Source organism: Peromyscus maniculatus, chromosome 4 (genome assembly GCF_049852395.1).
Source record: "Peromyscus maniculatus bairdii isolate BWxNUB_F1_BW_parent chromosome 4, HU_Pman_BW_mat_3.1, whole genome shotgun sequence".
NCBI classification, from domain to species: Eukaryota; Metazoa; Chordata; class Mammalia; order Rodentia; family Cricetidae; genus Peromyscus; species Peromyscus maniculatus.
Genome location: NC_134855.1, coordinates 92,867,556 through 92,939,644, shown reverse-complemented (window position 1 = coordinate 92,939,644; position 72,089 = coordinate 92,867,556).

The following is a 72,089-nucleotide window of genomic DNA, read 5'->3' as shown; positions in this document are numbered from 1 at the left end:
CCTGTGGTGAACTGATTGGTAGCCTGCGTCTTCCTTAGGAGAACAACTACTAGGAAAAACACCTCTACCCCCAGAGCTGGCTTGCACTGTGGCATAACTTACATGTGAGAATTCCATGCTAATTCTGCTCCTGTTTTTGGCATGAAACTGTCTGAATTTGGTTTAGAATGTAGGAATTCAAGATATGGTAAAAAGAAAGTAGCAATGAGTCCACTTAAGTCATCTTGGAGATGAGATACATTGAATTAGGCTACCAGGTGATTTTCTAATGGCTGAGAGATGTGAGGAACTGATAGAACTGTTTTGACATAGGGACACTTGCAGTGAGAAGCCCTGTATTTTAACCATAGTCCTTAGTCATTTGGGTGTATAGTAGTTAGGAAAAACGAAAGCTGGACACAGTCTTTACATTTATACAGTGTGCAGTCTAGATGAAAATAACAACAGAAACACGTGATTCTGTACCAAAAAACAATTGGGTAAAGATTAAAATAGCAGAAGCACATGGGTTATAATTAATATATTTCTTCAGAAGAGACACGAAATTCCCAGCATGACTGTCTCATTACCCAGACTTAATACACCTGGTTGATACTCAGAAGTCTGGGGCTTCTTTGGGGGACGGGAAGGGAAATTTTGGTACCTTACAACATTCAGTAATTGACTCCGGGAAGGAAGCAATAACGATCCTCCTGCATTGTGTATTTTTGTTTTGTGATGCAAGCTGCTGAACATGAAGATTTTAATTGGACTATTCTAAGAAACACCATTGTTATAGGAGTTCTCTTCAAGATGAATCTTACTTAAAAACATTCTTTGAAACCATCACAAAAACCTAGATGGTGAAAAATGTAAGAACTGCTGAAATACAAAGTGTGTATCCCCTCCATTATTTGTGCTTTTCACTTCACTCAGCTTGGGTAATGATACTAAATTTATTGGTTTCTTTTCAACTTTGTCTGTTTCTGATCAGTTTTGATATTCAATGAACTCACCCTAGTGAGGATTTTTATTATTTTATTTTTGGGGTAGGGTTGGAGGGTAACATAGTACTGGCAATTGTCCATATACTAAATCCTACACCTTAAAAGCAAACGTTTAAGCACACATAAGTGTTTGTAAAATTTGAATAGTTTGTTAGAGGCAATTTAAATTTTGCCTCATAAAATCATGAACAGGAAAAGTGAATAGAATTTTGTGGAAATGGCATTTATTATGAAATAGGAAAAGTCAAGTTTTCTCAGTGCCTAGATATTTTCTGTTGCTTACTGAATATCACAGTCATGCCGAATTTTGTCCATCCACTCTAATACAAATGGAGTTACAGACTTTTCTTTTTCTCTCTTGGTGTCTGTTCTGGTCCTGGTGATGTATATGTTTAACAAACATGACTTGTATGCAGTGTACCCTTCTAATGAGAGTGAGGCAAGCTTGGTGTGAGATTGAACCTCGCCACCTGGGAGAAACCAGTAGATGACTTTAGTAGGAACATGATGTCTTTGACTATTATATAATTCCTATGTGCTATTAATTGATGATTATGAGTGATTATCTGATAGGCACTTTATTATATGTCCTAATAGAGAACTCACTGGAAATCTTTTAAGGCAAATAATCACAATTGAGTAGGAAACAGCAGAACCAATATGTGTGCTACGTCCACGTGTTTTTAATGATTTGGTGTTTTCAGGTAGATGGCTGGGATTGCTGCTCCTGAATAGGTTGACAGAGTGAGGATTAAGCTGGCATTATTGGTGGTTTATCATTGGGCTGCAGGATTTGACTCTTGCCTCTTCCCTTCTTAGGACTTCTGCCTTGTGGCCATTCAACAGTTCATTAGCACATGGATGAGGAGCATGCAGGCTGAGGAGGCCTCCCCAGCCCCACATTACTCCTGTCAGCAGTTCTGGTAAAAGGAGGTGTGGGGGACGAGATTGAAACTAATGGCTGCAGTGAGGCTGGGGGATTACCTGTGGTTTCCATTAGTTCCTTCAGTTGTTAACAAGTGAAGCCAGAGCTGTACCCAGTACTGTTTTCTTTATTTACCTTTGCTGAGTCCCAGATAAAAATTCTGGCTTGCTGTTTATGCCTCACCAATAACTAGAACCTAAGGGAAAGTTAATATAATCAGTAAGTATAGCTTAGTTCTATAAAGCTAGTGATGTTTCTCTATGCACATAAATATGGGTAGGTTTTTCACACACACACACACACACACACACACACACACACACACACACACACACCTTATAATCAATTTCTTTCAAAGACTTTCATTTCATGTGGGATTTTTCTCAGTTCTTTTATTTTGAACACAAATGATTATTTGTGGAAGACACATTAGTCTGAAACTGACTCAATCAATTGGATAATCAAAGGGGGGCAAAGAAATTTAACACAGACTTAGCAAGGATTTCATGAAACATGACCTTAAAATTGCAAGTCTTTGATGTCATTAAATAAACATAACCATTCAGCAAAAATAATCAGCTTCAATGTAATGTGAATAAGTGCTTTGGCTAAAATAACAAGTGTCAGCATTGTATGTGCATTGAAGTTGGGCTGTGTTCTGAACAGCTCAGACTGACAGAACTGTAAAGAACTCATCAAAAGGCCGTGTGAATGACTCAATGGCCCTGTGAATGGAATTATTTCTTAAACATGTGAGGGATCTGAGCATGACGGTACATGCCTATACTTCCAGTCTGGGAGCCCGAGGCAGGAGGATTCTCAGTTTGAGGCCAGCCTGGGAATACAATGAGACTCTGTCTTAAGAAAAAAAAATGAAATAAAATAAGGGGAATTCCACAAGCTTCTCAAGTAACATATTTAGTACAGGCAGATTTAACTTGAAAGTGTAACTAAATCCATGAACTATTATAGGTATCTGACAATTCTAATCTCTATTTCTAGAAACTTCATAGATGCATTTAACTTAGTAAAAGTAATTTGGGGGACATTCTCATTAGAAACATAAAGGATAATCTTATATTTGATGCTATTCTTAATCATAGAACATATTAGTTTCATAAAACATAGTCACATTTGATTGTGCAATCGACTGCAACTGCCCTTTATCCCCGCCATTGTGGAGGGCAGTATGTCACTAACAATTTCAAAAGGAAAAGCGCATTTGAAAAGAATTTTATAAATTCATCATAAGCATACTACATCTTGATCATACACTCCTCCAAAATCGTGTTGCTCATTTTTGTGAAATGATACATGTAACTAAAAGAGAAGTTGCATGATACATATCCATAATATCCATATACATGCACTTCTCCCTGAGGCAGACTGAGGTTGGAGATTCCTTGTTATGACAGAAGTCCTTGAAGGTGTGTCCACTGGCCTCTTAGCAGCTGGTTCTGATAGAAGCAACATCACTTCCCATTTCTGCTAGGATTTGTGAAGTGACTAGCTTCATTTGCAGAATGCAATGATGATGCTAATAATTTTTCAAATTTTTAAAATCAGGGTTAGCAACTGATCGTTCAATGAGAGCTGGGGTGGCACTGTTTGTAAATGCAGCAGTTCTTGTCTTTTCTTTTTTGGTGCCACGCTGATGCCGCCTTGGTACTCGAACATGATTTACTTTTGTCCCATGTGTCCTGACCCACAGAGGTTGGATGTTAGCGTGATTCACTGGGTCCAGCCAATGAGCAGAACGTCCTTTACCTTGTCTACTGGTGCACTTCTCCTTTTGGAATCTGGGCTGCGTAGCCTGTGAGAAAATGCTCCTCTTTCAGTTAGGTGGCCCTGGTGTGTTCCTTCCCTACGGGTGAGGTTTTGCGTTTTTCCTTCCTAATCTATGAAAACCTGCCATCCACAGGTATGATGTGCCTCTAGCTAGGTTCCAAGTCTCTGGTCGAGGTCTCCTTAGTGTGGTGATATATTGTGTACCCTAGTAAAATTTGCCCGAAGATCAGAGAACAGAACAAGTCATTAGATTAAACATAGAGGCCAGGCAGTGGTGGCACACACCTTTAATCTAAACACTCGGGATGCAGAGATTAGTCTGGATCTCTGTGAGTTCAAAGTCACTCTGGACTACGTGAGATTGACTCAGTCTAGGAGAGAAACAGAGCCAGGCAGTGGTGACACACGCCTTTAATCCCAGCACTTGAGATCTCATGACTTTGTTTGGAAAGCACACACACACCTTTAATCCCAGGAAGTGATGGCTGGGCACAGAAAGGTGTATAAGGCATGAGGAGACAGAACTAGAGGGGTTTTCAGGCTGAGGAGTTGGTGAGGTAGGAGGTGGTGGCTGTGGCTTGTTTATTTGTCTCTCTGATCTTTCAGCATTTACCCCAATATCTGGGCCCGGGTTTTTTATTTAAAGACTATTTAACATTCAAATTACATTTTAGGACTCCCTTTCTGAAACCAAAGCTTAGCCCACAACTCTAGCACGTGTCAAATGGCATCTTTCCTGCGATGACAGGTCTTCGGTCCAATGTAGACTTCACTGGTGGTGACCAGAATGCTGGCAGAGCTGTGTTTCTCAGCGAGCCTCTCAGCGAACACCCCTTCCTTGTTTTTCCAGCTGCTTCAGGCTGTCCATCTCTCTTGACTCACAGATCCTTTCTTTATCTTCAAAGCCAGCCACATCTCACCACCCTGTTCTCCTATCACCACGAGGACAGCTTCTATGGCTAAGGACTGGTGTGATTAGACTGAGCTCATGAGAATAATCCGGGGCAATCTCCACAGCTCAGTGTGTGATCTTAATCACTGCCACAGCGTCTGGTTTGTTATGGAAGAGAACAAATTCGTAGGTTCTGAGAATTAGGATATGGACATAATTCTGTTTATCTTGTTAATATATTATGCATTTCCTCATATTAGATTCTTTTCCTTTTGCATAGTTAGAGGACTTTATCTTAAAATATATAGCAAGTCAGTCTCTGGTCCTCATTCATCCATTTGTTCAAATTTCTCTATATATCATTACCTATCTATTCTTTAATTACTTCTGAATGTAAGATGAGCTTATTTTTGTCTTTCCTATGTCAAATTACTCTCCAGTATCCTAGAATAAATAGAGAAAACACACTATTAGATGGTTACTGTAAGTGACACTTGATGCTGTGTTTGCCAAGTGTGAAGGACTAAGCAGAAGCCTGAACCCTGCAGTTAGTGTGAGCATATGGAAGGATGCGGGACCACAATGCCATGCAATGTTCATGAATGAAATAAAATGCATCTCGACTATTGGCATTTACCATAGATATCGTGCCACAACTAATCGAGGGTCACATGAAGTTACTTAAGTCCAAGCTAGCCAACTGTAGCCCATGGGCTGAACATAGCTGATCATGTTTGTAAATATTTTATTAGGATATAACTGTACACATTGATGCATTCAATATTTATAGCAGCTTTCATGTTGTAACAGTAGAGTATTAATGACAAGGTCCACAAGGCATACAAACCAGAAACTATTTAGTATCTGGCCATTTGACAGAAAAAAGTTTGTTAATTCTTGATCTAAGCTAATGGGAAAGTGAAATAATAATTAAGTGCTTGCTATATAAAGTAGCAGGGTGTTTAAGAATGGCCCAAATAATGAGGAAATGTACTATACCATGAAAAGCAAGTGGAAAGTTTCTTAATTACATGCTTCAAAAGAGTCATCAAGGTCCTAAAACCCTTCCTGCCTGTCTGTCTTGCCAGGACAACATGTTGGCTCATGATATAAGAAGTTCTTCTAAGGATCAGATGAAATACTTTCAAGGTAGCATTTTGTACAGTTGTGGCATAAGGAAGTGTTCACAGAATACTGTCTTTTAATATTATATAGTTCCATAGAAGCATTTTCCTGAGATAAGCTTGAAATAAGACAGTAGTATTGTAATTGTCATTGTAAGATAGTCATGAAAACTCAGCCAACACTTGGAAAGAGGAGCTAAACATTCAGACCTGAGATTGTCATGTTGATGCTGAGAGCTCTGAGATGCCTCCTAAGCAAAGGCCCAGGACAGCATGCATATGCCATTAGACACAGTTATGCAAACTGCCATTGCAGAGTTTGGTTGTGCTGTATGCGACATAGAAAGTACTTTATGTTGCTGAAAAGACAGTGTTTGGGAAGCATTGGATGAGGAGTTATGTCTATAATATTTATCATCTTGTTTGCTTTCTCTCTTTCTGTTTCCTTCATTTCTTGGTGTTTTTATATTTCAATACTTTTTCTCAGTCTGACTCTTTTCTCTATTCCTGTTATTTCACCTTTTTTTTTTTTGTCATTAGATATTTGGACTGCTCTTTCAAATGACCTCTCACGTTTCCACATACATTATTTGGAAGGAAACCGGGGAATATATGATTAGGAAACTTACATAGTTCCAGAAAGGTACTACACAGGTTTGTCAAGGAGACAACACATCAATGTTCTTACTCGGTGAGGGACCTTGATGCTATACTATTCCTCTACCAGGCAAGTTGTGCCCACGGCTGCAGTAGTGGCATGGATGTTATGGGATAACTGACTGCTTTATGATGATATCCAAGGCTTTCTTCATAGAAATGTCCTCACGTCTGGTGAAAGCTCATGGCTGGGGTGGTCATAGAGCCCAGGGTTAAATCTACTCTTGTCATTTTGCTAATTAGTGATGTTGTCAAATTGCTTTCCAAATCATTAGGTTTGTATCCATAGACTTGGGCTGCTCCAACATTAGTCAGAGAAGCTTCTCCTGTAGCAATTGCACAGACTCATAACTAGTCATAGTGCTTAGAATAGGTGAGTGTGAGTGCTGAGGCTCAGGGAATATTGCAAAAGAGAAGACAGAAAGAATATAAGAACCAAAGGGTGGGGAAGAAATGTGTGGTTGCTATCCTTTGAGCATGACATCACTCCTGTACCATAAATTCACAACAGCCATGGTTACCTGTGTAGGATCACACAAGATCAATCAGTCGAAACTCCAGTATGGGCAAGGGGGAGGAGCTCTCAGGGCTCTTCCCCTAACTGAGGAGATATTGGCAGTTGATAGCTGCTTGGGGAGGGGTATATGGACACATGGATAGCATTAATTGTTAATGGGTCATTACAAAAAAAAAAAAACAAGAAAAAGAAAGAAGGGAGATGTAAAGTTGGGAAGGAAATGTCTTAGGGGAGAATCTGGAAGAGATTGAAAGGGGAAAATGGAGTGTACATATGCTCACAATTCACTGTATTCATGTATGAAATTCTCAAAGGATCAATTAAAAAAGAGAAATGTAGCCACCAAGAGGAAGGGCAGGAATCCCTTCTCTTCCAATCTCTAAAAGAAAGTGAGATGCCAATTTTGATAACCATCAACTGACAAGTGACCCTTTATCTCGGAACTTTTTCAGGATTATTTCCACTAGTTCATCTCAGCATTTATAAGCTTTGCAGATTTTTGTTACCATTAATTACAATTTCTTTCCTTTTGCAAAACATCACATACTAGAAACATGCGTTTGGACAAAACAAAGTAACTGATATCAAGCTTAATGATTTCCTGTAAAGAACAGATGGCTTGGGTGAAAATTATTTAATGTGTTTTTTAGAAACTGAAAACAGACTATGATTCTTGGAAGAAGGGAATGCATACAGCAAAGCCCGTATTCACCTGGCCATCCCACTGCAGGAAACCTTCATAACGGTGATGAACAAAGAATAGTATAATATCAGTCTGGTTAATGTAGCGGACCGGGTGGCACATAGGAAAATTTCAGCTACAGGTTAATGCCAAAGTCCAGATCAAAGTTGGGATGATGAGGGGTTAGATTTTTAAAGGAAAAGGTATTGGAGAGATGGCAATCATATGAAGGGAAGGCACATACATTAACCGGAAAAGAGTTTTGTGTTATTTTCCAACATCTAGATTGAGTATGGCCAGAACAGGACTGTGAGGTCTGAGAGAGTTTTTTTTTTTTTGGGGGGGGGGGGGCTTGAGAAGTGAACAAAACTATCAGATATCATACAGATTTGGGAGATGGTGATTTTCTAGTCTTCCAATTGGTAAACACCCATCCTACTGAGTAAATTAGGCACTGGATGGAGACATACAAAGGGCATAACCTTGTGATGAGTACGTTTTAGGGAAAATGCCACACTGTGGGACTAAAGAAAAAAAAATGTAAGTCCTCACTAAGCATAAAGCATTTGAAAAGAATGAAATTGTCTTCCAACGACTTAGTTGCTTTACTGAATGGAAAAATATGACAGTATAATCCAATCTTTCTACAACATAATTAGCATACTGGTAAACCTGCAAAGAATTAAGAGAGTATCACAAATGGCCAATGAGAGTCTGAAGTGATCCAGATGTTGTAATTAGCAAACACCTCTTTTTAAGCAACTACTAAAAGTATGTTCAAAGATACAAAGTAAATTAAAGCATGTTGAGTGAATAGATGCACACATGAGCAGAGAAGGGTCATCCATGAAATATAATCACATAAAAGTCTAAAGCTGATAATGTTGGAAATGAGATGCTCACACAGACAACAGGTTTGGTGTTATAGAAAACTATGACCAGAGCACCCTGATAAAATTCTTTGTCATCATCTCTATTTGAAAAGACATTGAAAAATAAATTAACATGGTCTCTGTGACATGTGAGACAATATTTAATGGTTTAAGTTAGTATTTGCCAGAGCCCTATGAAGAGGAAGAAAGCAGGCAAAGTATACAAAGAAATAATGACTATGAAATCCACAACTTGGGGAAAATGTATTTAAGAAAATCAGTGAACGTAGAAACTTATACACCAACAAAACCAAGTGCATCATAGGTAAGACACAACCCAAACAAGCCCTATCCCAAAAAATTTAAAATAAGAAGGCTGTCATAAAATATGTCTGAGAAAAGGGAACTTTACACACAGGAAAATGACAATATACAAATAATGTCTGAACTGTTATCAGAAAATGTGTAGGTTATGAGACAATTGAAGCTATTTTAATGTGCTACGTGAAAACAAAGCACTAAATCTACCCTCAGGAAACATTCTTCAAAGCTGAAGGCAAAGTAAAGGTATTTTTTGATCAAAAGAATTGGAAAGCATTTTTTGTCGAAGACTGGAAGTATAGGTATGTCACGCAATTCTTCAGAAATGATATTAAATAGAAAATCAGATCTACAGAAAAGGGATGAAAGTAACTGGCCCTGCTAAACATCTGAGCAAGTATAAAAAACCCAAAACTTTATTTTTCATTCAGCATTTTTCAAAAGACCAACCTGATTAATAAAAATCACTTCCTTCCATTGTAAAGTTCAAATAAAATAGAAGCAACAATATCTTTAGTGAGGTGCTATCTCCAGTAAGCACTAGATTAATACAATTCTATAAATTTCCTGAACTTTATGTAACATGAAGCAATTCATTCTAAGTAGTATGTGATAAGTGTGTCTATTTGTTCTTGAATATTAGTTCTGAGAAACAGATACATAAAATACACAGCAAAGTTAAAGAAGGCAATGTATTGTAATACTGAAAAATATTGGGTGTCAATGACATAAAGGAAAGAAAAAGAAAATTGGTGTGGAATAGATAGGAAAGATTTTTCATTTAAACAATATGGTTCATTTAAAGTTAATAATATGTTGGATCTGGAAAGAAGGCTCAGTGACTAGGAATGCTGACTGTCTTACAAAGCACCTCGTTCAGTTCTCAGCACCCACATTGGGAAGCTTACCTCTGCCTGTAATTTCAGTTCCCAGGGATCTGATGCCCTCTTCTGACCTTCATGGACACCTGTACACATATAGTACACATAAACATATGTAGGCATGCTCATATGTGTAAATTAAAATAAGTCTTTAAACTTAATCCTATCTTTATTAATGTAAACAGTCTGAATAATTCTAGAAAAATTAAAAGACTTTCTGGTTGAATAAAACAAGGTTGAACTATGCTTAAATCAATACATTTTAATATAAAGGTACAAACATTTGACAGATAAGCTATAGACAGTATATTTCACAAAAATAAGCTCAAGGAAGCTGGTGTGCATATATAGGTATGGAGGTAGCTTAGAGTTTTAAGAGATAGGGATTGCCAGGGGTGGGGATTATAAAGGAAGAAGGCAAATTTACATACATCTGAGACAGTGAGATTGTTTGAGTCAAAGCATTGTACCTCTTACCTCCAGGAAAGCCAGGAAACAGGATAGTAGTTTACATAAACTGGCAACAACAATAAATCATTTGTTTCATTATTTTGTATTGAGTAGGTAAAAGAATATCTAAATGGTATAAGTTAGTTTGAACAAATTAGGATATTATTTTATTGGTACAAGTTAGAGCTGTTAAATAGGTAGCTATATATTACAATGTATTAAACAAATTGATTCATTAAAGAAATAAATCAAGCATATAACATGATTTTATACATAGGAAAACCTAAAGACTCCAAAAGACAATTGCTAGGAATGATAAATAGAGTAGTAAACTTGTAAGATACCACGCTAACATACAAAATTCAGTAGCATATTTTACAAACCAATAATGAAGTTGCTGAGAAAGCAATGAATGGAACAATCCCATTCATAATAGTTATAAAAAAGAAAAATACATAAAAACACATTTAAGCCGGGCGGTGGTGGTGCACACCTTTAATCCCAGCACTCGGGAGGCAGAGTCAGGCGGATCTCTGAGTTCGAGGCCAGCCTGGGCTACCAAGTGAGTTCCAGGAAAAGGCGCAAAACTACACAGAGAAACCCTGTCTCAAAAAAGCAAAAAAAAAAAAAAATTAACAAGTAAAGTAAGCAATCTCTACAATGAAATTATAAACCAAAGGTGAAAGAAGTTGGAGAAGGCACAGAGCAATAGAAAAAATTCATAGAGAGGAAGAACTAGGAGTATTAAAATGTCCACAGAATTCAAAGTAGTCGACAGCCTCAATGCAATTCTAACCAAAATATCAATGAGATTCTTCATAGAAACAGAAAAAAACCCTTGAAATTAAGTAAGTGCAACAAACCTTGAATAGTCAAAGTTGGAAGTATTGTGAAACTTGACTTCACAATATACTACAGAGTCCACTTTTCATGGTTTTAGTTTAAAAACAGAAACATAGACTAATGGAAAACAAAAGAGAATCCAGAAATAAATTCATGCATCTATAGCCAATCAATTTCCAATAAGGACAGCAAAACCTACATTAGAGAAAAGACTCTTCAGTAATGGTGCTGGCAAAACTGGTATTGTCTCAGCTACTTTTCTATTGCTGTGATATAACATTATCATCAAGGCAGCTTTGTCAAAGAAACTGTTGAATTTGGGCTTATAGTTTCAGAGGGTTAGAGTCCATGATGACAGAACAGTTGAGATGCTCATATCTTGATCTACAAGTAAGAAAGAGGCAGAAGAGAGAGAAATACTCTGGATGGTGCAAGTCTTTTGAATCCTCAAAGCTCACATCCAATGACACACCTCCTTCAACAAGGCCTAACTTCCTGATCCTTCCCAAATACTTCAACAGCTGGGGCCTAAGTATTCAAACATGAGTCTATAGGGCCACTTTCATTCAAAGCACCATGGGCATCCATACAGAAGACTGAATCAAAAGCAGGTTTTTATTTTTATTTTTATTTATTTATTTATTTATTTATTTATTTATTTATTTATTTTTTAAAGATTTATTTACTCATTATGTATACAGCATGCATGACTGCAGGCCAGAAGAGGGCACCAGATCTCATTACAGATGGTTGTGAGCCACCATGTGGGTGCTGGGAATTGAACTTAGGACCTCTGGAAGAACAGCCAGTGCTATTAACCTCCGAGCCATCTCTCCAGCCCAAAAGCAGGTTTTTATTGTTCACCATGGGGAGTGGGGAGAAAAATAAAAGAAAAATGTTGATCCAAACTTAAAAGACCTGAAACTATGAACATACACTAGAATGAAACCTAAAAGAAACACTGTAGGAACTTTGGTCTAATATTTTTTCTTACAACAAAAGCAACAAGTGACAAATATGATTATATAAAACATAAAAACATCTGCGAAAGACACAATTCATAGATTGCACTAATTTTTTGAATGAAAGAAATATTTTCAAACCACTTATCTAACAAGCAATTCATATTCAGAATGTCTAACTACTCAAATCCACAAAATCCCCAACCAAAGAACAAGAAAAAGTTTGATTTAAAAGTGAGCAAATTATCCCAAACACCTTCAAAAGAACATCTGCAACTATCCATAGCTGTATGAAGAAATGCTTGCCTCCAATCACCAGGGAAATGGAAATGAAAGCTATTGGCAGCTAGTGCTCACTCCAGTTAGGCTGGCTATCCTCAAAAAGACAAAATGAAACAAGTGACAGGGAGGGTGTGGAGAAGGGAAGTGCTATGCTCTGTTGGAGGAATGTAATTATTATAGCCATTGTGGGAAACAGTATGACAGCTCCCCAAAGTTCTAGAACTACAGCTGTCATTTCCCCATCCATCTCGTCATTGCTTGTGTATCCAGAGGAAATGATACCAATGTGGCAAGGAAATATTTGCACTTTCATGTTTACTGTAGCACTTCTTCTTAATGCTGCAGTAAATAACTCATTATTCATAATCAGAGAGATTGAGTAAGGGAAAGAATAGAGAAAGAAAATGTGAGATTTATGCACAGTGGAATACTAGTCAGGTATAAAGGAAATGTAATTCTGTCCTTTGAAGTAATCTGGATAGAACTGGAGGACATTATGTTAAATGAAACAAGCCATATATAGAAAGACAAATACTGCACTGGTCTCTCATTTATAATGTGCAAGCTAAGAAGCTGGCTTTATGTTAAGTAGAAAGGAGAAGAGTGGTTACCAGGGCCTGGCAAGAGTATAGGAGGTAGAACGGGAGTAGTTTGAAGTAGAGTATAGGGGTAAGTTGGAAAGGAGGATTGACTTCTAATGTCTTGCAGCATAATGTGGTATCTGTGGTTTAAAAAAAAAGCAATTAACTGTGTATTTCAAAATGTTTACTAAATATTTTTAAATGTTTCTGACATTAAATAATAATTGTATGAGGTGATTGATATGCTAGTCACCCTGAGCTGATTGCTATATTAAATAGTTTGTGACCCATAACTATGTACAATTTTTATTAACTTTTTTTAATGAGTAGAGCCAAGACTTTGGAATTTGATGGTTTGATTTTGACTAGGTCATAGGCACTATTGTTGCTGGTATTTACCCATTCCCCCATAAAACAAATTAGTGAAATAATGAACATTTGTCTATAAAAGCTCTAGCTCCTTGTTGGTAATTTTACACACACACACACACACACACACACACACACACACACACACGAAAATGAGAAGTAGTTCATTAATTTTTCATACAAAGAGAAAATATTTCTCTTGGCATTATGGCTGCCCAGAGAAACCATTCTATAATTATTTCCATGAAGACATGGAAATATTTGCCCTTAGAAAGCAACTCAGATGGGTAAGTTTGGAGCAGGTTGGAATTAAGCAACCATATTAGAGACAAGGAAAGACAAATCATGAAGCAAAATTTACAGGCATTCTCTTTCCCTGGCCTTTGTTCTTCCAAATACATTTCTGATCGGATGACTTAGCCCTCCATGAAATTTCTGACATGTTGGTTTTACTATTAGCATCTTGCTCATTCTACCTTACTGTATGAACTACAAGGTTGGATATATTTATATGAAAATCTGCAATCTTTGTCTCAGGATTTTACTGATTATTTGTTCAGGCTTACAGTCTTCAAGAATAGCTATAATTAGGAATGAAAATTATAGAGCCAACTTTATATTCTATTTTTTCCTAGTAAGCAAAGCAGGGGTCTACTTCAAATAAAAAGTTACAGAATTTTATCTGAAAGTAGTTGGTATTTTCTAAAAGTTTTTAAACACTGATAATCTCCACCATGTGAGATGATTTTAGAATTTCAACTGCATTGGATCCAGTCTCTGCATGTAAAAGGTGGACCAGCACAACAGGACAGGAAGGATGAAGTAACAGAGTGAGGTGAGAATTACCGATGTTCGGAGGCCAGCTCCCAGACCTGCTACTGCAGGCCCTGGCCAGGGGAACTAAAACTGACACTCACTGTTTATCATGTTTCAAGACCAGAATGTAAAATGAAAACCATTGCTACCTCTCAGGATGCAAGGAATGTACAAGAAAGGATTAAATCAATTGAAGATGTTATCTCCATGGGAAAAGGAATTCTAATTAAATTGAAGTCTTTTTAAAAATAGGCTTGTCTGTTTCAAAAGACTGATAGAGACATATATTTGATGAGTCAAGCCGGTCTTTTCAAGGCCCTACGCTAGCTTCTCTTCTATTTATTCTGTGATTAGAGGGATAAACAGCCCATGAGGGCTTCCTATCTACCAGATCCAACCAACTGGTCTTAACAATCACTTCTGGGCTTACAGATAATTCTTGCATCAAATAAGTTGATAAAAGACACTAAGAATTAGCAGGATTGGACTAGGTCTAACACACTGCATTTGTCAAAGCCTTACCAGGCCTTACTGCACCCTGCATGTGTGGCCATCTAAGGAAACCTAGAAATACATGGCATGATCTCCACTCTCAGCTACCAGAAAACATGGCATGCTGTCAAGAGACAAACGTAACAGTGAAAGACAGAAAACAACTTAGAGTTGATTGTAAGACAACAGGCTATTGCAGAGTCATTTGGGGGCCTGATTTTTTTTTTACTCTAGCAGGTGCTTAAAACATTTGTCCACATTTTCTGAATGTGGTTCTGATTGAGTTGGAGTTGGTGTCAAACCTGCTCCACGAGGGACCCAATATAAAATAATTTTAATGGCTTTCATTATGTTTGAGGTATCCTTGCCAGGCGACAGCATCTTACCTCACATTTAAAGTGATTTGAGCACACTAATGAAGGTTAATTGTTCATTGATTAAGGAAACATGAATCACTTGACTCATCATGTGAATTTTCTGTCTTAAAGTAAAAATATATTGAGCTTTAGAAGTACTGGCCTGGGTGAGTGAGAGCCCCCTCTAGATTTTAACCCCAGGCAGAGTGGGAGCTCCAATTCAGTTGTCGTAAACATCCTAGGAATAAAGACATTAGTTGTCTTTTTGTAAGGCCCCCATCCTGTACAGACTGAGTTTCCCATGGGTCAGTCTCAGGAAGTTTCATTCTTCGGAGCACATTAAGTTACAACAAACAGAAACTTGAATACAATGCATTCATCAAAACAGAAGTAATACTGACTTTTTACCTAACGGCGGGACTGTGGGACTCCACCTTAGTCCTCTCACCTCAGGGTATGCTCCTTAGATTTGTGGAATAGTTGGTGTGTCAGCGTTGTACGTGGTGATGGCCCACTGTGTTTGCGTGTTGGGCAGGTAGAAAGGGCAGGATAAAGGGTATTAGTACTCAAATCATCTGGATTAGTCCTCAATTATATACAAAGGAAAGCAACATTTTGTATGACTAACATATGCATCCAAATACGGGAATGGCCTATATTGATTAGCAGAGTTAATAGAATGTATTTCTTAAGAGTCTTCTCTTTGAGTGGAAAGTTCTAGAAAAGCAGTGTTATAAGCTAGGGTAGTTTGCATATTTTCCTGAGGGTCTGTGTATTAAAACCTCTGTGTCCAGAATGGTCCTGGTGAGTGTCTGTGATCTGTGAAAGGTGTAGTCAAATGGGAAGAGGTTGGATAGTTAGAGACAATGTCTTTGGGTTGTATGAATGTGGAATGCCAGTTAGTTCCCATGAGAATGAGTTGTAAGGAGAGATACAATGACCCTTTAGTTTCTGGGTTACTGTTCTACCATGTGAGTCCTTTTATTTGTGCTCTACCATTGTGATGCCATCTGTCACAAGACTTCACTAGAGGTCAAACAACTGGGTACATGCAATCTTGGAATTTTACCACTCCAAACTGTGAGCTAAATAGACTTTATGCAGTACACAGCTTTAGGTATTTTCCTATAGCAAAAATAAAATAAAGAAATAAAGAAGACATGACCTATGAGAACTTCATGCAGCATATGAACAGCAGTGTTATGGACAGCAAGATCCATGTCATTGCTGTGGTGGTATTGTGTTCCCCAAAATATTGTGCACCCTAATAAACTTACCTGGGGTCAGAGAACAGAACAGCCACTAGATACAGAGGCTAGAAAATGGTGGCACTCATGCCTTTAATCCTAGCATTCCAGAGGCAGAAATCCGTCTGGATCTCTGTGAGTTCAAGGCCACATTGGAAACAGACAGGCATTGACACATGCCTTTAATCCCAGGAGGTAAGCCTTTAATCCCAGGAAGTGAGGGCAGAAAGCAGAAAGGTATATAAGGCATGAAAACCAGGAACTAGGCTGGTTAAGCATTCAGGCTTTTGAGAAGCAGTTCAGCTGAGATTCATTCTGGATGAGGACACAAGGCTTCCAGTCTGAAGAAACAAGATCAGCCGAGGAACTGGCGAGGTGAGGTAGCTGTGGCTTGTTCTGCTTCTTTGATCTTTCAGCGTTCACCCCAATACCTGGCTCCTGGGTTTGATTTTATTAATAAGACTCTTTAAGATACATGCTACACATTGCTAAAACCTAGAATGCTCCATTGCTATTGGAGAACTAGCTTCCAGCCTAGCCTTGCTTCTCACAGGCTTCAACAGTCTCTCTATTTTTCCAAGAAGATTTACATTTTTTTCTTCTAGAGTTTTTGTCTCCACATTATTGTTTATCTTGTTGGATGAGCATAAAGCTCCCTGAGTTTGGGTACTGTATCTTTTAATCTCTTTGTGTCTGTGAAGCCCAGATTAAATGACAAGCATGTGTAAACACTCAGTACAAATTTACTGACAATTGTTACATAAAATTAAATTAATATAGGCATCGATGTAGATTTGAGCCATAAGTCACAAGAGCTGTGATAGAGAAGGAATTCTAAAATTTATTTGGCAAAAATTAAGGAAAGGTTATTGTGGTAGGGATGGGTAAATAGCATGTGATGGAATTTTTTACTAAAAGTGACCATGCAGTATTGAGCAAAATATACAAAGTGCATTTTTTTTTTTTGACCATGGGCTTGATGGAAGAAAAAAAGAAGGGGGTTTTAGCACTTGGCTAACAATGTAAGTATCTGCTAAATACTTGGGGATATCATATTTAATCTGAGACTCAGTAAAAACAATTATAGATTCCCTCTCAGAAAACATCATAAGAATATTATATCTTAAGAAGATTAAGCAGTGAAGTGTATAATTAATAAAATTTGAAAAGAAAAAAAAAGAAGAGGTAAAAAGACCACATAGGGCATGATTAAAGTCCAGAGGGGAGGTCTCAGGGAGGGCAGCTTTTCTTCAAAGGCCTTAGATTAGAAGAACAGTCTCAATTTCTTGTTGAGGGCAAACTGACAGCTTCAAAAGGCATCCCAGTCGCCTCCTAAATTCCCCAAGGAATCCGAAGCATTTTTCTAAACACTCCAAATCACTTAAGAAAGAATTACTCTTTCCAAATACAGAAGAAAAATTTCAAAGTAAGGAAAATAATGTGCTGGTGTATAGAAATAAATTAAAAAAACTTTATTTGGAAAAGTTATTTATTTGCTTTCTGAAGTAGCCGAGTTCTTTGAAAATTCACTCCTGCACAGATGCAGTGGTTTTATGATCTGAAAAATTTTGAAAGTATTCTCTGTCCTACATAACATGATCTACTTCATCTTCCATACTGATCTGTTTTACTTTGAAATAAGATAACAGCCATTTTTTAAACTTTCTGCATTATTTTTAGTGATAGATTTAATTAGTTTTACAGCAACCAACAGAACCTACTGCATGCAGTCTTCCAAATTTCTCTTGTAAGGCACTTTAACAGCTTGCAATAAACAGACAAACCAAGTTGACTTGCTTATTTGTGGTGAGTGTTCTGCTGCTTGTTGATTATTCAGTGAGCGGTAGACACAATCTAACTCTGCACAGGATTTGTTATCTTGACTGTTTGACAATAAACGAGTAAACAGATAACTAACCAACTCTGACAAGTTATGAAGGATGGATAAAAGGCTTAGATATAGTAATATGGCGGGTGGTGAAGCATGTGAAGAATGGCCACGTCTGGAGAGGTAGTATTTAAGTGGAGGCTGAGGATAGAATGGAAATAGTCTCATTTATACAGATTCATAAGAGACAACAACTAGCAGAAAAAACAGCACGTGTAGAAATCTGAAGTTTGTGTATTTCTAAAGTTTTACCTAAACACAGAGGTTGAAATGAATTGTATTGAAAAGAGAATAATTCATAAGGGGCCAGAGAGAATGAATGAGAAACGACAAGAGACCGGGAACTCTTAGCTGTTAACAGTCCTGGTGGCGAGGGAAAGACACTGAGGACTGGCCATACACACCACAAGTAGCGAGAGCTTTGAGAAAATGCGTAACAAGAAGGGAGTGTGGCTCTCAACGGGAGAGGCATTCTGGGAAAGTACAGTCAAGCAGAAGACGAGTTGGAGAACCAGTGACTTCTCAGCATCTGGCTTCCTAATGTTTTTGGTTCTCATTGGCTGGAAGGCAGAAGGCAAGGGGCCCATTTTTGTAGTCTGCTTTGTGCACTTCACGAAGTGATGAAGACCGGGATAGTCATCAGGAGGGCAAGCACCGCTCGCTCATCTAACATAGAGAAGTGATTAGAATTTCTGAGAGGATTAAGTTCTCAGTTAAGTGGTTTACAAAACTCAATTTTCCTTCCAGAAGCTCTCAGTCCCGTGCTATCTCGAAGGTGGTAGAGTCTTTAGGAGGAGGAGGGGCTTGGTGGCAGAAATGGGTCATAGACGAGAGACTTGAAGGCTAGACTCACTTCTGGTTCCATCATGCGTTTTCTGCTTCCTGGTCTGTACCATGTCAAGCGGCTGTGGGCTGAGACCCTCCTACCTCCGTGCCTTTCTCACCAAGATAGACTGAAATCTTGCTGGTACCGTTAACCAAAACAAACCCGTTCTCTAAGCTGTTTCTGCCGTGAATTTTGTCACAGCTATGAGCAAATCAATACAAGAGTTATACAGTTCTAAAATTTTCTCATGAGATCACTTCTCAGGTGTAACAGAGCAGCCCCACTTTCCTGCGTTCCTAACAATAGTTATAGAAATAGAAAATGCCCAATTAACTTTGCTAAATTTATTCGAACAATTTGGGGTTTATTAAAGTTTAAAGATTTTACATGTGGAGGTTTTATTTCTGATAACAAGAGGTTCTGCCTCTCAGATACATTGCCCTACAGAGATAGCTTTGAACACTGAAGAAGGTATGAAAAAATATTTAAGAGTAACAGGGAGTGATTGGGAGCAGGAAAACAAAAGAACAGAGATTCTGAAAGAAAGGAACAGCGGTATTACTTCCCACTTTCTGCTGGATGAGTAGCTATAATGAGAAAAATAACATGCTGGCGGAAACACAGAGGCCAGTCTTCCAGGTCCAATCAACCAGAGGAGAGTTCTTCTTTACCATAGTGGCCGAACTGGAGGAAAAGTGTGTTGTAAATGAAAGAGCCAACCATCCAGAGCACTGCGTTCTCTGAGTAAGTTGTGTCAGCCAAATTTCTGTTTGACCCTTCTAGATTTCCTGGGGCTCCAAACAGTAAAACTACGGCTATAGTAACTGACCAGACCTGGCAGCTGCTGCCTACCATAAGGAAAAATAGAAATTAGAAGTTGAGTCCATATATGTTAACTGCTTGCTAAGACAAATAAAATATTTAACAGTCTGGTGGGATATAACTGAATCCAGAATTGCTACAATAATACAAAATTCTAAACTGTCATAAATATTTTTTAAAAAGCAGGAAATATGGAGTGTATTCAAGAGAAGAGAGGAGCCATGGAGGTTATGCAGGTTTTCTGGGTGATAGAATCAAGAAACAGATTTTTAGCACATGTATGTGAAGAACTGTGTGTGGAGACCTCCAGTGTCATCCTCGGGAAGGCTGTCCAACTCCTTTGAGACAAGGTCTTTCACTGACCCAAAGCAGAAACCTGCCTCTGTCTCCCAAGTGCTGGCATTAAAGGCGTGTGCCACCACCGCTGGGTCCACTCAACTTTTGATTCGCAAGCTCCCCTTCCGGCATCTGGTGAGAGAAATTGCTCAGGACTGCAAAACAGATCTGTGCTTCCAGAGTGCCATTCTTGGTGCTTTGCAGGAAGTAAGCGAGGCCTATTTTGGTTCGCCTTTTTGGAGATACCAACCTGTGTGCTGTCCATGCCAAGTGTGTAACAATTACCCCAAAAGATGTCCTGCTTGCGCGTTACAAAGGGGAGAATGTGCTTAAGGGTCCACTATAAGGGGAAACATTTCATTTTCAATTTTTTTCTCTTCTTCCTGATATTAGTAGTTCTGAATGTTAGATATTTTTTCCATAGGGTCATAAGGTACCTAAGTGTACGATTGTGAGTGGAAAAATAGGGAACAGAAATTAGGTATTGGCCGTTTTTCCATTTTCATTTGTGTGTGAATTTTTAATATAACTGCAAGATGTAAAGCACTAATGCAAGCAAAATATTCCAGTGAACACATTTCAACAGTTCAACTTTATAACAATTATAAATAAAACTGTTAAACATTTATGGACAATACCAGAATTTGGATTTTTTAAAATAAATCAATTTCTTATTGTTGGCAACTAAATGGTGTTTGTAGCACTTTTATCACACTGTAGATTTCATCCATTCACTACATTTTTCTGAGTTATCCTACATGCAAGTACATGTTCTTGATGTTGTCTGTGCTGTTCCTGTAAGTTTGCTATTATAAATGTATTATAAAATATGTTAAACTATAAAAACAAAGGAGAAACAGAAATAATAACAACTATGGAACAAAAATAAAACAGCAGACATCTACTTATAATAAATGCATTGAACACAGACCAACCACTCCAAATAGATGGCAGAAGCTGTACATCACTGGTTAGAGACAGATTTTAATATAGTAACACAGATTTAAAAGGTCAAAACAATTTTTAAAAGTATTGCTTATAAAACTTATATGTGTAATACATTATATCTATTAAATGAATTTTTATTACTTTTTTATTTCTTGAGATTATAGTTTCATCATTTTCTCTTACCTGTCCTCTTCCTAAATTCTCCTGCATACTTTTCCTTTCTTTTCTTCAGATGTATGGCCTCTGTTTTCAGTAACTGTTACATGTATATGTGTATATGTATATACATATATATTCCCTAATACAACATGCTCAGTCTGTATAATGTTACTTGTATGTATATTTTCAGGGCTGGACGTTTGGTATTGGATAACCAATTGATGTGCTCTCTCTTGGATAAGATGATTTCTTTCACTTTCAACATTTCTTGGTTGCCTGTAGTCCTTTCTGTAGTATTAAGGCCTCTTGGGCTTTCTCTATCCACTTTGGCATGTCTATTGTTGTCCTTGTCCAGTTCATGTTAAGGCAGGCATGTTGGTAGGACTTTGTGGGTATAGCTTCAGACATTTCTAGGATACACAGGCTACATGCTGCATTCCCCAATCTTCTGGCTCTTACCGTTTTTCCATCCCCTCTTTCCCAATGTTCCCTGAACCTTAGGTGCATGAACTGGGGTCCAGAACTCGAGACTTTCATTGGTTGTGGTTTTCTGTAATGCTCTCCATCTGTTTCAAAGGGTTTTGTTGAGGATGAGCGAGGATTACACTTACCCTATGGATAAATATTTAGAGTGTAGTTAGGGATTATGCTGGCTTAGTACAGTGGTGGTTGTAGGGTCTCCAACAAGATCCATGGCTTCTATAGAGAACTTCTTAGTCATGTTGGTGTTGGGTTAAGTGAAGGCAAAATCTAGTACAAAGACAGTAAATATGGGAAGGTCCAGAATGAGTTTATACACTCCCAGCATGGGCTGGAGCTTGTTTTCCAAAGTGATATAGAGAAGATCAGGGAGGGAAGGAAAGTATATTGTCAGCACAGCCATAGCTATTCGCAATCTCTCCTTCCAGGAAGAATCTAGCCCTCTTTAAATGGCCTTCTGACTGATTAAGACATACCCTATAGGATATTCCATTTTTATTAACTTAAAATTAATAGAATAAGAATTTTTAGTCTCATTTGCAAAAATCCCTTCACAGCAGCAGTAGTGTAGAAGGAATCGACACACTCTGACAGGTCTACTGCTTCCTTTCAAATCCCCATTCTAGTCAAAATACATTCATGTGACCCTCTTTAGCTAGAAATCTATTGGGAAGGAGTTCTTAGGACAAATAGAACAATGCAGTCAAGACAACCATCCCGAGCCATCAGAGCACTTAAAATGCAAACTGAAAAGGTTCATTCATAAGATGTAGTACTTGTATTCAAGAAGAGATCTTCAGAGTATAATGAACCAGAGCTTATAACATTATAGGTAAATATAGACAATTCACAACAGTTTTTAGTGATTTTGATACTCCTTTCTCAATAATGGATAAAACAGTTATCCAAAATACAGCAAATGCACAAAGACATGAATACTTACATTCAGTTCTTGTTGTAGCTGGTGGTCATAGACCATCACACCAGAGAGAGTACACTGACATTTAGGGAAAGATTAAAAACTTCTACTTCCACCATTCCTAGTCAACATCATGTTTAAATCTTAGCTAATGCAAACTTGGAAAGAAAGTATACCAGTTTGTGAAAAGAAATACTGTATACACACACATACAATATGTATATTTACAGTGCCCTAATTATTTACTTAATAAATATATAAGAGGTCTATAGAACATCCACCAGAACTTAGGGAGAGTACAAATTCAAGTTTAATATACAAATATTCCTAGAATTTTATATACTTTCAACAATTAGAAGATGAAATTGGAAAGATATATTTCAATTAAAGTTGTATAAACAAGATATAAAATATTAGAAATAGCCAGGCGGTGATAGTGCACACCTTTAATCCCAGCTCTTGGGAGGCAGAGGCCAGCAGATCTCTATGAGTTTGAGACCAGGTTGGTCTACAGAGCAAATTCCAGGAAAGCCAAGGCTACACAGAAAAACTCTGACTTGAAAAACAAAATAAAAAAATCAGAAATAATTTCTTAAAATATGCAATTTTTGTACTAAAAGCAATGTATTATTGTTGGGAGAAAGAATGGAAAATCTAGTAAATGTAGAAACATACCATATTCAATGATCCAGAGACCTAATATTTTTAACATCATTTTTTCCAAGTTGGTCCATAATTTCAAGACAGTTCCAGTTAAAATTCCCACAGAAATTGGCAAGGTATTTCTAAAGTTTGTGGAAATACAAGGCATAGGGATCTATAAAAAGTTGATGTTAAAAAGAAAAAAATTGAGAGATTTACTCTTTGTCCAGGAAAAAAAAAGCCATAGAAATGGAGTGAGAAATAGCAAACAAGATATATATGTACTAACATGAATGGACATTGTACTATGTAAAGGATATTTTATGCAAAGATCATGTACTGGGTTATTCATTACATACATTTTCAGGATAGGTAAAACCTGTATGTACTGAAATGCTCAACATAGTAGTTCCCTCTTCAGGTATTGGTAGTGAAGACTAACTGGAAAGGAACATGAAGAAACTTTCTGCATCTATATAGGGGCTTGGACTATTCAAATATAGGAATTTTCAAGGTTGATAGATTTGTACATTTAAGACTTGTGGAATTCACAGTATATAAATTTTATCAGAAAAAGAGACACTTATAGGTGTCTATAAACCCCAGCTAGTGCTGTGCATCCTTTGTTCAAAGATGATATACACTGATGTTGTCAGTTGACTTTGAAGTACATCAAAACATGACAGGTTGGTATGTGTTGACATGTAGTACATACAAAGTGGCCAAATGACCACTATGATGTATCTTAGCGTTTTTATTGCTATGAAGAGACACCATGACCATGGCAACTCTTGTAAAGGAAAACATTTAACTGGGGCTGGCTTACAGGTTCAAAGGTTTGATCCATTATCATCACAGGCAGGAAGCATGGTGGTGCACAGTTAGACATGGTGCTGGAGGAGTGGGAAATTCTATATCTGGATCAGAAGGTAGCAGGAAGAGAGAAAGAACTAATTGGTCTGACTTGGTTATTTGACACCCCAAAGACCACTCTCTTCAGCATTTAGGCCTATGGAATGAAAGATTAACCATACTCATTTCTAAGGGTTGGTATTATCTGAAACAGATCTACTCCTGCATAATTGAAAGTCAATAAATGTGCCAATTCACTCACTTTTTCTGATCCTCCATATAACCCTGTTTATAGGAGGTGGTTGCTTCTGAGTTTAAAGCTTATATAATTAATTTGACTTCAGTAACACTGGATATATTTGCATCAATTCTTGATGTTTCTTTACAATTTTCAACTCTAATTCTAAAAGATAAGACACTACCTCTGGTCCTTTTTTTTCCCTTGACAAGGTCCGTCCATAGCTCTGTCTCGCTTGGAACTCACTATGTAGACCAGGCTGGCCTTGAATTCATAGAGATCCACCTGCCTCTGCTGGGATTAAAGGTGTATGCTGCCACACCCTGCCTACACTACCTATCCTTGGAAGAGTCAGGGCCTCTGAACTCAGGTTCCCTGGCTGACTGTTGCCAAAAGCTTTAGCTGAGCAGGTCTTCAAGACTAACTAATCCACTTCTCAGCAATTCCTTCACAGGCATTTGCATTCTCTTCAAAGAAATGGTCTTTGAAATGGTGCACATAATTGCATTGGAAAATATCATGTTTCCATGGTTATTGTGTTAAATGCTTTCATTCACTAACACCATTTTTATTAAAGCTTCAACTGTTTTGGAGAAAAAACGGTAAGTCAAAGAAGGACAGAAACACAAAAGGATGCTAACACTCCAGGAATCCTGTTAGCACATCAGCGGGTCAGAGTGCTTCCTGGAAACACGCCAGGTGTCCTTTCCCTCTGTGTTGCAGGTGGCTGAAGTTGTAACCAGATCCCCTAAAAGTAAAGTAAAAAATGTTTCATCTGCAGACCCAAAGTGAAAAACACTGTTAATTATCAGTCAGTAGCCCTGGAGTAAGAGCATCCTTTTGGTGAGATGAATTTCAAGGCATTTAACCACTAAACAACCCAACGGTTTCCTTTTTGTGCAGTTCTTGTTCAAACTGAAGAAAAACAGACAAGACTTTATTATTTAAATACTTTAAATATGAAGCCCTTTTTTTAAAAAATGACTTTTACTTTGTGTAAAGCTCTGCATTAAAAACAAATGCTGTTAATGTATAGTCAAAATATAAAGGTCATAAAAAAGAAATTAATCATATGAGCCACCTAAGGCACGTTCAGGAAAACAAACAAACAAATGAACACAGAACCTTTGTTCCACTCAAAGTACGCCATTATACAAGAGAAGGCATTTCATTCTACCTAGCCTATCTCCCTTTGACTCACTGTAGCCCAACCTGAGTTTTTCCTAAGTAGGTCACAAATAAGTTATGATGCTGTTCACTTTAACAGTCAGAGAAGAGTCAAAGCAGATCTTCCTCGGAGATGCTTCTGGGTACCAGTTGGAACCACAGTAACAGTCGAAGCCTGATGAGTTCTGTTTTATTCTTTACCCCCCACATGAAAAGTACTTAGCCCCCAGCTTTGCCTCAGGCCAAAGCCAAGAGGCCATAGCCTAGAGCTCCTGATGGATCCTTGTAGACATCTGTGGTCAGAGTTGCTTAGGTAAAAGCAGCACAGAGCCAACGCGTATCTCTTGATGTCTGCCTTTGAAAGCTCGGGGCAAAGATGTTTCTTTGCAAAAAAAAAAAAGTATTTTTTTAATTGAAATTATGCTTATAAGGCTATGTTTCATCTCTTGCCATTTGTGTGTGTTACAGCAAACACTAAATATTGTATTGCCTAGCAGGAAGTCAAAAGCAAGTGCCCAGTGTGTCTTAAATAAAATAAGAGGCATGTTCATTTAGAGATTGTGAGTGGTAATTCAACATGAAAATCTGGGAGCAAAGAAATGATCTTGGGAGCCCCTGGGCTAACCTGGAGATCTAGCATGTGGACAGTCAGCAACCCAGCTTTCCTCCCACACTGATGGGATGTGCTTTGCGTTTTTTCCCCCGCTCCTGTCTTTATTCATTTTTCAACAGCCTGCCACATGCAATATGCCAAGTCTCATATAAAAAAAAGCCTCTACACACACACACACACACACACACACACACACACACACACACACACACACACACACACACACAGGCACTCCCGCGCATGCGTGCACACTCATGGACGAAAGCAGCTTTAGCATACTCCAGCGTCAGACACAGACAGTAAAGACAGCCATCTGCACCGAAACGGGATTTATTTAATTATACTTGCCCGAGTTATTTGTTTGGCTTTGCCATGCAAAGAGTTCTGTTTTATTGTTGGAACCTTTCAGGCTGTCGAATTGTTTTCAAAACTCTTCTGCCAGATGCGTTTGGCATTTACCCACAGTGAGCAAGCAGCAGCCCTGGCAACACAAGAATGTGTGTGCGACCATTGGGCATTAAAATCCTTCGCCTGGGTCAGCCGGCAGAACCAGACTAAGGTTCCTGGAATGTAATGGAAAGGTTAAGTGAAGTTTACAGGTTTCATGCCCGGGGCACACATTGGTTTTCAAGGTTTTGAGGATTAGAGTGTAGGCGATTCTTCCAAGCAAGTTGGAACAAGTGTGTTGGGAAGTGAGTGGCAGGTGGCGCATCTACGAAATGCCATCCAAGTCCAAGCTCAGCCCCTGATGTTATCAACAGCCAACTCAGGTTTCATGCTTTTAAAACTTTTTATGACTTTTTCGGGGATTTGCTCTTTGACAGTTTCATGCACGTATAACGACGTGAGTTCTGATCATCGCAGGCCCCGCCCCCAGCTCTCATCTCTCTTCCGCCGGTTAATGCTGCTCCTCTTTACAAATCAAATTCAGACTTCATGTTTGTTCCCGATGATCATAGCACCACTACCTCTAGGATGGTGTAGCAGCAGTTCGTTTTTGGTCAAAGTGCAAGTCTATGATGCTATATGTGTTTTCAGTTAAACTACATAATTGGTTCAGTTGTGACTATAAATTACTGCTAACAGTCATATAAAATTATAAACTCTAATAATCATCGAGGTTCTTTGTTGTCAAGCCTCTTTTCTATCAATGGTCATGTTTTGCTGCTTCCCTCTAGATCAGAGCAGAAGGATTTCAGGGTATGCTTCAGTCTAGAAGACACTACAGTGCTGTAAGTCTGCCACAGCAATTTTAAATTTAATGTACAAAACATCTAAAATTCCCAAAAGTTTAGTATTTTTTTTTTTTATGATGAGAGATGAATTCAGTATTTCGGTGCAAGCCTTGTTTGATATGTACCTGCTGTAAATGTTTCACACATAAACACAGATGGCTGTGTATTCACGTCTGTGCCTGTGTCTTCCTATCTAACTTAGAAAAATGACCACCTTAGGAAGGTTTTATCTGAAGTCTTACATCATCATAACTGCAGAGGCTCATTTCTTTTAATTTATCTGCAGATGAATGTTTCAAACATCTGTTAGTTTGTTTCAGTTAGAAACATTTGACTACATAAAAGAGTCAAACGGAAGACAACTTTCAGTTCATTTAATTGTGGAAAGTAAAAAGAAACAAAACAAAACAAAACATTTAGCGTTTAGACTTCCCTCTCCCCTCCCTCTTCCCTTCCTCCCTCTCTCCTCCCTTCCTTGTTCACTTCCTCACCCCTCACCTTCTCTTCCTTTCTTTCCCCTCTTCTTTCTTCCTCTCATGCCCCTCTCCTCTCTCTCTCACTTCCTCTCTCCTTTTTTCCCTTTTCTGTCCCTCCTTCAATCCTCCTCTCCTCCACTCTACCATCATCTCCTGGTCCTGTTCTTCCTTCCTTCTTTTTCTCCAAGCATCAGTACCTGGCTAGGATTTGAAAACAAAATGCCCTTTCTTTCACTGTTTCCAAAAGGGCATGCAAATGAAAAATTAAAAGACACCATATAAAAGTATATCCAAGCAGAACTCTTTATGAGAGACATGAACATAAAAACAAATGTTCCTAGCTGTAAAATCAGGCAAAATGCCATGTCGATGTATGTAGTCATCCAGTCAACTGAGGATTACCCTCTGGGTACTTCTTTTCCCAGAACTATTTAGTGTCTGAAATTTAAGTAGGAAAGGAATGTGACATCTCCACTCCCCCACCCCCCACCCCACCCCCATTGCACCCACATGTGACACACTGCAGGCGACCTTATTATCTTTTGTTTTTTTCACATGCTCCATCTCTGGGGAGAATGCTGGCAGACACTTTTTTCTTTTTTTGAGAAAGCCTGAAAGTTGGTGCTGGGTTGGCTTGTTGAAAAGTTCTCTGTGAGCTCAGAATGAAGCTTTTCCTTCCAAGAAAACACAAGTCTACAAGGTTCTTTGTTTGGGAAAGGAAACTGTAAAATTACCATCAGGGTTGATCTAAGTTCAGGATATCTTGTGTTTCAGAGGTTTCTTCACTGTCTTTGGTGTCAGAGTCTGTCTGGGACTGAACAGTCAAAACTACCCCAGCAGTGACTTTGGAGTCCTGTCAAAGGGCAGTGCATATTCAGAGTTCCAGCCTCAAGGTTTACAGGTGAAAAGAATGCATGCCACAACCTGCCATGCATGCCTTGCATGGCCCCTCCCTGTTCACCTTTGCTTCCTTGAGAATACAAGGACCTTTGCTTAGTTCATGCTTGCTGAAAATATTGCTTCATTGGATATAAAAGTGTTTCCTTTGTGTTCTTATCTTTTTACCAGACAGATACCTGGTTTGCATGTAATCAGCCCATCATTAAGCCAAGAAAGACAGTGAATTAATTATATTTTAGATAAGATTCAAGTCAAGGAAACCGGAGCTAGAGCTGGGAAGGACACTGAATGAAAAAAAAAAGCTTTTTTAAAATTGTTTAATTAGTTCATTGTTTCATGTATATCCCAGTGACTACTGTGTAGTCCCTAACATTTCGACTTTCCCTCAAATCTCAAAGACTATGCTGACAATGGCCAGATGTAGTGTTAGGGATCTGCATTACAGTGGTGGATTGGAATGACTACAGATGTGCAAAGGCCAAGAAGAGTCCAGAAAACCAGACCAGACTAAGGCTGAAGAGCCTGACTCATCTCTGTATTACTAAATATGAAGCAAGCTGAGCTTTTTTGACACTAGAGCTGTGGATGACTTTGTGGATTTCTCCCAGTGTTGGGTGACTGTGCAGTTTAGAGGGTACTGCATGTCTACAGAGAGCATAGCGGGATAGATAGCAAGGGGAAAGAACCATGGTGCAAAGAGTGAGTCTACGTGACAAACCCAGATTTTAAAGTGAGCATGTCCTTTTAAGGGGATGATCTGCGCCCTGGTTTAAAGAGTCAACTTTGGGGTGCAGCCTTTTGTGTCGTGTCTCCCAGGTTTTCTAGCTTTTATCTACCATGGACAGAGATGGGATCCCTTGGTCCTTTCTAGGGCCTCAGATTATTGGATGTACGTGTTGTAAATTATTTCTTCTGAAAAGCAACTTGTCATAAACTAGGTCTTTATGACTGCTGTGGCTTGGACTTGGTTTCTCTTGTTCCAGAGACCATGTGTGGGAGGCTTGGTCCTCAGTATGGCAATGTGGAATAAAAGGCTCATAGATCAGGCGAGAGTATATTATTGAAAGAGACTGTGGGTGCTGAGTCTCTACCCTGTTGTTACAAGAAGTAATCCCTCTACATTATATGGTCACTTGCCTTTGCCATTGCCATATGTGATGCAGGAAGAAGGTCCTGACCAGAGCTGAGCTAGTGCTTGCACCTTATCCTTGATTCTCCAAAATGATGAGCCTCCTTTTCATTATAAAATCACCAGCCTTATTTGTAAACGTGACAAAAGGCAAACGAGCAAGTTATCTTTTCAGGTTGATTTAAAGAGAAGGACGGTTTAGTAAGACAAGAAAATGTCAAAGATGACAGAGTTCCATACAGGATGCATGGCCATGGGTGACAGATGAGGACCCACAAGTCCTTGGACCACAATCCTTGGAGTCATTAGGCTTCATCTTACTCATGACTTATCGTCTCCTCTCATGGACAGTTATTGCTTTACCTTCCTTGCTCTTTAATGCAAACCCTGAAGACTTTCATTGTGATTTGGCTGCTATTTTCTTCTCTTGTAAACTCTTACAATTTATCGCTGAAACCTCCCTGTAGGTGAAATTCTAAATCTGCAATACAGTCTTTTCCACTGTTAACCACTTTTACTTCTTTTTATACCTGTGTGAACGAGAAGTCTATCTAAACTCAGTGAGGGCCCAATGTGTCTAAAAACAGACTGAGATCTCCCATTTAGTTTCTTTCTTTCTTTGTTTGTTTGTTTCTTTCTTTAATTGAAAATTCATACAGTTATTCTGATGATGGTGGTTGCCTCCCTCATCTCCTCCCAGATCCTCTCCACCTCCCCACCCATCCAATTCCACACCTTCTTTCTTTCTCTTTATAAAATAAACAAGCAAAAAACAAACAAACAAACCAAAAAAAAAAAACCAAAACAAAAAACTGAGAATAAGTTTTCAAAAAAGAGAAGCACAGGAAAGTAAGATTAAAAAGTGTCTAAATAAAGAAAAAGGAGACAACAAAATCTATAAAGACTCATTGAGTTTGTTTCCTGTTGGTTATCTACTGCAGAGCAAATAGTTTCAGTTCTTTGCCTATGAACTTCTAGCTTGCAGACACTGAGCCTTCAAATGGGTATAAAATAAATACTATCTAGAACTATGTAGACATGAATGATGCTGTGGCATTTTTTCTTTGTTGACAAAAGGTGATGAACTAAAAAACCAGCAATACCTGAAATTGGTGGGCTTGGATTACTAATTTCTCAGTCCTTTCTAAGGTTTCACACCCCAGGTGGCTTAAATCTGACCTAAGGAGTATCCATTGTTGATAAACAAACAGATCTCAATGAGACAAGCCAAAACAAATGACAATGGATATTGTGTCCAACGCTTTCAGCTTTGTCAGAAGGAAACTGGGCAAACTGAGCTGATAGTATGCTGCCTTCAAAAACAAGGAAGGAGCTTGTTGACGTTTGAGCGTAGTCTCATTGATTCTTCAGAATCAGAAGCGAACTCTGAATCAACTAAATGTGACTTGGTTTACAATAACAGATTTAATAAGTCTCCCTAAAAAAAAAATAGTCCTGTTTATGACTCAAAACAGCAGACTACAATCAGAAGGTGGGCTAGAGTCTCCAGGTAATAGTCTGCTAGGAGCTGAAAAATCAGGCAGATGAAAGGCAATGGATACTCTCCACAGCTAGGAAAAAGGCTATACTTAGGCAGTAGCATCCTGAGCACTGGGTGCTCAACATTGGCAACTGAAAGAGCAGAAGTCAGGCACCTTTCAAAAGACTTTCACTCCTGTGGCAGGCTGGTAGCCAGAGACCCTCTAAGAACCATGCTCAGGAATTTCAGACTAAGTGGTAAAGGACTAAACGTAGAAACTTAAGAAGCAGAACACTGGAAACTGCAGGAAAGAAACTGGCTCAGATCTGCCCAGCATTCAGTGGGCTGAAAACCTGGTGAGAACCAAAGTCTACACTAGAACTTTCACAGAGACTTCCTGTAGCATGCAGAACAAAAGAAAGAGTTGTATGTGGGCATTTGGAGAGCAGAGGGAATTCACAGAGGCCTGACCATTTCTGAGACTCCTGCAGCACACTGCCATGACAACAATGGGGTCTGATCAGCCAAAAGAAGACCCGGAGTCGAGAATGGGACCACCCATCCCAGAAGACCTCCCAACGGTGAGGGGAGAATGTGAATAATTTTAGAAAAGAGCTACCAGATTAATGATGCTCTCAGCCTTGGTCAGCAACACAGGTCAATGAAGAGAGTCATGACTCGTCCAAGTGTGACTACTAAGTGACTGTTGAATGCTTAGCTCTAAATGGGACCTTTTTTTTTTTTTTTATCAACTCCTCTAAAACTTAGAGAACATCGTGAAGAGGAGGTTGAAAGAATGTAAGAGCAGGAGGATGAGGAACGGTGCTGTGATAAGATGTCTTATGGATGTGACATGGCCATTGCACTCATGAGCTCATGATGTCTGTAGTTATCTGCCCAAGACCTAAACAAGATAACAAGATGAAGCCTGTCAATATTTTACCATGGATAGGAGAGGAGAAAGGGGTCATTTTTTTTTTTTTTTTAGTGGTCTAGTCACTGGCAACTTGCCCATGGACTAGTAAATAACCTCTTATCTATGCTCCATATAAGTGACCCTAATTAAACTCAGTGACTCACAAAAACAAGAAACAAACAAACCAAACAACAACAATAAAACAAAACAAAAAGCAAGGATGCTGAAAATAGGAGGTGGGAGCTTTTGGGGGGTACAAAGAAGGAGTCTAGCAAGAGTAGGAGGGGATGAACGTGACCAAAGACAGTATATACATGTATGAAATTCAATTATCAAATTTTAAAAGTAAATTAAAATTTAAAATCATAATTTTGTTTTTTTTTAAGGCACATACGTATAGGTACATCTGAGTTAAATTCACAAGGGTGTGGAAGCCTTAATGGAAATTCATATTTGCATCCATGTCTGGATGAGCTCATATGACCTCATGATAAAAACTGAAGCAAAAAACATAACACAACAAAACAAAAGCCCAAAGACAAACAAATATCTGGCTTCACATCCCATTCCCGCAGGTAGAGAGCATCTGCATTAAACGTGAATCTGCTTGTTCCTGAGGCTTCTCGATTCCTTGTTTCTCCACATATAAAACATATTATTTAAAGGTGGGTTTCTTTCTACTTTAAGAAACCTGCATTTTTTAATGCCAGAAGGAAGGTGTTTTATGTTTCTTTTATGTGTTCTTCTTTTCATTCCACATGAATAGGCTTCCCAATTTTATTTTTTATTTTCAACCCAGCACATTCTCATGTTAAGCTGGGCAAATTTATTCAACCTCAGCTCAAGCACTGATTTAAAAAAAAATAAATAAAGCAAGGTCAGGCTAGCTTTGGTTTTTTTTTAATATATTTTCTTTTATAATAAATTCTCTCTCAAATGATGCCTATGTGTATATTTTGACATAATCATGGGGACAAATGTGCAGTGTCTGAAATCTAAATCGACACTGGAATATCTTTTCTCACATTAGCATTATTTTAGCATTCCTGCAGCAGGGGGTGGTTTGGAGAAATGCAGAGACTTTCAGTTTATATATACACCTCTGATTATTATTCTGGGACCTGGAGCTACGGATCCAATCTCATATCATGATGGATGCACCTCCCCAAGTTCAAAGGTATTGGTAAAGGGAAGAGCTTTAAATAAGGCAACCATGAGAGTCAAGATATGCGATTCAAAATTGAATGCCACGGTGTTAAAAGATGACCTAGTTTTCTCTAAGATTGCTGCAGCAGCAACTGAGGTAGATATGGGGTCCCTAGGTGTTCTGTCATGTTTGAAAACACGAATAGATATTCAGGCCACAAAGGCTGTGATGTGCATGTTCCTTCTCAGGTAGTAGTCCAGTGTAATTAATGACTTTAAAAGCTCTGCCTTGGAGGGTAAAATAGTTCTCATTTTCAGGGAAGAAGAGAAACCATCACCCACCAGAAAGGTATTAGAATTAGGCAAGATGTTGGAAAAAATGTGGAAAAACACCCAATGCTCTCGTGTTAGTTTTGATATTTGGGTGTTTGAGGTATAGTTAGAAAGGAGCTGATGGAGATTTGGGAGGCAGGTATTGATGAACTATGATACACTCTCACAGGGTTCATTTTATCAAAATGAGCATTGGCACTGGTAACAACAAGATAACGTCATACTATATTGAAGAAGAAGTCATTACTTGAGTCTTATATGATAAGTGATGGAAGTCGGGTGACGATTTTGGTAGGTTTGATTTCGTCTCTGGTTAAGAATGAAAGTAAAAACAGGAGAGGAACAGAACAAAAGGTTCCCTTCTCTGGGATATGAAGTCATGCCTTTGAAATTCTCAGTTAAAGAGAATGATTATGAATGATTTGTTTAAGTTAATGTAATGGGAGTACAAATATAGGTAGGATGGGGTAGGCCTGTGGCTTGACTCAGAAATTCTCATTGGGGTAAAACAGTCCAGAAGGGCAGAGAAAAAGGGAGAGACCAAATATCTATTTTTCTCTTGTTCTTGAACTTGCCTAAGACTGGCCTTGAACACAGTTCTTGTGATTGCTATCAAATATTCCCTAACATGTATTTCTCTTCTTTCATAAATGCTAAAGATTTTATTTGATAGATAAACATTTTATTAAATGAAGTACTGATGCCTGGAGCCTGGCTGCCTCTTAAGACTTCATGTCTTTCTACTTATTTTATTAAATGGGAGGCATTTAATAATGTCTTATATCTCTCGACTTCATGGTATACATTGTAGTAGAAGAAATCTTATCTGGTTCTAAGAATTCCACATGGACATTCTTACATATCTACCCCCCCTCCAACTATCCAGATGTAGAAATGGATAGGTCATTTTGTAATATTAACTTGGGAATTTGTTTTAGTCAGAATAATGAGTCAAGTTTAAAGGAACTTTTAAAAGTTCTTGCTTTTCTACCAGCTCGTTCAAATGGGTACTTACCTGTTTTTAAAAATGTGGTAGTAGTATACTATTTAGGGAGAAATCTGGGTAAAGATAGCTGAAAGGAATATTTTTCCTTGAAAATCGGTATTTCCATTTACAGTGAGTCTAAGTAGTTTTCAAAGGGGCAAACCCCAGAGGCAAAACTCAAAAGATTATAGTCCTTTTTTTTAATTAATAAAAAACCATATTCCCTTTATAATTTTTGCTGTCATATGCCAAAAAGTAAATTATAATTTAATATTTTCTTAATCCTACATTCTCCTTGTCTCAAATTCACAGAGTTCTCAACTTGAGAATTTATTTTTCCCTTTCAAAATGTTCATTAAAGCACAAATGACTTTGTCTCTTTTGATGTTGCCAGAGAAACTCGAGCACTATGTAATTAGCTTCTGGTTTAAAGTATTTCTCTCAACAAACACAGGCTTCCAGGACAAAGACTGCATAATAGATGTTATTAACTGTACATATAAATAGGAAATGTGTCTTGCAAAACCTTCCACTTGCAGAGTGAGTCTGCCTTAATTCCAAAGTCATCCCTTCCCTAATGACTCATGAGTTTCCTTCCCATTATTTAAAAATAATGTAATTACAGGCTATTCTGTAATAATTTGACATATCTTATATTCATATCTCAACCTATTAATTAGAAACAACATATGCATTTATAATGTGCCTTTATTATTCAAGTTAATCCCTTTAATCCTGTCTGAATGGCCACATGAAAATTAATCCCTTCAAACATCTTTGTAAACAAACATCTAAATTCACCTATTTTTGTCTTTGTTCTCGGCATCTACGCTGGAAACACTCCTGATTGACACTGGTAGGAGCAGTAAACAAGCAATGGGTAAAGAATAATAGGGAAATTATTTTTCTTTGTCAAGAAGGGATATGTATTTACAAAAGACTTCTTCCCATCTACAGGGGTTTGAAATCACAGGGAATTACTTTTGAGACTGTGGTAATATCCTTAGAAATTAATGAGCCAATCATTCATACGGCTTAGGGTAGTCATATGGGTCCTTGACTCCTACGATGAGCCCTCTTATAAGATAAACAGGTGTCTACTGAAGACTTTTAGCCCAAGAGAACCACGGTCATATAACACCTTGAGGTTTCTCAGAGGGTCTTTTTCCTGTGGATTTGCTAAAGTAAAAACAACACTGGGAAGCCACGTGGGAGGCCATTCTGGATCCTTTTTTAGACACTATGCTCCTCACCCCTGGGTCACTGAAAGTGGAAGAGGCAGCAATTGTTTTTCCCTGCTGTGAGCAATGGATTTGAACATGCCTCACACTGTTCTCCTGCTGGGTTTTCTTCCCCTCTCCTTCTCCCTGTAACACAAGTGTGAACTGAGCAAACGAGAGTCCTCTGGGCACTAGGAATAACATAGCCTGTCCAAAGATCAACTGATTGTTTCATTCATTTTCTTAAGCAGATGTGTGTGTGTGTGTGTGTGTGTGTGTGTGTGTGTGTGTGTGTGTGTGTGTGTAGCATAGCAGTTTAATAATGGAGACTTTTGTTTTCAGTGAGAAGGACTGGAAAACTAACTTAGTTTTTAAATATACTTTTTATGAAATGTATAAAACTTCAAAAATATAACAAATTGAATTTAAAGTAATGCTCAAAAACCTGAAACCAAGCAGCCACCACAATTAAGACAGTTTTCTCTCCTTCCCAGGTTTAATATGAACTTAGTAATTGAGGTCATGTATTTGAGACAGCAATATATCTTTTTTTTCCACTGTTATGAATTTCATTTCATGTATCTGAAGAAAAATGATCTATTCTTTGATTATTGGATTATTGGGTAGTTAAAGCTATTTTCGATTTTTCTTGCTAATAAGAACATGGGCAATGAATCTACTTTGGCATAATAGTTTACTTTTATCTGCAGTGATTTCCTTAGAACCTATTACTTGAAGTGGAAATGACAAGGTCATTTTGAACGTGTGTCTTCAAATTTCTGATATAAAGTTAAGCAGCATATGCCTTTTCCATTTTCATCTCTGCTTTGTGTTCTGAAAAACCTTGTGACGTTCACATGTAAACATTAGTTATTTGGCCAATTTAACTTTCCCGTCTGTGGATTGTTCGCCATTTGTGTTCTTTGCTAAATTTTTTCTCAATCGTGCTGTGCTTTGATATTGTTTTCTAAGATTTTTTTTTTTTTTTACATAATAAGGATTTCTACTGACCATGCATATCAGCTGTAGAAAATAACATTTCCTGAGTTTCATTTGGCTTTTAATTGAATTTTATTTGGTGGAAAGGAGCTGTTAGTGTTAGAAGGCAGACAATTCTTCATGAAGCTGTTTCTGAACAGCTTGTAATTTGGTATGTTGATTATTTTTACATCAGGACTAATTTTGCTGTACAATTGTTTCTAAAACTAGATGCGGTGGCTCAACACCGGGAATGGACTTAACTACTCACATATAAGATAAGGGTTTCTCAACTCAGAGTTTTCTCTGTAACTCAATCTACTGATCATGCAGGTTATTTGCTCTCCTTTGTTCTCTGTGGATGGTGATATTTTCTAGAATCTTTATGTATCCTGAATATTTTGCAGTTTATAATGATAAATTACCTAATGTGTTTCTTCATAATTAATACATGTTGAAGTCTGTTGTCTGTTTTGTTGGTGAAACTTTTTTTTAAAGATTTCTTAATTTATTGACTAGGCCTGAAAGACATAACTTCTACAATTTTATGGTTAATTACATTGTTTGATCTTTGATTTACAACTCATGCATTTCTGCTTTCATTTTGTATTATCTCATTTGTTATTTTGCATGAGATTTGACTGAAGCTATTTTTTCCTTTATTTTAAAGTGATTATTATTATTTATTTTTTGGTTGTGCTATTGTATCAATTATGTTGCTTTTGCCAGTAGAGATGGAGCCCAAAGTTCACCATCTGGAGTGAAATAACCCCAGTCACTGTAGGAGAAGGACCAAATGCTTTGGATCAAATGTGGAATCTGAAAAGATGAACTTCATAGACATTGAGGGAAGTTGACCCATCAGATCCCGAGAGGAATGAGGAGTGCACGCAGTTTGGTTAATAGGTACAAAGTTATGCTTAGATAAGAACAGGAAGTAGTATGTGCAGCTTAGGATAGCCCTGCACAGTCATAAAATTCTGTAAAAAAAGGAAATGAATTTTTAATTGTTCTGCCATAAAATGATAAATATTTGAGGAGAGAGATATATTTAAGCTGATTTAAACATTAAACAAAAATGTACATGCATTGAAATTCCAGATGGTACCCCATAAATACATATAAATTTTATGGGTTTTTATATTAGCTTAAAGTGAGTTTAAAGTTAAAATAGTAGGAATTGGATAATAGTGTAAATAAAAACAATTCAAACTTAGTGCTTGCTAATGTTATTTATTTGACCAATACTTGTACTTTACCAAGTGCTAGCTGCTCTTCCAGTTTCTTTGCAACTTATGTAGCCTCACTAACTTAACCCTCACAGCACTGCTATGAGGTAACTCTCGTTGCTATGTCATTGTCCAGGTGACCCAGGAAGAAGCAGCTGTCACTAACAAGGTCCCACAGCTAGCACGTTTCCATGCTCATATCCGAACTTAAACAGCTTCTTCCAGGAGGTCTTGCACAATCTCAAACCACCTGTCAATCAGTAAAAGGCAAAAGGGTGAAATGTGCAAGAACTGAATGGCACTAAGTCCTCATTTGCTTGGCTCTTATCAAACAAATTGATTGAAGCACTGTGCAAAAAATGAGGAGACATGGTAGTAAGTGAGGAAGGAAAAGGACAGTGCTTCTTGCTGATAGGTAGCTTGTTCAAAGTCTTCAAAACAGGGAAGCTAGGTATGAAGTCACAAATATGGTATGGTTCACCGTCTGTCTCCCACTTGAGGGAGTACTAGGAAAAGCAGATATGAGTTTAAAATTCATAGAAATCTCATTGTTCAAGGCGTGACTTTGAGAGGGTGCTTGGAAGGATGAATAGACAACTTTGTACATAGAAACCATGAACTCTTAGCTGAGGTCCTAGCAGAATAAAGGAATAGTTCTCCGTTTCAGCCTCTCTTCACTGGGACAAAATGGAGACATAAAGTAAAAGCACCCTTTCCCTCACACTGGATCAGTCTCTTTCCAAAGGGAACAGGAAGCCCTGCTGGCAATAACTAAAGCACACAAGACAAAGACCACTAAGAGAAATGGAAGATGTGGAGAAAGTCCTACTGAGGCCCTCTAGGAGCTTCCTAGCATGAGTTCCATGTATATGTGCCAAAACACATAAAAAAAATCCTGTAATTCCTTGGCTCCAGTCTCTTAATTTAACTAGGAAGATGGTTTTTAACTCAAGGACAACATCTCTGGGTGGATATGAGAGCTAGTACTACAACCAAGAAGATACAGGACATTGAACAAGTTTATTGAGAAATAAAAGTAAAGACAGGATTCCATCAGCCATGTATGTGCATAACTTTGGCCACATTTTCAGTGTGCAGGTATCTTACCCATTTTCATCTTTAAATATTGGTCTGGGTTTTGTGTTGCACAGTCCTGATCAACGACCCTGGTCTGTTGGAAAGTTCTGTGAATCATCCAGCCCAGGAATCCCCCTCCTTGGTTAGATGCAATACTGTACAGGATATGGGTTTTTTTTTCTCTTAGGTCAAGGAGATTAGAGAGAGAATTTGAGAAAACTCAGGTGATGATAAATCTGAGTACTTGAATGGAAGACTGGACAGCATCCATTAGCTGCTTCACTATAGCACCTCTCCTGGCCTCACTGATACATTCGGCTCTCTTTTCTTCCTGGTAGTTTTATAGCCATGAGACTGCATTCTACTCAATGGGACATAAGTGGAAGTATTATGGGTCACCTCCAGGCTGAAACCTCCCACTCCACAAACTCTTCTCTAAATCACACTCCCATGCCCAGATAGCTGTGGAAGATGCGTGCTTAAGTGGCAGGACCCCTGACAATCTGAGGCCTGAATTGCTATTTGGGTCGGACTCCTCTCCATCATTTCTTTCCATATTGGAACCATCTACACCTCTTGTATGAGCAATCCATAGCTTCTGTTTGAGCTGTTACTTATTTGTGGATCTATATGTAACAGTTACTCTAATGAATTATATACAAAAAGTTGTGTGTGTGTGTGCGTGCTTCTTTTTAGAAAGGAGACACAGGAAACTCAAAATTGGAGGAAAAACATAAACTTCATCTCATTTGGCATTTTTCATTGTCCATATTTATCTGAAAATGTAAACCAGATGCACATATCATTTTATTTATTTATTTTAAAATGTCAACACACATTGGCATTGTAAGTCATTTTTCTTATTCCATGATCTTAAATATAAAATAAAATAAAAATAATGTGAAACAAGTAATATCGGACAGTTTTCCTTATATGATAAGATCACAGATGTGGCTGGTTACTTTTTTATTTCACCAACAGTTTCCTCTGGTGCTGATAGTCTCTGAAGTATGAAATTATTATTAATTATTAAGTGGTTACTTCTAATGTTAGATGAGAACTCTTGCAATATAATTTACTTTATATTTAATTTATGTTTAATGTATTCATAGATACACTCTGATTTAGTGATGTTAATAATCACTTTAACCTATACTCTGATTTTTTTTCTTTGATTCAATGAATAGTTATGAGAAATAAAGTTTTTGAGTAAGGTTTTCTGGGCCATCATAATGTATTTCCTGAGCTTCTTGTGGGAGGTATTTTGTTTCATTTTGGGGCAGCTCATAGAATTCTTTCTTATTCAGAATCTCAAGATGAGCTCTGTGTTTTCTGGCTCTAAACACTGAGGAAAGCTAAGGCTGATCTCACTTCTATTCCTTGTGCTTTTGTTTCCTTTCTCATTGCTAAGAGTATTCTGTATTTACTTTGATATTAAGAACTGCTGACACCACAGCAGTATTTCATATGCTGTGTATATTTATCATATATGATGTTTCATATTGTCAGATGCACATTTCTCCCTCACTTTAACATCTCATAGGCTGAGATAGTTGTAATCAACGATTATAGAGATCACATCATGCTTAACTGGCAACATTTTTTTCTTAGTTACTAGAGCTAAAAATAGCAGTATATTTTAGGAATAGTGGGATCTAAGATTTAATGAAATAATGTTTGCTTCCAATGTTTTCTTCTTCCCTGTGATAGCATGAGGGGCCTGCTGTATTATTTCAAGAAAATATAAATCTCAATTGACTGAATGCACTTCCATTCCACCCTTTATCAAACTGATTTTTCCTATGCTTTGCCCCGCTTCCCTGTCTAATATACAATTTTATTTCACCATTGTATTCATTTTCCCCGGTACATTTTTTTTAACTGAACTCAATGACTTTTATTATTTCTTTTTAAGTATTTAAAAACTAATACCCAGATGTAAAAGTTTCACAAAAATATCAAGCACATATTAGAACAAATGTATTTGTAATTGTAGTCTTTCTTTTTTAAACATTTTCTTTTTTGTTTAAGTTCAGAATGAAAAACAGTGTTAGCATCTGGCAGTGTTTTTGGAATTTCTTTGAATAAAATCACATTTGTAAGATACCTCTACAAATTGCACTGTATAACATAGCAATGTGTGGCCTGAGACACACATAGACCTGACTGTCTGACTTCAATGTTAATATCTTCAGAACTATCAGCAAGCAAGAGTATTTCTGAGCCAGTGGACCAATAAATAATCCCACAATTTACAATTATTTTTAAACAAGCAGGACATGATTTTCTGGAAAAACTAAGAATCACAATGTTATTAAAAGCATTTTGCCTTGCATGTACACTTTTCCTAGACCACAGAAACCAAGAATTTTTCTGTTCATCACCACAAAAACCTCTTTCTTCACCCATTAGTGTTTTCTGGATGCTAACAGATGACATGAAACTCTGCTCTTTGTCACTGGATTATCTGTACAATTATTTACTATCTGCTATATCCATAATTGTCTTTTTCATATTTCTGAGATGTTTGCTCTTGGACTTCTGGGCCTGGAATGAGCTTCATCCATACACTGAGCAGAGTTCAAAAAGGTTGAGTTCAGGAAGTCTTGGTATTTGACTGGCCATGCTCTCAGTCTGCATGCTAACTGACTGCCTAGACGCTGCACCATTCAGACCTTGAATCAATTTGATGATACAGTAAGGAACATGCTCACTCACAGGATTTCCATTCTCACAGGTAGCAACTTTCAGATCACTTCTAGAGTTGAACTGATGGGCCAAAAGCTATCCTGCAATTTCAATGCATATGAGTGTTGCCAGCTGTCTTCAAAGGAATTGATGAAAATTGTCATTTTTGACAGTGATCTTTCAGGAATACTTTTGTTTCTGTTATTTGCCAGCATTAGGAATTATTAAATTTAATCTTTTTGCTGAATTGCATCTATAAACCATATAGTTTTAATATGTATACATAATTTTATTATAATTTTCAAGATTATTGTGTTTTGTTCAGTGTTCACTCTCATTAAAGTCTGCTTTTACTAATTTGTGCAGATTATGAATTGAGATTTGTATTTTCTTGAAATAATACAGCAATTTTTTAATGTTTTCTTATATTATAACTGTGTAAGGAATCTTTGTCTTGGTCTGTTTTATGTTGTAAAGTGAAATGCCTCAGAGTGGGTAATTTGGAATCAATAGACATTCATTTGACTGCCAGTTCTGGAGGACACGGAGTCCAAAGTCAAGACACTGGTATGTGGTGAGGGCCTTTGCTATCTGTAATTCCTTGGGGGAATGGAGAAAGGTAAGATAAACAGTAGAGAGGGGATGTGGTCTGAACTCTTTCTTTGGTCTAGAATCCACACCTACCATAACTAATACCTCTCCAGTAATATCATGGTCTTTTATCACCTGATGTAGCCCAGGCTCATCTTGAACTCATGGTAACCCACCTGCCTCAGCCTCCCAAGCACTGGGATTACACTGATGAATCATGACATACAGCATTCAACTAACTCTTAATGTTTGCTCCTCTCTACACTATTGCATTAGGGATTAGATTCCAACACAAGGACTTTCAGGGACATATTCCAACCACAGCACTGCAAGGATTTAAACAATTCACCAATATGATCTAGTAATTTTTACAGTGTTTCCATATTTTTTTTTTCTGGCATAATGGGTTCATCTGAAACTTACTTTATTTTGAAGTTAGAAATATATGTAGCCTCATTTATGCTTTTTCATAACGATAAACTGAACATTCCAACATCATTTATTAAATATTCCCTCTTCCCATGGTGCCCTGATTTTCAACATCACATCAATTATAAACTAATATTGAATAATGTATTTTTCCTGCTTCTAAACTGTTTTTTAATTGGCCTGCCATCTATTTCTGAAAAAGTACAAGTTTAAATTTCTGTAGCCCTAAAATAGATTTTATATCTTGGGTGAATACCTTACTTCAGTGCCCCCCCCTTCTAATTTTTCATTACTATCCTAATGGCCATTCCCCTTCATTAATCATGTTGTAATTATGCTGAAATTACATTTGATTTATAGGTTAATTTACAGAGAATTTAATCTATACATTATTAATTTGTTTATTCAAAAACAGATCTCTAGCTCAAGAGTTTCTAAAATTTTTAGATGTTTTAGCAGTGTTTTCCCTAAATAAGTTATACATTTTGTAAATTTTCAACCCCTACTTATCTTGTTTTTTTCCTGTTGTTTCTTAAAATGTGATTTTCAAAACTAATATTAAAAACAACAACAATAATAGTAAGTGGTAGATAATTTTTTATAGAAATGTATTTATGTGTGTGTCTCTCTGTGAGTGCTGGTGTATGCACATCTATGTGCAGGCACCTCTGCAGGCCAGCAGAGGGCATTAAATGCCCTGGAGCTAGAAATACAGGCATGAGCTGCCCAGCATGGGTACTAGGGAACCAAACTTGGGAGCCATCTTCTTTCCTCATTTTTCCTAACTGTTTTGTGCATGAGAAAAAAAGCCTCACTTTTGTATATAGCAACTTGCTGCATAATTGTAATGCTCTCCTTGTGTGTTTAGTTGATTCTTCTGATGTTTCTGCATATCTAATCATGTCATGGGTGCCTGGGAATCCTTTTTCTCCCCACTTTCCACATATGTAGACTTTCTTTCTTTCCTTTGATTTTGACTGGCCAGTGTGGTGATTGGTTGATACATGAGCTGTGCTGGTTTGTAAGTATTTTGTCTACCTTCTGAACCTTCTAGGGCATGTTTCTACTTCTCTTCGGGGTAGAGAACAGATGTGGAACCTGATCAGTGCAGTGGGCTTCATGCCCTGCTTTAACATCCATTTCTTCCACTTTTGTATTCCAATTCTAACTTGATTGTTCTCTTACCCTGATATCCCGTCCATCTGCTTTCTTTGAAGGTAACACATTAAGAGGTTTTCCTTGGTCTTGCTTCCAGTGATGCCTCCCTACATGTGCAGAAAGTGTGGTCAAAATCCAACCATGAGGCTGGTGAGAGGGTTCAGTTGTTAAAGGCTAGGTTCACAACCAAAATCCAACTATGCCTTAACTACAGTGTCACATCTCAGTGCTGGAACTAAAGGGCGGCTAACTAGGCCTTTATCTAGAACTTTTGGTCAATACTGCATTCTGAAAATTGGTACCTGGAACCTTTAGGAAATACTGTATTCAGTAAAAGATGGGAAGATTTTGTGCATGCTGTCAGGATTCTCTCTCTCCCTGAATTCAGTGTAGATAGTAGCTACTTCTCTAACTTGAGGTCTGCGGGTGACTGGGTCTTGATTTCATAGCAGTGGTGATGGTTATTTTTATCTTTTTCATTTATTCACTTTATTAATATGAGTAAGAGTTTCTTTTTTCTGCATTTTGCAAAAAATGAAACTATGAACTTTCTTCCAAATGCAGCTGACTTGCTTTATACATTAGTCTCTGACAAGCCCTTTTTTTTTTATCTTATCTACTTTGATAAAGTTTATCTTGTCATATTTTATGAACAACACAAAGCAAATTCTCTCTATAGTAAACACATTCCTATTTTTCTTTTGTTTTGTTTTCTTAATTACTTTTCTAGATTTGGTTCTTTTTCTTAATCTCACTAGACCATGTTTTGTCATAGTTAAAAAAATTTCTTCATCTAGTTTGCTTATAATTAAAAGTGGAGAAAATTTGCCAGAACTTACAAAGTAAGTTATGTGTAGTGTCTGTGCAAGGCTCTATAATTGATATGAAGATGAGGGGTCTGTGGGCTATGCTATTCAGGTTCATGATGGCTGGGTGTCCAGGGTTTCTAGGAAATAAATGCAGTCTTGTAGCATGAATCTTCAAAGTTCTTATTAATAAAATCAAACCTGAGGCGAGTTATTGGGGTCCATGCTGGTAGATCAGAGAGACAGAACAAGCCACAGCTATCTCACCTCGCCGGATCCTCAGCTGGTCTTGTCTCCTCAGACTGGAGGCCTCTGAGTCCTCATCCGGAATGGGTCTCAGCTGAATTACTTCTCAAAAGCCTGAAGCTTAACCAGGCCAAATGCTTAACCAGCCAAATGCTTCTAGTTTCTGGTCCTCACGCCTTATATATCTTTCTGCTTTCTACCACCACTCCCTGGGATTAAAGGCTGGCTTTCTGGGATTAATGCTTGGCTATTTCCAATGTGGCCTTGAACTCACAGAGATCCAGAGGGATTTCTATCTCTGGAATGCTAGGATTAAAGGTGTGAGTGCCACCATTTTCTAGCCTTTGTATTTAGTGGCTGTCTGTTCTCTGACCCCAGATAAATTTATTAGAGTACACAATACTTTGGGGAACACAATACCACCACACAGTCTAGCTGACATCTATCCAATGCATCCTGGTTTATATGAGATGAATGGAATTTCATGGTTGAGAGTTGTCTCCCTTTTGCGTTATTAGCTGGTACTGTAGTTGATGCCAACCACTGGTCCACAGTAATTTTTTTTAAATTTTCTGAATATTTGAATATTACTTCAGTCCCATTTCAGAGAGTTACTTAGTGTCAAGGAAGCTGATTAATTATTTTAATATTTCTATTGTAAATAATTTTACAATCTTCTATATGCTGGGGCTGCTGAAGGACAAAACAACTGTGAATTTGAGGGTTCTGTAGGTATAAATGGTTAACTTAAAAAATTCTGTTGTCTTTTGGATGATTTAAATCCCATGTTTATAAAATTATTAAAGATTTGAAAAGGTTTCCGACTTTTAGCAAGTTTCATGGGGAAAATTACAAATGGAATGAATGCTAAGAATGACTTTTAAGATTCAGATATTTTTCTTCTTATATGTTATTTTTTTATATACTCAGAAGTCAATTATCTACAGTATGTCTTAGCTCAGATTTTTTTTCAAGACAGGGTTTCTCTGTGTAGCTTTGGAGCTCTCTCTGTAGACCAGGCTGGCCTTGAACTCACAAAGATTTACCTGCTTTTGCCTCCCGAGTGCTGGGATTAAAGGCATGTGCCACCACTGCCTGGCTCTTGGCTCAGATTTTTGCCCATGAATATTACGAGTTCTCCTTGAACTATTTTATTATTCCACAGTTGAATTTACATCTTAGTTGAGCAAAGGAAGAAAGAAGGGAGGGGTTGTAATAACTACTTTCACATACTAAGTTATGCACCTGCATTGGTCTTTCTTGCCCACATTTTGAAATACATGGACCTAAATTTGCTACTAAGATTATTAAAGGAGGGGCAGAAGAGATAGCTCAGTGTTCAAGAGCTCTTCCTAAGATGTACACAACAGCCTGCAATCATAGCTCTAGGGCATGTAATGTCCCTTTCCAGTCTTCACTGGTATTCACACACAAGGGGAACATGTGCACATATGTGCAGATGTACAAAATGAAAATATATCTTTAAAAAAGAAGAAAGAAAGTTTCCTCTTATGTTTATGGTTAATATTTCCATTTTTCAACAAGCATTGTACTTTCATCTGGACTTTGCAATGCTGAAGTCACCTACAGAAATGTGAAAACTGATGCTCAGATGTATTCAGTGCAACACTTCTTTCAAATGAAAATTTCAGAACAGCCGAGTTAGTGGCAAATCTTACTCCGCTCCAGATGTTTGTGCTTTAAGATAACCCAGCCTAAGACACTATCTCTACTTTCCTAAATAATCAAAAGCTATTGGAGTGTGTAAGTTAGTCTTGGTGCACATTCATTTACTGAACTATGATTTCATACTGAGAAACTATAATAAGGTTGTATATGAAATCACAGCCTCAGATGGGGTTCCGTACTGAATATGGAGGTTACAATGAGCTTGGTGATGGTTAGTGGTTCTCAACTCTTAACTGCTAGAACTTAATTGAAGATGAAATGTGCAGTGAATCTGAGGTGTTTCTGGCAGCACTGTGTGGAATCATACAGTGTCACTGCAGCTTTGTTCTGGGCACAGAACGCACCCACTTGGCACTAAGCATGTCCCGATACCACGCAAAGCCAAGAAGCATCAGCTGAAGTACCACAGTGAAGACTGGAACATGTTATGGTTGCAGTGCTTTTATTGTCATAGAAATATTCCTAGAATTATGTTATGAATATGAAAATGACACATGTAGATTTTCCTATCATTGTTTATCATCATGTGAAGTGCTGAATGAGTATGTCTCTTGATTGTATTGTCTTAGAATGCTGAATTTTGCTATTTTTTTTTTTTGCTTGAGCTGGTGACTTGATTTTCATAAAAAATGTTAAATGAACTTTGTTCTGGAATCAATAGTTTTCAGTAATTTTGAAGATAGTCCAAAGCATGTATGTGACTGTACTGTGTATCTATGTGAAGTGGTTTTTTTTCAGGACTGATGATTATGAAATCAAAATATTGATCTAATTTGAGAAGTGGAGAAGGTGCTGTATATCCTGCAGTTTCAAATCAAACAATATCCAATTCTTTATGTAAAAAATATATATGCTTGCAGAGGAGTCAAGTTCAGTTCCAAGCACCCACACAGGGTTGTTCACAATTGCTCCTAACTCCAGCTTCAGGGAGATCTTCTGAATTCCTTAGGCATCTGCAGTCATTTGTGAACATACACACACACACACACACACACACACACACACACACACACACACACACGAGAGAGAGAGAGAGAGAGAGAGAGAGAGAGAGAGAGAGAGAGAGAGAGAGAGAGAGAGTTGTAGAAATGAAATCTTAACAAAATCATAAATGGAGAAACATTTAAGAACCCTTGGTTTAGACAGCATTCTTCAAATTTCCCTAGCTCTGGGAGTGAATCTATGACACCCAACCTTTGTCTACACTATCAGAATGAAGAACTGAACTGATTTATTGGCCAGATATTTTAGTCAAAATGACTCACTATCTGAGGAGGAAACACACGTTAGAAACTGGGATGTTTTGGATTGAATTTAGCAGATAACTAATTGCTCAGTTCATCAGATAATTGGCAGCTCCTGTGTGTGTTGATGTCTATGTTTAGTCTTTTGAGTATTAAAAATCCTGGGATAAAACCCCTACTGGAGCTACATTACTCCTATAGAAAAATCCTACTTATTCTTGCTGAATGTAGACATTTCCTACCCTCTTTCTTCTAGATATTACCTAATTTAGCAAGGAGAGCCACGTTAACTCTAAAAAATCACAAGACAATAAAGAGTGTTTTTTGTTTTAAAGCATGTATTCCTTCCCCTCTTTCTCCCCCTCCCAGCTCTCTTTTTACCAGACTAACTTAGAGAATGAGTGGAACTGATCAATGTGAGCCTTGAAAAGTGGCATTTACAAGGTTAGGGATGTAGTTTATCTGATTGTGTGTGTGTGTGTGTGTGTGTGTATCTCTGTATGGTGTATGTGTATGTAGTGTTGTTTGTATGTGATGTGTGTGTGTGTGTGTGTGTGTGTGTGTGTATCTCTGTGTGGTATATGTGTATGTAGTGTTGTTTGTATGTGATGTGTGTGTGTATGGGTGTATATCTCTGTGTGTGGTGTATATATGTGTGTATGATGTGTGTGTATTTAGAGTGTCACTGGAAAATGTGAGACAGGAAGATGGCATAAAAAAATCACAGGAAAGTTAGTCTGATTTACTTCTAGGAAAATAAAGGGCTGAGACAAGGAGGTCAGGAAGAGGTACTCTCCTGCCTCTCCCATGGTCTCAGGAGCTTTTCCGGTGGATTTAAAGCACAATTTCCAAAGTGTCCTTGAGCAGCACAATGTTGTCACTCCAAGTTGTTGACAGGGGGAGCTGCAGGTGTTGCAGTAAATTCACAGATCTGGTCATCGATGCCCAGAGGACAATTCCTCGGAGACCGTGCTCTTCCTCACTGGGGTCAGTTTGAAATGAAGATTCCTCCTTTTAATTTCTTTGGAGTGTAAAGCTATCAGAAACGGGTATTCTGGAAACTGATTTAAGCCAACAGCTAACAAAACAGCAGGTCTCTTCAAAACACACTCATCTGTGATGCATGCTTACAGCATCCAACACCCTGAAAGGATAGCAGCGACCAGTGTGCCTCCGTAGAGGCGACGTTGGCTACCATCTTTGTATATCAGGTGTCAAAAAGAGAAAATATTATCCTTTATACCAGAAGTGGTAAAACAAGTGATGAAAAAGCAGCTTCTGATTATTGCTATATACAAATACCAAAAAAGAAAAAGGAGATGGTTGCTGGAAAAGCACTACCACACCAGCTTGAGGACCTGAGTTCAGATTCCTAGACTCATGAGGAAGCTGGGCACAGTGGTGTGTGCCAATCTTATTTCAAAAAAAAAAAATATTGAGAAGGACACCCAGCATCAATGTCTGCCTTCCACATATAAGTGTACACAGGTACACACAGATACATGCAATGTATACACACCCTAACGAGCACATATAACATTCATGTACACACACACACACACACACACACACACACACACACACACACACACACACACACAATGAAATGGTATGTTTGAATAGCAGCAACTTTTTTTTTATTTTAAACATAATTCTTTGGAAATTTCACATCATGCATCCCAATCCTGCTCACCTCCCAGTCCCTCCATGTCTGCCCTTCACCCCTGCAGCATGATTCCCCCAGATTAATTAAAGATAAAACAAAACAAACAAACAAAAAGCTCACTTCACTCCTCCATCTTTCCAGCACCTCTTCCTTCATCTTTGTGCCATCGGGAGCTGAGGTATGTCATGCAGCACACCCCGTTCTTCAATCAGCCCCACCTGTAAAATGTTCATTGCAATGCGTCATTGGTCTGGCTCCAGGCTTCTGGTCCATGAGCACCAACATGACCACAGGTGGTGGTCTAGACTCCTGGCTTTGGCATTGCTTTCAATGGTATCAGGAGCCATGGACATCAACACAGACCTTGACTATGTCAGGGCCATGGACTTTTATACATGGCCCTCAGAAGCAGCCCTGGCCCAGACACCATGACCCCAGTAGCAGCACAGCTCTTGGACACCAACATGGCCACAGGATGTTGCCTAGACCCCAGGCATCAGTATGGCCTTTGGTGGTACCATGCACCCCAGACATCATAGACCCCAACTGTGGTAGGACCATGGACCCAGACCATGGACCCAGACAGCAGTGTAGATAGAGTTTTCCTGCCTTGCCCACAGTCAGGACAAATCTTTGTCACCCACCAGTCCCACAGCCTCTCAGACCCAACCAAGTAAACACAGAGACTTATTTTGCTTACAAACTGTATGGCCGTGGCAGGCTTCTTGCTAACTGTTCTTATATCTTAAATTAATCCATTTCTATAAATCTATATCTTGCCACGTGGCTCGTGGCTTACTGGTACTTTACATCTTCCTTGTCCTGGCAGCTGCTGCAGGCAGTGACTCCTTCTGCCTTCCTGTTCTTTTTTTTTCTCCTCTCTGTTAGTCCCACCTATAATTCCTGCCTAGCCACAGGCCAATCAGTGTTTTATTTATTGACCAATCAGAGCAACACATTTGCCATACAGACCATCCCCCAGCACAGCCAAGTGCAGACCATCTCAGACACCTGCACTCAGGCCTATGGTCCTAATCATCCTCTATGTGGACCTGCTGGGTAAAGCCACGAGGAACCCGAGAACGGGCTCCCATAGGACATACAGAACATCCCACAGCACAGCAGCCAGGGCTAAAATGTCACCATGGTCTCGGGTGGCAGCCTAGATTCCTGGCATCAGCTTGGCCTTTGATGGTATCAGGAGCCATGGGTATCAACTTAGACCCTGGCTGTAGTAGGGCTATGGACCCAGACATGGTCCTTGGCAGCAGCCCTGACTTGGATGACACTGTGGCTCCAGGTAGCAGCACAGGCCACTGAGACTGGCATGACTCTGGTGACATCATGACCCTCAGGAGCCAACAAGGCTTGTGCTTGTGTGTCACCTTGGCCACAGATGGCAATGAGGCCATGTCAATCAATATGGCTCCAGTGGCAATGTGGCACTTGGACATCAACATGGCTCCAGGTGGCAGCTAAGACCTCTGGCATCAGCATAGCCTTTGATGGTACCATGAGCCACAGACATCAAAACAGACCCTGGTTGAAGTAGGGCCATGGATGGAAACATGGCCCTTCAGCTACAACCCAGCCCCTGGTGTCACCATGGCACCTTGTGGCAGTACAGGCCTCTCAGACCTTTATGGCCTTGGCTGCAGCATGACCCTCAGATCCCCACCTGGCCTCAGGTGACAGCCCAGACCCTGGCTGCAGTAGGGCTGTGGACTCAGACATGGTCCTTCACCATAGTTCAGGCTCAGATGTCACCATGCCCCGGATGGTAGCACAGGGCATCCAGATTAGCTTGGAGCCAGTGGAAGCGTAACCCTCAGAGACCAACATGAATTCAGATGTTTGCCCAGACCCTGGTTACCCACACAGCTTTCAGTGGTTACTGAAGCCATGGATATCAACAAAGACCCTGGCTGCTGCAGGACCATGGACTTAGACATATCCCCCAGCAGCAGCCCAGGCCCAGATGTCATCATGTCCACCAATGGCAGCATAGGTCTGCAGATCAACATGGCCCCAGTAGCAGCACAACCATTAGACACCAAAATGACCACATATGGCTGCCACACCCTGGGTATTCCCGTGGCCTTGGTGACAACGTGGGTCTTAGATGTCAACATAGATCTCGGTTCTTGCTGATTTAGATATGGCCATAGGCAGCAGCCCAGACCTGGATGTCACCCTAGTTCCAGGTGGCAAAAAGGCTGCCAATATCAGCCCATACTTCACAGCCCTTGCTTCTTCAGAACTGCCTCTTACCAGAGCACATGAACCATCCCGCCTCTCTTTCTCTCCCATTTTACTATTGGCCTCTGACAGCTCAGTACCTCAAGGCACCAGGGCAGCCTATGGATGCTTGGAGGGCCCAGGCTGCCCCATGGGTATCTTTCACCTGCCTAAGTCACATGGCATATACAACTTTATTTTTTAACAAAATAAAAATATTTTGTTATACCTTGGTGTAGTTGGACTTTTCTCTCCGGGTCCTGCCAAGATATCACTCTGTATAAATAAAATGCTGATTGGCCAGTGGTCAGATAGGAAGTATAGGCGGGACAAGGAGAGAGGAGAATTCTGGGAAGCAGAAGGTTGAGTGGGGGAGACACTGCCAGCCACTGCCAGGACAAGCAACATGTGAAGATGCCAGTAAGCCACAAGCCACGTGGCAACGTATAGATTTATAGAAATAGGTTAATTTAAGATATAAGAACAGTCAGCAAAAAGCCTGCCATGGTCATACAGTTTGTAAATAATATAAGCATCTGTGTGTTTATTTTATAAGTGGGCTGTTGGACTGCTGGGAATTGGCTGGACATGGAGAGAAAACTCCAGCTACACCTTGGTCCATGCTGCCACCAAAGGCCTGGCGTCTGGGCTGCCACCTGTGTCCTTGTTAGTGCCCATGATGCCACTGGAGTCATATAGCCACTGGAGGCATATGGCATTATCCTGTGCTGCCTCTCAGGAACATGGCAACATCCAGACCATAGTTTCTCCCAAGGGCCATGAATGGGACTATGGTCCTGCTGCAGCTGGGTCTGTGTTGATGCCTGTGGGAACTGTGTGTTTTGAAATCTAAGTGCCATGCTGAGGCAGCCCATCCTCACTGGCTCTGCCTCTCACTGGCTGTTCCAGGGGGAAAGCTGTCCCTGTTCTACACAGGAGAGCTGGCCCTGAAATCCCTGGTCCTCCAAGAGCTCCTCATCATGGGCACAGGAGATCTGGCTCTGTCCCCCTCCCCTGAGGGCCAGTCCCAATGGAGGCCAGGACTGACCAACTCAGCTACCACCCGGGACATCAAGTGCTTTGAGTTGGCCCAGTCCAACATCTACCCCATCTATGATCTGCAGGAGTGTTCAGAGGTCCTGGATCTTTCATGACTTGGGGCAACAGCAGGATATTGGAAAGGAGTTTCCTTGAGGGTCCAGTATTGACAGTGTACCAAAAAACCAGAGGCCTTGAAACAGACCGACAACTCTCTGCAATGAACGACTGCAAGTAAAGCTGTTTGGACAAAAGGGTACACTGCAAGACACACCACAGCTCCCAGCGCCACTAGGATGAATGAAGAAGTGATGGAGAGGCAGGAAGGAGGGAGGGATGAAGTGGATTTAATTGTTTAATTTCTAAAATTTTCTTTTGAGAGGTGATGCTGCAAGGGTGAAGGGCAGATATGGAGGGTCTGCAAAATGAGTGAGATGGCAGGGTCATAATGTGAATCTCCCAAAGAATTAATAAAAAAGCTATGTTTTGTTATTTGGACAAATGGCCAAGATTTAAAGACTGGGTCATATAAAATAGCCTTAGTTTCAGGTTTGTACCTCCAAAATATCCTGAAGGAGAAATTAGCTCTATTCATTTAGAGTACAAAATACATACTACATCTTAAATGCCATGGGAATGTAACCATGAATCATATACAATCTTGTTCTATGTAGACTTATGTACTAGTAAAGGAAGTCAAAATAGGTAGAAGGTGATTAAGTACTATAAAAAAGTACATGGTATCATGTTTAGAATTCATGACAGGCAATGGTGTCTTTCAACTGGGTAGACTCTGAAAAATCATGAAACAGATAAATTCAAGCTATACTTTAAATACTAAGACGTCTTTAAAAATTATTATATTTGAGATTTAATAAGTGTATACAGTGAATTTTGATCATATTCAGGCCCCAATCCTCCTCCTAACTTCTCCCAGATCCATCCCCCACTTTCCCACCTCTCCCCAAATTAGCCTACCCTTTTCATGTTTTTTATAAGCTTCCAAGTCCAATTTGTCCTGCATGTATACTGTAGCATGTGGGGCCATGAACTGAATCAGAGTCAACTTACCAGGAGCCATATCATGAAAACCTGGCAGACCCTACCTCAGAAGTTATCACCTGTGAATAGTTCCTCAGTCTGGGGTTTTTGGGCTCTCCAGTCTCCTTGCAGATAGCCATGGCTGCTGTAAATTCATAAGGACAATGATTCTGTCATGCATAGAAGGCACTGTTTCATTCTGCTCCTCCTTGACCTCTGCCTCTCACAATCTTTCCATCTCCTCTTCTACAATGGTCCCTGAGACATGGGTAGAGGGAATGCGATATAGACATCCCATTTGTGGCTGAGCAGTTCACTGACACTCATTCTCTACACTTTGACCAATTCAGAATTTCTGCATTAACCACCATCCACTGTAATAAGAAGCTTCTCTAATGAGGCCCGATAGTTGCACTGGTCTATGAGTAGAGGGCTATACATTTAGAGGGCAGTTTGATACTATGTACATTTAGCAAAATAAGAGTATATCCTCACCCCTGGAGCCTATAAGCTTTCTGATCATTGGTTCCTGGCCAGGTTATAGTATCAGGCATGCATTTCCTCCTTAAATCCAATCAGAAAGTGATTGGTTGCCCTATAACATTTGTGGCGTTATTGCACTCGTTGGCATATATTACCAGCCAGTCTAGTGATTCATAAGGTTTACAGCTTGGTAAGACTGTTGATGACATTTCTCTCCTAAAATCCTCTACAGCACCTTCAGGTACCATGAAAGAAAGGAAGCAAGATGGAAGCTTGGGCTTTGATTTCTCTATGTCCAGTGACTAAGGTAAGTGATGTCTTCAGGAATAGAGGCATTTTTTTTTTTTATGGAAAATCAAGAACAAAAGCAATAGCTTGTATTGTTTTAGGGATTTTAATACTATCACTGGGCTTTTTATTAGGCAAACTATGGTTGCAGGAGGAGCAATGTCACCTTTATAAGATACAGTGACATGAAACAGAAGGGTACAGGCAGGAAGGTTTAGTATTGAAAGGGGCAGGAGGGTATGTCAAAAAAGGACTGTGGGTAGAGCTAACTATCACCAAGGGTACTTGAGAAAGAGTTTAGTTGGAGTTACCCTAAGTAGCTTTTAAACAAACAAATGAAGCATCACTTCTTTTCCAGAGTGAGAGTACAAGCTTGGCCAGTGAGCTCCTGCACAAACAAACTGTGTTTAATAAGTATTTGCACAGCAGCTGGGTCCATGAATAAACTAAGTATGCACTTACTTAAAATCAAAAGAGAGACAATATACTGGAAATACAGGCCTCCCATGTCACCCGAAAGTTGATTTTTAGAACCTGTGTTCAAGGCAACACTGAGCCAATATGGTTTTATGTTTTGAACTGGTGTCATGTAAGCAAGAGAAAGTGAGTGACTGTAGTTTTCTGACTGTCTGCCTTACATGGCAGGGTGTGTGTGCAAATTAGGATGGAACCTGGTAGCAAGGACAGAAGAGTCCTCTCTGTGTCTAAACTCTAAACTCTGAAGGGTCAAAAGTCATCTATCACAATCCAGAAAAGAGCAGCCATGGGCAGCAGTTTTCAGTATGCCTCTTCCTCATGTATGCCCATTCCTATCACAGAACTTGGTTTAATTTAGTCTTGGAGAATTCTCAGCACAGACTTCCAAGGCTGCTGCTCATTACTGGTCAGCGTTCATACATCCGAGTCTGTCTAACAGACTGCACATTTCCTAAGGACAAGGAACAAGTCTGGTTGACTTGTCATCTGTCCCATCTTTACACACTTCACTCTTGAAGCCCAGAGCATAACTAAGTAAATAGTAAACTCCAAAGTTTGGAGGCTCTGTTTTCTTAGAGAAATCTGCTTGCTAAGTTCCTTAAAGGACTAGTCATGCTGTTGGGAATAGAATCGAGTTCTACACCAGACTCAGTTGCTTGGCTTATTTGTGACCTTCTACAGTAGGTCCATCCATCCATCCTCCCCTTGCTGGCAAAGCCAGCATTCTGGGCCTGGGTGACAAGTGTGCTGCAAGGTGAATGGCACTGTGAGTGGAGGGAGTAGTCACTCCAGTCACACAGTGACCTCATCTTATCGGACTTCACAAAGTGCCAAGTTAGAGATAGTGACAATTTCTCTCACGTTGGAAGAAGAGTAATGAACCAAGGCACCTGACTTCCCAAAGCAGCACTGTAAGGCTACATCGAAAGGAAGAAGAAATCTCTAATAATTGTCACATCCGAGTACTGCTTTTATGACACTAAAAACTTGTCCCTTGGTCTGTAAGTATTTGAGTATTAAAATGATATTGGAAAGGCTTGGTACATGCCTACATTTTAATCATATGATAGAACCTTTTTTTTTTCTTTTTCTCCATGAATTGTTTTTCATGTTTTACCAAAGAAGGAAGGTGGGGCTTATAAATTCAGGGCAACAAAGCAGATGCCAAGGCCAGTAAAGGCTCCATTCACTGTGTCAGTGAAGTTCACACCGAGGAAAGAGACTATTTTATTAAATATCACCTGAAGACAGCAGAATTGAAAGCAGCAGAAAAGACAAATGGCCACTGAAAAATTTAGTGCTCTGGGACACACACTGTATTTTTCACCATTTGCCATATTTACTGAAAAATCAATGGCAGATCTCCTGTCGTGTGACTGTGGTGTGACAAACCCTTATTACAGGTTAACACCCTATTACACCAGTTCATTTGTGTAAAACTTTCTGCCAGCTGGGCAAATATTAATCTCCAAGAAGGAACAAAGGGCAGGCATTTCCAAGAATAGGAGGAAAGACAGATTCTCTGAAAATGGAGATAATGGCTGTTTTTTTGTTTTCATATTCCTTTTATACCCAACAAAAAAGTTTACCTAAGAAAAGATAGAATCCACAGTAAAAAACAGGTGCAGGATGGGGATAAAGGGCAAGAAAATTAGAATTATAACAAGTTAGAAGTGAGAGGGAACCATGTATCCAGGGGAGTCAGTTTTCAATTCTTGAGTGATTGGGCCATGGATGTGGCTCTCATGTTTTACCACCCAACTTCAGAAAGATCTGATTAGGTTCATGACTCACAGGGAATCATGAGGCAAAAAACACATCAAGTTAGTGTTCATGAATAGTCTAATGTTTTCATTCTATACCTAGAAATATTCTACTCTTGTAGAGTGTGTGTGTGAGTGAAAGAGAGAGAGAGAGAGAGAGAGAGAGAGAGAGAGAGAGAGAGAGAGAGAGAGAGAGAGAGAGAGAGAGAGAGAAAGGGGGTGTCAGAGAAATAGAGACAGAGAGACAGAGAGAGGGAGAGGGACAGACAGAGAGATGCAGAGACACAAAGAAAGAAACAGAGAGAAAGACAGAGAGAATAAGGAGACACTACTCTATATACTTTCACAATGAGCTTACCTATTCTTCTACTTGACCAAGCATAGGCACATCCCTAGAACAATGATATAATGAATCTTTGGGGGCAACTGCCAGGTTGTGACAGAGGCATGGTGCCTCTGTTGGAGTAAGATAAGGAAAGGAAGATTTTAATGTACATCAAAGACTGGATGAACTCTGTACATTCTGCAGGGTGGTCTCTCTCTGTCTCTGTGCCTCTCTCTTTCTGTCTCTGTCTCTGTCTCTGTCTCTGTCTCCCTGTGTCTGTCTCTATCTCTTTTTGTCTCTGATTCTATCTGTCTGTTTCTGTCTATCTCTTTCTCTGTGTTTCTGTTTCTCTCTCTCTGAATGTTTGTGTGTCTCTCTTCATCTCCCTCCTCTCTTACTTTTCCTTTTCATTCAAGTTTAGGATCTTAAAATAACTTTTCTAGGTTCCTGATTGGTCTAATTCAGCCATGTGGTTCAACTTGTAGTCCTGCTTACAGTAAGATCGGCATGGTTTCATGAAAACATAGATGTCTGAGAAGAAAATGTACCCAAATAGAAAGCTATTCTGCTTTCCCATGAAGGTCCCTCCAAGATCATCAAAGTTCTCCCAAAGAAGGACCCTTTTCTCAAGGCTTCGGAAGAGCATGTAATATTTAGAAAGGACCCAGTTGGTTTGGCATCACTGTGCTGAAAGTGTATATATTACAGGTTAATTTACATTTTTTACATGTTTCTCAGTGTGAGTTGACAAAGGGGATCAAGTAGAAATGACTTGAATCTCTGAAATCTGAGTTTGTACATCGATAGCACAAATTTCTGCAAGATATGCAGAATGTAAGAATTTATCAAAAGGACCTGAGGCAGAACAGATCATCCATTGCCATTTTTCTGTTCCTCCTTGTGGTCACCACACACTCCTTTCTTCCTCTGCTCACCTCATCGAGTAAGCCTGCACCCCAGTTTCAAATCAGACTCCTGCCTTTTCAGTATTAGAGTTGGCAAATCAATGTTGAGCAAATCAACTGATCTTGCTATTTGTAGATCATATGCGTAAGTGAAAATCACTTTTCTAGTTTAGCAATAACTGACGTTTGTATTTATATACTGGTCAATTATTGAAATACTATGTTTTTATTATAAATGTAGGCACTGGCATAAAGAAGGGAGAAAAGTTATGGGACATGCTTCACTTGATGAAACCTAGAATCTGATAGAAAAAAAGTTGTATATAACCATAATAGTTTTTTTCAATTATATATATATATATATATATATATATATATATATATATATATATGCAGAGACACAAAGCCAGTAACCCCCAAATCATTTTAGTCATACTCTTTTATGACATTGTTATCATGTGTACTACATAGCATTTAAATCTTTGTCAGAGACCATGCTGAACAGAAGTGGACATTCTGCTAAGTGTTTAAGGACTTTATGTTCCCTGCCATCCAGTGTTTGCAGAGTGCACGTGGTTGCAAGGGGAAGAGAAATGTGGACTACAAAGGCTGGAGTGGAGACTGAAGCTCCCTCAGTTGCTCCCGAGTGGGGGCAGGGCCAGGCTTGCCCTGCTCCTCAGCCTGTAAATGGGTATCCTCCTGACAGTTTGAAAGTGGTTCTGGCCGCGTTTGACTTCTCTCCCCGTGGGGGGCTAATCTTATAAAGATTTCAGCCACACAAGCAACAGTGTCTGGGGTGTAATGATCACTTTGAAGTTTGTTTGCTCGCCAGCGCATTTAAACAGTTTAAATGTTCCAGGAATAGGATTAGATGCCCCAGTGAATTCATTTCATTTACCCCCAGCAGTGGTTCCCCAATACCGCAGAGAGGTTTACATGGTATCAATTTAGAGGCATGCTGCTTCTGAAGATTTTCCCCTTCACCCTCTCAGTGTTCTACTTCTCTCAAGGCCTTGCTTAGAAAAATATTAGAGGTCAAGTCTCAGTAGTGAGGGACATTATTATTATTGTTGTTATTAGTAGTAGTATTATGCCCTTTGAGCATGCAAAAGATAATTTTCCTAAATTATCTTCTAAAGTGTTGTTAGCTGAATAAGGAGAAGGCAGAAAAATGAGAGTAAAATTAAGGGCACTTTTGCCCTTGCTTGAAGATTAAGCACCACTGACTTTCTGGCTAGCCACCCCCCCCCACCTCTCATCAACCATGCAAATATGGAAGCAGGGAGTCCTAATCTCTGATTTGCTATGAGTTGTGCAGTCAGTTAACACCAGATTACATCTTGGAGCTTTGACATTTAGATAGTACAGAGGATGCGAATCTCCTTCAGCTAAGTCCACTAGCTGTGTTTGAAAATAGAGGTTTGTAGTGTCTCTCAACACCCAACCATCCTTTTATGTACAATGCTGGTGTAGTAATTCACTATAATCCAAAAGTGGATTGACCTTTGCAATCATTTGGTATGGAAGGAAAAATGTATTCCTGAGCTACTGTGTGCCTTGAAAATGTTCTCTCGGACAAGCAGAGATTAATGTAAAGGACATTTAATACTCTATTTGAAAATTTTCCATGAAAAGCACACAAATATTTTTGACATAAAAGTCTACTGGCCAGGGGTGTAACTTGCTATTAATAGGGCACATGCTTAACATGAATAAGAGCCTGGGTTTTACATGTTTTAGTTGAATTAAGAATTCAAAATCAAGAATAATTTTGAGATTTAAAAATAGTGCTCATCACATAGATCCATACTGGGATATGTGCTCATGCCCACCAGTGGTTAAGAATAAGGCCCAACAGGCCCAATGTCCAGCAGTAGATGGCCAACACAGAATGGACTCATTGGTGATTTTGGAGGATCTTTGTCTCCTAACGTCCCCCCCTTTCTTTAATGTTACAGACATTTTGTTTATATTATGGTTTCCAATTTTGTGGTGTTTTTTTGTGTGTGAGAGATTTCTGTGTACAAGAATGCATGTCTTTGTGTCTCTGTGTGTTTCTTGTTCCTTTTCTTTGACTCTCCATGTCCCCCCACCATTTGCTTGTTTTATTTTGTTGTTGTTGTTGCCCATTTGTTTTCTAATGAGAGAGAGAGGAATAAAGGGAGTGCATTTGGGTTTGTGAGGAGGTTGGGAGGAGCTGGGGAGGAGGTGGAAGGAGCTGGGAGAGGGAAACCATGGGGTCAGAGTATATTGTATGAAATAAATATATTTTCAATAAGAAAGTATGATCAGCTATCAAAATCATTAAGCAAAGCATATTACAGGTTTAATTAAAAATATTTAAAAAATGAATAAGATCCAAGACAATAAGTTTAACTTAAACTTACTTTTTTTTTTAAACTTGGTGGTGTGGTCCTTGAGTTTGAACATTGTAGATGTGAATGTCATGTCACCATGTTAAATGGGTAGACACACCTCACTGGATTTGTGCATGTCTTAGATATCTATTTTAATCTCTATTCTTAAAATTAAGTCAGAAGTAAGACATTGTCTTTGTAGAGAACTCAGCAAAATCAGGTATTGTCAAGGATCAGTTACCCACAGTTTTGCAGTGTTGCTTTAACTAATGTTAAGATATTGAAACATTTAATTTTTGTGCTCTTTGTGTATTTTCCATAATTATGTTTACAACATAATAAATGTTTTTGCTCAGGTTTCTTTCAGAAAGGTCATACCCCAAGCACTTGGTTATGTCACCAGCTTCATATGATGTTAATGTCTGGATATAACAGTGTCGCTGTCATAATTTATTTCAATATTCTTTTTTGATAGAATATTTAGAATTTCCCAGACCTTGGTCTACATATTGGAAATAGTTGTAGTGCTTTCATTAAAATATATTCTGACATGTGAAATAACTTGGCTAAAGGGTCTGAATAACTTAAGAATTCTGAGAGAATATTTATGTACTCAACTATTTTCATTGATGCCCTATAAAATTATTAAAGAAATTAATGTTTTAAAATATGCTTGTCAGAATTCTAGTTTTTTCATGTTCCTCAACTACATCCCAACAACTTTTCTATTTTCTTTGAGGATGTTCATGCAATTCTTAGTGTTTTTCCTTTTTTTTTCCTTTAAAGCTCATTTTATGGGGAACAGTCCCTTTCTCTGTATTTATTATACATTTTACCCTGGACTGAGAATTGCTATTCTGTTTCATTTCAAATCACATCCTTATCTTGCTGCTATGGTGTCTGAATAAGCCTGTTTAAATGATCCATTTTAGAGCTCTATAGATTATTACAACAAAATCACTTTTGTGCTCAGAAATTATAACTGCCTCAGTATTAGAGAGGACCAATCACGAAATTGCTAAAGATTTAGTACATTTTGTAAAGGCAACAGATAGGTGTCACTTAGTTCACTCCTTACTGGGTAATCACACTTTTCCTCACATCCATGTCCTCTGCACCCCTCACCAAGTCCCTATCACTATGCCCTCTCCCTTTCCCCAAAGCAGAAAACTTTCTGTTCTTTGAAGCAGAGTTAGAAGTCAGTTGATCTCCTCTTCCCATTCTGGTTGGATTACCTAGGGACCGGCAGCCCATCTCTTAGAATATGGTTTGTTTACCACACACAAAAGGCTCCACATGCACAAAATGCTAATATCACTCTGTCTCAGCTCCATCCTATTTTAAGGGACACGTTGCTTCCTACACTTGGTGCACGCTGCATAATCAGCCAGGCAGTGATGCCTGCCACTCTTCATTCCTTTCACGCTTTGTTTAGTTTCCTGACAATGAATTCTTATAACTTCTCACAGTTATTTGATAATTTTTCATTTGCTTAAAGACTATCCTGAGCAATGAATGATTTTTATGTTTTTCAAAATTTTTTTTTTGTTGATACAGTGAAATATAGCTTGGATCTGCTGCTTTTTCTTAAAACATTCTTTTTTCCTCACAGTCAATACCATCTTGTGAGAAAGATGAATTTTGTTTTTGCTTGGGAACTGAACTTGGTGTTTTGCTAGCCCTTTATGGAAAATTAATAGTATTTAGAAGATATATGCCCAGGTAGCAGGAAAATTAAAAATATTTTTGCCTTTGCTGTACTTATTAATTTTCAATGCCTTTAAAACAATTGTCATAATGCAATTATAGACACGCATACATGTTCTGCTTTAGGCTTGCTCTATGGTGTGACCTATGAGAGTGCTTACTGAAGCCTTCAACTGCACATGGTGTAGGAACAAGCGCCACTTAAGCTGGGACTCGGCTTCCTAAACAAGTATCTAATCTCCTCATTAATGATATATGAAACTAAAAATCAATGAACTCCGGTGGTTAGAGCTTTTTAGTGGAACTAATGGATACACCTTGTCTGACACTGGAAACTTCACTTGTGGTTTACAGATGTACACAAGGAGAAAACACGAATGAGTAGAGTAGTAATTGGGCTGTGAGTTCTGGATAAGGAGGTCTCATAAATATATAACATATGGAATAAAGTATCACCAGTTCACATTCCCTCACATTAAGTAGATATGGTGAACTCTGGCTATAAAGCTCAAGATTAAAGACAGTAAAATTTTGCTTGGATACATGCCCTATTGAGCCTCGTTAAAAAGACTCTTAACTGTGATTTTAAGCCTCTGACATGCTGATATCATGAACTATTTAAAATAAGCAACATTCCAGAAGACTTGTTTGGAGACATAAAAAAAAAAAACCCACTTCAACAGTCAAATGGAGCCAAAATACTGACATATTTCAGATAAATCATAAACAAGAATGTGTTGGCCATTTGGATAAACACCTAGAACCTGAAAAGAGTCCCATTATATATGTATATGTACACACACACACACACACACACACACACACACACACACATCCTATATACATGTAGGAAATTTAAACTCTACTTTCAGGTATTCATTCTGTTGCCTAATTTGGAAGGTTTTTTTTTTTTTTTTTTTTTTTTTTTTTTTTTTTTTTTTTAAACTATCCTTGTTTAAAATAGTGCAAAAAATGTGAGCGCACGAGAAAGATAGTAAACCCCATTGAACCAGAAATTATGGTTAGCTTCTTCAAGACATGCCATAAAGCATGTACTTTGTTCTAGTTAAATCAGTGAAGGGCCATGAAGCTGTATATAAAGTTGGGCTGGGTTTCTAATTCATGGAGCAGTCTACCTGGCTCTAAGGGAATCCTTGGATACCAATGCACAAAGTTCAAACCTACCGTCTTTTCCAAATTTGAGCTTAATTCGTTTCTGCATAGATGAATTACTACACATCTTATTCATGTCTTTGTAGCCCTCACCTAGTAGAAAAAAAAGTGGCTAATTGAAAAACTCTATGAAAGATTCAATCTGACCAAACAGACTCATTTTAAAATTCTAAGCACACAGGTGGCAAATTTCTGGGTCCCACCTCTAGACAAAGAACAACAGCCATCTATGACTGCTGGGAGAAGTAGCCTTACTTGTCCAGTTATTGATTGTCCAATGCAGAGTGGTCAGTCTTGACGTCATGTATACACAAACAACAAAAATGGTGTAGGTGTAGATTCTGTTGGTATGTATTTATGTGCATGCACACATATATGAGTGTAACACATATAATCAAAGAGGCTATCAAATTGAGAGGATGGGGACTTGGAAAGGTAATTAATTCAAGGGAAGGTAATTGGGAGGGGGCTGGAGGAAGAATGGGGGAGGAATGATGCAATTTTAATTAAAAACATTAAAAGAAATCTTGAAATAAAAATAATTGAAAGAAAACTAAAAGAATTATAGAACAAACAATACTTGTGAAACAAAGTAGGGTATGTACACAACATGGCACTGAAGTCCAGAAATCCCTTTTCTCTGGAGACTAGGACGACTGCTATGACTTCAAGTGCAGAAAACTTTACTAGAAATTCTTTAGAGGACATTTCTGAGAAGTCTAAAACAAAGAACCGATTCCTTGCAGCTCTAATGCTATACAAGATATAGAAGTGATGGGTTTATACACCGTTGCATGACATGTAGGCGGTATCAGCTGTGGGTATTTAGCCTCTACCTAAAGCCCTAGTGCACGTGCACTTAAATGGTCCTTGTGTTTGCCCGTCTGAACTTCTATACACAACATTTATGACTTTCTTTCCTTTAGATCAATAGTTAGTCATTTGCATGTGGTTGCTGTCATAGCATATACATCCATCCTCTTAAAGAAATTTTAGGTTGCTGTTATAAAGCTCCAATGAAACTGCTTGGCCTGGAGAACTGAAGTAGTTGACCCAAATGACAGCTTTGTCATTACCTTGGGGAGTGCAGCTGCACCACCTTCTAATATAGTACACTTATTTTGATAACTCACTCTTTAAAACATTACACTTTTAAATTTAAAAACTGACACTTTTTTTGATAACTCACATGGGGAACTACGTGCCATTATGAAACACCATCCAAAAAAAAGTTGCCGTGGAGATAATCACAGATATTTGGACACAGATATCAACTCAGCCTAAGAGTTGCTTTGTTGTTTAAACTAAAGAACTAAGGAAACATCCTTGAGGTTCATGACTGCATCTCAGGGTTGAGCAGGAGCCTAGATTTTTGTTGGGTAGCAATGGATTGAATATTGCTAACAAAGATGCCAAATATGTCTGATATCACTTTAATTCTTTGAGTTCTAAGGAAGGCAGGAAGCAGAGTCTTCTTGCCAAGAATTTGGCATCCCTTCTGAAAGCCCCCCCCCACCTTAATAACCTTGTCTGCAGGTTTATCATTAGATGAGGGAAAAGCAACTTTCACTCTTAGTTTAAAGCCCATTTTGTAAGTTTGTGTGATTTTTCTGCTGGTAGTTTAAAAATCATCCTGCTCATGAGCAGTTGCTTTTGTTTTATGTACTTTAACCTAGTCAACTCTCTGGTTGTCATTTGGATAATTTTTCCTAAGGCCCCTCAATGCCAAATATATAAACATTATTGTCATGAGGGCATGCTTTTTGGCATTAAAAGAAGATATAGTGGGTACAATGAATGATGCATGCATGGTAGAAAGAGAAAATGACTCTCCCAGAGTTTTAAGTGAGGAGTCATTGTAAGGTGTAGTGACAGACATTGCTCCTCATGAAGTATTGAAAGGAAAAAAAAATAAAGTAGCTTTTAAAAGTACTCTGGGGCTACTAACAGCGGATTTATTGTAAAAAGCGCATCTACTCCTTTCTCTGTTCTCATTGAGGCTCATCTGAGTTCCTTGGTGTTCCTTGAATGTTCAGCATGTGTTTGTACCTGCTACGCTCTCTGTTCTCATATCTCCACTGAAGTCAGCTCTCATAGCCTCCAATGAGCAAGGAAGGCCTTTCCCAACCACCTCATAGAATACAGCAAGAACCTTGTAGATGGTGTGCCTCCCACCTCCTTCTTGCTTTATTTCTGTGCACAGCAGTTTCCTGCCAAATATGTGTCTATTTTTCTGTGGTGTCTGTCACCTCCCACTATAATGAAATAGTGTAAAATAGTGTGATCTTTTTGGTTGTTAAACCTCTGTTTGATGCATATCTGGTGTTCAATACATTTTGTTGAACAAATTAAGTTATGGACAGATGTAAATAAAAGATTCTTACATAAAATCTTATTATTTAAATGATGAGATTAGTTTTTTACCTTAAATTAGCATTTTTCTTAACAAAAATAGCTATTTTTTTGTAGAAAATAAAATAGGTCACAGCCTTCATATTACTGACAAATACAGAGTGGAAATAAACTTAAGAATTGAATGTTCTTCCTGAACATAACTACTATTTCTTTAAAAGAAAGCCATATACATCATAGAAATGTTATAACCTATTGAAAAACACTAAAATGTAAATTGCATTTTATATCATATTCAGTGGTGACATTTTAATTTAACATATGCTTTATGTAGGTGTTTTAGATAAGATTTTAAAATATGGGTATTATATTACATCATTATTTGAATTCTTTGAAACTTGCTTATTTTTACTTACTTAGTAATAAATAAAATCTACTCCTTTATTGTTAAAACTGCTTTATAACCATTTTTACCAGCTTCATAATCTTTCACTTTATGGGTGAAAATTATTTACATAGACATTCCCTCTAGTTGAAAATTTAATTTGATGGTTTCTTATAATTACAGACAACACTGTGAAGAACAACCATAGACCAAACCACCATCTAACCTATGATTATTTCCAGAGAATGAATGTCTAGAAGTGGGAATTTGACATCATAGCAAGTGTGCTTCCCACCCCTGACCTCCCTTGGAATCATTTTCCATAGGTTAGAGTAAGCTCACCCTCCAACATCAGTGGATTGGAGTACACATCTACTCATTTCGTACAATGAGAGAGGGAGATGTTATTTTGACAGAATTCAAACTTATAATAAAATTGTCTGTGAAATTCACTTTAATTGTGTTTTCAGTAAAAGATAAATTACCCCAGTGCTTAGAAGGTGTCTGTTTATTTGTGTCCAAGCCTGGAGGAAGTGGGAATAGCTGATTCACAAAAGGTGTGGAAGGAAAAAAAAATCACTTGTTCATTTTTAACTGGGTTTGACTGTGTGTTACTTAGCCTTCTTGTGCTATTATCCAATACCTGACAGAGCAATCTAACAGAGGAATAATTGTCTTGGTTCACAATTTCTGAGAGTTCCATTCATGCTCACTTGGTTCTTTCTTACTGAACCTGTGGTGAGGCTTTAGTACTGAGGGTGTGTGGCAAGGCTGTTCATCTTACAGCAGACAGAAAAGAGTAAGTGAGGACGGGGTGGGGATCAGGAACAACCTCAAAAAGCATGCTCCTTTCCCCCATAACTTACCTCCTCCAACTAGGGGCCACCTCTTAACATTTCCAGAAACTCCCCCAAATAGCCCAACCAGCTGGGACCCAACTGTCCCACACATGAGCCTGTCAGGGGCATTTCATACTTAAACCATAGCAGTTGATGAGAGTCTCGAGTCCCTGGAAAGGCTAATAAAGCCAGAGAGTCTACAAGTTTCAAAAGTACATATGTATCTGTACTTACACAAAACTAAAATACAATTATTGAAGTTGTCTATATTACACTTATAGGAACTGATCTTAACACAAAGTTGAACTTAGTTATTAAAGCTCTGTGCATAGCTTTCAGCACATGTAGAAAGGCAGGCCAACTAATTGTTTTGGGGACTCAGCAGTACAACATTTGTGTTCATAAACACGGAGATAAGTTCCCAGTCTAGGAAGCAGGAGTCATGCAAGTTAAGTCCCAGGGAATGTGTGAAATGCCCAAAAGCTTGCTTCTCCTACTTAATTTAGAGAAATGAGAGAGGAGTATCACTTGACTCAAGGTCATAGATTACTTTTTAAAAAATTTTGCCTATGACCTTTCCAGCCACGAGCTTTGGCTAGGCTTACAGTGCCAGGTATGAATTCATGTGGATCGGGCCTCAAATCCAATCAGGGGGTAGTGGGTTACACTCATAACAGTCAGGTCACTGTTGCCCAAGGGGGCACATATTGCCCAGCAAGTTGACTTTCTAGCTCTTAAAGCTCACAACTGGATAAGACTGATGACTTTTCTCTCCTACCAGTCTCCATAGCACCTTTCAGAACTTACATTTAATTCTTAAAAACTGTGTATACCAGTGCATACTGGTAGTGTGTTCACCATGTGCATACAGTGCCCACAGAAGCCAGGAAAGAGCACTGGATCCTGGAACTGGAGTTATATGTGATTTTAAGTGACCTGAGATAGTTGCTTGGAACAAAATCCAGGTCCTTTACAAGAGAAGCATATCCTCTTAACTGCTGAGCCATCTTTCCAGCCCCTAATTTGTTTTTATTTTAGAGAAATTGAAGTCTCTGCTAAACAACTGGATTGTATTAGCATAAACTTCACATCTCATTTAAAAAGAATATTAAAGATTAAGGAATCCTAGAATATCAAAGTTGTTAGAGGAGATAATATTCATGATCTGTTTTATTATTTTTCAGTAGATGAAAAGTAGTAAGAGATTATGACTTAAATCACGTTTTCTGTTTTCCATAGTGAAACAGGACAGAACACATGGTAAAAGTACAAATTGATCGACATAAATAAGTTCAAGTATGGGTGGGGCTGTGAGAACTGTCAGGTGAAAATACTTTAAATTCTCACCACATATTTGCCCATTATTTCTCTGAAATTTATGTAGCTGTCACCCATTTTTCTTGGTATTCTTAAGTATAAGTTTCTTGCAATGATGAGATGGCCATCATATTTAATGACAAGAGTATGTGAATTTTGTTTAAAGAATGGAAAACATCCAAAATCAAACTGGTGGACTGCAAGGCTGGCAGATGACCTCCTAGGAGATCAGAGTCTAGTGTAACTGTTGTCTTTATTGAGTAATAAAGCAAGCATGATTATTTACATTATATCTAGAAGCCATGATACACTGTTTGTGCTGTGCACAGCAAAAGTCAAGTTCTGAGACCAAGGGGCACAACAAGTTTGAAAACAGAACTAGAAGACTCTTGAAATATAGAATGCTGGGCATGCATCAGTTTGTTGCATTCATTTGCTTTAAGAGTAGGAGAGATGAAAATCAAACCTCAGCAATTTCTCTAATTTGACTGATACCAATTCCTCCCTACATCCCTACCCTCATTTTGTTTAATGTTAAATATTATGCCCTCAATAATATTCAAAAAAATCTATTGACCTTTTTCATCATTAGTTAGTATTTAAAAGTGAAATGTCTTGACACATCAAATATGAAACATAATGCACCAGAATACTATATATTCTATTCATCTCTTTTATATTAATGCAGTAGATACTGAAAATGGTTTTCTATATTAAAGGCATGGATTACAGATTTCACTTTGTAATTTCAACTACTAAGAAGTCAATCACATCCCTAATATCTGTCCAACAGAATTGCATTTTTATGTGTTTCAGCAAACATTCATAGCAATTTAATCAGCAGAACACAAAATCCAGAAACAAACTGTGATTCCATAATATATATGTATGTCAAAAATATCCAACTAAAGTTGTGTACCACACCCCTATGAATGGTATAGATGCAATGTTAAGAGAAAAATAGCCAGGCACATGAAGATATACTATTTAATTCCATTTTTATGAAGCAGAAATAGAAAACACACAAAAATAAACTTTTGTGGTTAAGGGACATATGCTTAGGTATAAAAATATAGGAAAAGCAATTATTATCAAGTCCAGGACAGTGGGCATCATGGTGGAAGGGGAAAGGGACGGCCTTTAGGAAAGGAAGTGAGAGGCAAAGAGAGTAGACTAAATTCTTGGTGCAGCACACAGATGTTTGGTTCATGAGAAATGAATAAACTGTATATCTGTGCTTTGTTTAACTCTTTTAATATATTTATAGCAAAATATTAAAAATTAGAACAAAAACAAAATTCAGAAAGTTGGATGAAATGACAGGATCTTTTAAATATGGGAACTCAAATCAACAGCAGTTTTCCAAGTTCTCTTGACTTTAGATTTGCCTGGATTGAGTCCTTAGCATCTGAGATGTGGCAATTCTAGTCACAAACACAGTATGCCTATGATGGGAAGGCAGGAAAGGGAGCTTAGTAGAAGCATAAGACAATGACCAGTGTGAATATGAATTGCCTCTGTTTTTTATTTTAAAGTATCTTGTTGGAGCTCTACTTGACAGTCTTCCAGAATAATACTAGATGTCTTGTATGTGGCGATTATTTAGACCTTGAATTTTGTAAAGATACCTGGTGTAGATTGCTGTTCAGTACTGTTACATGTTTACGTCTTGCTCTTTTGAGTATATGTATCAGATGTTTCCTCAGGTTTATCTACTAATCATGGCAGGTATACATTTAAATTTTAATTTATCCATTGTTTCTTCTTTCTGATAAGAGTTGTTTAACACTTGGTTTACCAAAGTGAATGAACTGGATTTAAAAGTGAACTGGTTCTGTAAATGGTTGTCTGAGAAATTGCACTTATTTTGTTCTTTCTTGTCTCCACTATGGAAAATGCTACATATAGAATATCTGAGGTCTTTGCCACAAACTCAATTGCTGGGACAGTAGTAGTTTTCCATCACTACTTCCTAAATATAACACCAGTAGCACAGACACTGAGAACAACAATTAATAAATGAGACCTCCTGAAACTGAGAAGCTTCTGTTAGGCAAAGGACACTGTAAATAAGACAAAACAACGTCCTATAGAATGTGAACAAAACTCTAAATCATTTTACTGCCAGAAAAAGAGGTAATGGAGGCCTGAGAACCCGAGAACCAAAGAAAAAAGTGTGCTCAGCACATAGCCCTGGATCAATCTTTTTTTTGATATGCATCTGTTAAAGTGACAAAGGGCAGGTTTCTATAAGCCAGAACACCAGGCTTTCAAACAATTTGCATGCAAGTATATTCATGAATCAACAGCTGCATCTCCTTGTCTACCAGCTCTCTGTTGAAATAGCTCTGAGGCTGAGGTGTCAGCATCAATACCACTTGTGCTGAAGCCCAAGCTGGGATGCTTTGACAAAGTAACATGCAACAAATCAATACTTTGTCTGAGACTACAGCTCCTGACTCTGAGCCAGTGAGGCCATCCCCACATTCAGAAGTAAAGCAACCCCTAGTCCTTATCTCCACAGAGGTTAACACAAATGGACAGGAAACTCCACATTTGGTCTCACACTGTCCAAATGAGACAACATAGTTCCTTCTGATTTATTCTTTTTTCCCTTTGACTCCTCGCCCGGCTGTATTGTGTTGGAGAGATCTGAATGACAATGCCAAGGTCAAAAAGGCACTCCAGTTCCAGTACATCAGACAATAAGATACAAACAAAGCTCCTTTTACAGACTTCCACTGACGCATGAAGAAACCCATTATTGGGCCATTTGTATGTTTTCTCTGAAATGGCAACCACTGGCAGTGATGTCATAGTAATGATATGTTACAGTGCCCTGCAAAGAACTCCTGTAGGAAAAGGCAGTGGAAGCCTAGGCTCTCTCCTGTTATGGAGAAAGGTCAAACTCCTGTCGCTCTTGCTGACATGGCACAAGTACTAATCCGTGCACTTTATAGTCAACTAGAAATGGAGTGGGCACATTAGACAGCTTGTTCTGTGATCCCGACTGACTCACTGTAAATCAGCTCCTTCCTACACACTGCACAACTGAAAATCCCAGTTTAGACTTGCTTGCCTAAAGTACAGTAATGATAGCTCTGAGAACTGTCATTGCTTCTGAAATTACAGTCAAATGGCTGTGATTTGGCCTACTGGAGGAAAAAGACTCTTTGTTAGGGCGTTTGGTCTAGATCATTCTGCACCATTGGGGTGCTGATGCAGGTCTCCTTTGCAAGACAGAAACAAGGTGAGAGAAAACAAGCCTGAATGGAAACATCTTCAGAACTTCTTCCACAATGACTTATAAGGACCAGACTCTTACTAAAGTAAACATAATCATGAACACATCCTAAGTTGTGCCTAGTTGTGTTTGGTTCATTTTCTTTGATTTTTAATTTACAGATTACTATGAAAATTAGGCACCAACACAGAAAGTGCTTGTTATCCTGCGATGGTTTTATTTGATTGAACTAATGCTTTAGACAGATGAAAAATAGCCTCTATTCAAAATGCTTTCTCCTGAGTTTTGAACTGCAAATAGTACTCATACTAAATTATTTATGTATATTTATTAGGATTTGCATGTTTTCTAAAATCTTTGTTTTCTTTGTAAGCCAAACAGACAGCATTTTCCATCCCTTACAGTTTTTATTGTTTTGAGTTTTTATTACACATAAGCCCCCTTTAATGAAATAATAATTAGGGACTGGAGAGATGGGTCAGTGATTAATAGCATTTGTAGTTTTTGCAGAGGACTCTGGTTGGTTTCCCAGAAACCACATGGTCACTCACAACCCTCTGGAACTCTAGTTCCAGGGGATATGATGCCCTTTTCTGGCTGCTG